Source organism: Enoplosus armatus, chromosome 2 (assembly GCF_043641665.1).
Source record: "Enoplosus armatus isolate fEnoArm2 chromosome 2, fEnoArm2.hap1, whole genome shotgun sequence".
NCBI classification, from domain to species: domain Eukaryota; kingdom Metazoa; phylum Chordata; class Actinopteri; order Centrarchiformes; family Enoplosidae; genus Enoplosus; species Enoplosus armatus.
Window position 1 is genome coordinate 20053589 of NC_092181.1, and position 72089 is coordinate 20125677.

Sequence of the window (72089 nt, forward strand, 5' to 3'; positions counted from 1 at the left end):
CAAAGAGTGCTACAGCAGTCTGTTTGAAGAGGGAGAGGGAGGGGGGAGGGAGGGAGGAGTGGAGGGGAGGGAATGAGAGGGAAAGAAAAAGAGAAAAAGAGAGAGATAGTTGTTGCATCTTCACACAAACATGGTCTGTTCTCCCACTCTGCCATTCCACCACCTGGACCGAGCTATGTGGGAGACTGCACCACACAGTGATGAACGACACCAAACAGGACAATTTCTGTTCACACTGTGGGTCATATGGAGTAAGACGGGTTGACACAGCATCTGTGTCATATCACAGGTTCCACTTTGGTGACACCTGCATTTTGTCAATGTCACCCACTCAGCCGTACAGGTTAACTGCCAGGTCTGGGGAAGAAGTGGCCTTCGGAGGCCGTGCGAGGAGCAAGACCTCAGACAGTTAGACACATAAAGAGACCTAGATAAGGCACGTGGCAATTTATCCATGCCAGTCCTTGTTCTGTAGCTCCAACATGGGATCTCGTCTGTTAGATTGGCGCATTGTGAAAAGAGGTTCTCAGTGTCTGGGCGCTTGCCAGCTGACATTCCACGGAGACAAATTGAGAGAGAGGCTCCGGCAGATTTATCGGGCCATTGGCTCGCCTCAGGAATTCTCTTGTAACATGGCACTCCTGTGAAAGGGATAAAGAAATTAGTGTAAAACAGCCCCCCACGCCAGTTCTCCCACAGCACCCGTTTAGATATCTAGTGCTACTTGTAACCCCCCAGCACACGTACACATTTCCTTATTTTATATAAATGTGGATGAACACAAGATGGAAGGATCTGAGCTTCGTTCCTCTTATTTCTATGAATATTCAAGAGGGTGGGCAAGAGAGCGTTGCTGTATTCTGGCTGTTGAGTCACAGGTCCTCAGTGGCAGGAAGCACTGCTGGTCAAATGACAGAGAGAGAGAAAGAGAGAGAGAGACATGGAGGGGAGAGAGAGAGAGAGAGAGAGAGAGAGAGAGAGAGAGAGAGAGAGAGAGAGATGCGTGTGTGTGGGATTTGAAAGGAACTGCTCCTGGCTGTCTTGGATATTTATTCCTTTCTAAAGCAATGAGGTGTTTGGAGAAAGAAACCAGTTATGTTCTTAATGCTACAGTGAGAACAGGGAGCATTTTTTTGTGCACTTGCCCTAACAGACAATGGTCTGTGAATGTGAGAACATGTTTTCCCCTCTGACCTGTTGTTTATCAATAGAGAGATTTGATTGACTTTTTCTAAACTGTCTGGAGAACAAGATCATGCAAATACACTTTGTAACCCTCTTTTTAAATATTCATACAACCATACGTTATATACATCATGAAACTATCAGGATTAATTATTAATTACTGGTATAAGCATCCCTGTTGGAAATTCACTTCCTGGTTTTGCATACAATAGAGACCTAATGCCATCCCCCATATCATCTATCAGCATCTAGAGGTTATCTGCCAAGTTGATGAACAGAGAGATTGGCTATGAAACACAAGGTGTGACAGTATTGCAATATGTTATAGTATGCAGGCAGAGCTCATCAGGAAAGAGAGGACGAGCGGCTTTGTTCCAAATGTCACGATGCATATTTATGGGCGCACTGGAGTGGCTCCTTGTATAAGCACCATTCACCATCTATCAAGCAAAACCACTACAGTGTCTCTTTGACAACTTGGTAGGATAGTGTTGTGTGACAAAGTGATCAAACTGGGCGATCTGCTCATGGCTTGAGCCAGATTTTCTTGTGAAACTGACTGTCATTTTGACAGTTAAGACAATAAAGCATGCTGAGGTTAACAAAATGTAATTATTAGTTACCGTGCACATAATTATTTTTATGACAGGATGCTTCTAGGCAAACTTATCCACACAAGCTTGTCATATTGTTGAAAATTGTTTTTTTTAAGCATTGTGTAATGCTCTTCTTTCTTCCCCAATGTAACAAAAAGGAACACTGGATGTGGAGCTTTAAAATGCATTCCCTCCTTGCCTCAGATTGAGATATTAAAGGGAAGTGAGAGAGGATGAGGTGACATGGGAGGGTGTCAGACAGAAAGACAGACAGACAGCCAGATACAAGCAGAGCCCTCAGCATAAGCTCCACTGAGCTCCCTTTCCACTAAGGAGGATCTCAGGAGAGTTGTGTGCTGGCTGGCTGCGCCTGGGCCATATAGCACAGGATGGGCAGTCTGACTGTCTGTCTGCCGTGCCACTCCTTGGGGAAAGAACATGGCTCCAGGGCTGTAGCTGATTTGAGATGGTCCCAGGAATAACCCCTGGGGGACACCAACCAGGCAGAATTGCTTCTCTGAACCTCTCTTTTTTAGGCTTTTGCAAGCAGTGGAGCTCGCTGGCTGTGGAGAGATGGAACAAGAGGAGGGCTTTCATCTTGACTGTGAGCAGCTCAGTGGATTTCCTCCAAATTACAGGGAGTGATTACATCCCACCTTGTCTGCCTCGCGCCACCCCCTTCCCTCAGCATGGGGCCCCCAGGCAGCCAACCGCTGTCAACTGTCAGTGCTCACAGCTGAGTCATTAAGTAGAAGCTGAGCGATGTGTCATTGGCACGGAAATAATAAGGAGCAAAACCCAAAGCACAAGGACACTAGTTGCACCTTGTAGGTAATTTACCACTACTTATAAATTTGATTGTTTATTGTACAGTTACAGGCTATATGACGAAGGGATTCAGCACTCTTATAGGGGAGAGGATGGATGTGATGGTCTGACCACCTGCTTTGGTGAGCACCTTTGCTTCTGTTCAGTTAAAGGAACAGAGGGCAGGCTTGGAAGGAGTCACAAGAGCTTTGAACAAATCAGCCATTTAAAATAACCCTGGATGCTACAAAGGCAACAGATCCAAGCATCAAGCCATGCAGCTGAGGTTTCCTGGCCCCTTTTTGATGGAAGAAAGGTTTCCCATCACTTCCAAGCTATTACCTCCATACAGTTAGGGATTACATAGAAGCAAGAACAGGGACACTCTGTCTACCAATCTGTTTTTTTATTTGAAAACTCCCCCAAGCTTTTCCATTATCTTCTCCATATCAAGCTTGACCTGAAGAGAAAACCTGGCTTCAGAAGGGTCAATGCAGTCTAGACTTTCTCCTCATCCTGCACAGCCAACCTCCACCTCCACCCCCATCCTGCATATTGCTTTAGGATACAAGAGGGATGTTTCCCCCCCTCCTTATTCCCACTCACCTCGAGCCTCTGCCTCCTCTGGTCCAGTCCCCTATTTCCCACCTACAATAGCATCTCCCGTCACCATAATCTTTCTATTTCACTAGCCCGCCCCTCGGGGTTAAAGGGTCTGGAGATGGAGACGGGATTTGTCTCTCAATTGACAGCACTGCTGTTGTGCTTTCTGGCTGACCACTCTGGGTGGTCAGGGCATTTCTGAAGAAAAGTCACTCACTGTTTGTCCAGACATCGATGTTTGAATGAAGTTTAAAATTGGCCTCATAAAGCTGATGAGTAGAAGAGCCAGACTGATTGATGATACTAATAATTAAATCATTTATGAGCAATAAAATATCATAAAGAGCACAACTACTGATTATAATGATGCTGCTAATAAACTTAATGTTAACACTGATATTACCACTACTATTACTGCTACTGCTTCAATTACTTTCTAAAACTTCTACTACTACTGCTACAAATCAAATATGTATAGTATATTTTAAATATTTAAATGCACTGTAACCCACAGGCATTATACCTGCATTCATTGATTTTTTTTGGCCCCTCTGGGGAATCTGTGAACACAACACTGAGATATTCACCTGTGGCGAATGTATGTCCATTATTCATTTTCTGTTAGCTCTGTTTTTGGTCTCTACCAACTTCTGAGGGAAATGTTTGGCTCTTTAGTTGCTAAATAAAAAAATAAAAAAATTAGTATAGCAGCTTTAAATTTAAATCAAAAACTATTAAAAGTAAAAACTGACATAAAAATGAATTGCATTACAAACAATGAATAAAATGTACTGTTGATAACTAATACAAAATTATAATACATTAAACATACCAACAGTAAAGCACACATAACTAGTCTTCAGAGGAAATTAATTGGTATACAAGTGAATCAGCCTAAGTACAAGTGATAACAACGTGAGTGCATACGGTTCATTGTTAAATAATATATTTTAAATACTGACTGTCATCCATCAGATTGGTTAGAGCTAGAAGCAAAAACAAAGCCTGCTAATGCTTATGTATGTAACTGCTATTACAGGGAATGTAAAGAAGGCTTTGGCATTTTAGAGGTGTACTCCTACACACTTTAATTCTAAATAATGTATGGGCTGCTGAATGTGTGGCCACCACTGAAAATCCGTGGGATGTGATGTTGACGAGGATTTTAGACCACAGTGTCAATGTTTACAATTAACCCCCATTTCAGCTGAATTATTATCTATCGTTGGTGAATTTTCCGCAGGTTACAAGCAAAACACACTTATCTCAGGGCCCCTGGACACGATTTGTATGTGATTGCTCAGTTCAAGTTCTCATTGTCTGCTCGGTCACCAAGCCGCATATTAACATCTGCATCAAATGCCAGTGAGGACGTAGCCTTGGTCGTTTAAGTTTAAGTTTTATTTTAACCACAAACTTTACGACCTGGAAAAAAAACTATCACATTATTATTACATTATTGGTTTTATTGTATTAAGCAATCAAATTATGGGTGGTTACATTTAGTACATTCAGGGACAGAGCTGCATAATGAGTGTGCCACATTTCAAATAGCAAAAAGCCACTTTCCATTACGACTAAGGCCATGTATTATGATAACAAAGGACAAGTAAATGTAAGTGCACAGAGGTCATTTTTTGAAGGCAACAGAGATAAACTGTAGGGTTTTTTTCTTTCCAAAAATTTCCTTCAAAGCAAGCAACAACGAAGGGAACAGGGGACAAGGGGAAAAAAAATCTTCATTGAATATTCATTAACCGGTGCCTAGGTGTATACATGGCTCTTAACCACTCTTGTTTATGACTTAAGGACTTGTAGTACTGACCTTAGTTTAACACAGCAGCAGATACCAAATTAACCTCTAGCCTCCACAGGGCTAGCCATGCCCTGCTAACAAGCAACCTGTCTAGACACACAAGAAGTACTTTATGATTCCACCTCTCACAATACCTCTCTCTCTCCCTCCCTCTCTCTCTCTGTCTCTCTCTCTCTCTTTCTTTCTCTCAACCTCTCTGTCTCTGTTAACACGTACTGGCACATCCTCCCTCCCTCTATCCTCTTCTATCTTTCACCTCACCATTTCATCCCTATTTCCCCCCTACACCATTTTTCATGTACCTCCCAGGCTGTGCAGTGTTTGGGTCATGCACCCAGCAACCAGAGTTTTATCAGATGGTAGACCTTCTCTTATCCTTCACAACATAGCTTTAGCCACACCAGAATGAAATAATGAAAAGAGCTCAAACCTCTAGGTTGTTCAATTTCAATTACACTTACAAAAATAAGAACTATAGTAAAGCTAGGATGCATTTAAAAATGATACTGTACACATTTCAAAGCAGATGTCCCATTAAGAATATTATAAGACAATAAGAGTGCAATAAGGTCACAAAACTCACTCATGGGTATCAAATACAGAGTATAAGTATCTACAACATTGTTGTAGCAATATTATAGTGATTTATGTTAAAGGATAAGGGCTCAGTTCAGTTAGGTCAGTTAAAGCTGGGCCTAATGGTTGGAGAAATATGATGCAAAAAAGATAAATATAGAGGCATTTTCATTAATTTTACTACAGATATACAATTTATACTGATATCATCAATATATTTCTTTCCTTTTCCCTGACTAAGAAGCACAAAACACAGTACTTTACTCTTTAGTTTATTTAAATGTTTTGTCTAATGATGTCAGAAAATAATGAAAAATGATTCTGACTTCCCCCAATTGCTTGTTATATTCAAAGCAGATGACCGCCTACCTAGAGTCTGGTTCTGCTTGAGGTTCCTGCCTCTTAAAAGGAAGTTTTTCCTTGCCACTGGCGCCAAAGTGCTTGCTCATGGTGGGAACTGTTGGGTCTCTGTAATAACATTATAAAGAGTCGGTATATACCTGCTCTATTTGTAAAGTGTCATGAGATGACTTTTGTTGTGATTTGGCACTATATAAATAAAATTGAATTGAATATTCAACCAATAGTCCAAAACCTAAAATATTCAGTTTACTATCATATATGACAAGGAAAAGCATTAAATCATCACACTTGAGAAGATGGAACCAGTAAATATTATTATATTATTATATATTAATATTAGAATTTCTGCTTGAAAAATTACTAGAGCGATTTATCAATTATGAAAAATAGTTGCAGATCTGCTGTACTACACAGTCTGCACAAAGATCCAGATATCGCTCTCCGTCCTTGCTGGCAGATCAGACCTCAACCCAGTAATGTACATCTGGTGACCAACTGTCTAACTGAAGGTTTGCACAAGTCCATGGAGACTGTACTGTAAAAACACAGCAACACCATTCAACTTCAGATTCTGTGGCATTCATTTAGATCTGTGAGACTAATTCAAGGAATTACTTTGATGAAGGTACAATATGGCTGGACAAAATTTTCTAACAACTCTCCATATTAAAGTTTTATGAAATTGTCATATTGAGATGTTAAAGTTCATATTTCCTTTTAAAAGTAAAATTTAGAAGAACTGTGTCACCGCGTGAGATCATACATTCGTAGTTTTATAAGATTGTATAGGAAAAACAAAACATGTCAATAGGATGAACATTTGAACTTTTTTGTTTTTATTATGTAATTTTATCAGAATAAAGCAGTGTTATCATAATGACAATTTGGTCCATATTGCCTATTTCAGGTAGTGAATTTGTATGTTTTTAATAATTATTTTAAACAACCTGAAACTAAAAATATCTTGCTGCGGTCCTGATCTCACAAGATTTCTATTTATATGAATTTAAATACAAAATATGAAACACACATTTCCAAATGACCAAATATCAAGAGGAAAAGTCTGTTATTAGATTGTCGATCTGTAGATTTTCCTAAAGTTATGTCAATTTGGAGCTGGGATTATAGTGCTGTTTCATGCACAACCTCAGGACCAGACCACTTGTGCTAATAATAATTTCGAATACGAATCAAATATTCAATTTAATATGATGTAATCCTCTCATATCTAATTTTAGGGGAAAAATATAGGTCCCAAATTTGATATCAGCTTGTGCAGTGTACAGAAACTACGGGATAATCTGCATATTACAATGCTACTGTGTTGCAAATAATAATGTAATCTGTTGACTAAAAATGTGTTTTAGAAATAAATCATACTCTCAAAGCAGTCTCTGTAACCAGTTTGGCTACTGCTCTGTCTCTCTAGTTCTGACAGATGTCACCCCTCACAATCCGTACCACGGCGCTATTCAGGTTTTTGTCCTCACTCAGACGCCGTATAGTGCACGCCTCTGATTGGTCAATCCGCGGTCCGTGACTAATACAATCGTTTGGAGTTCGTCCATCGGGTAAGTGAAATGCTACCAAACATGTAGCTACAGATAACTGTTATACGCAAACTTCTCCTTGTGCAGTGTGGTCCGCTTCAATTCCAATAAACGTATACAATGTACTTACAAGGATAACGACTCCCTCACACCATTAAGAGCAAGCATATTTACAGAAAGGTTGGCAGTTGGCGGGTTAGCTACACTAATTAGCTAGTAGCTAACGCTACTTGTCCACACAGTATTAACGTTAAGCTATGTTAGTTATTATTACGTTATTGTTATGTCAAATCAGAAACATTACTACGTGCTGCTACGCATTGTAACGAAAAGTTTACTGTTGGATTTATCGAATGAACGGCATCGAGCACGAGTTATTTAGCTGGAAGTATGCTAGTTAGCTTCATACCATGATGCTAATGTAGCTAGTTGTAGTACACTGCGACTATAACACCTACTGTTCTGTATATCTTCAACCCTCTCAGATCACAGTCACGATGAGTCTAAGAAAGCAGACCCCGAGTGACTTTCTGAAGCAGATAATTGGGAGACCTGTGGTCGTCAAATTGAACTCTGGTGTCGATTACAGAGGTAATGCAGCTGACACGTAAACTTATCCACTTATTTCCCTAATGTCGCTTGAAAAGTGATGAAATTCTGCACGTGTATGGTCTGTTTACAGGTGTTCTGGCCTGCCTGGATGGTTACATGAACATTGCCATAGAGCAGACTGAAGAGTATGTCAATGGGCAGCTCAAGAACAAGTATGGAGATGCTTTTTTGAGAGGAAACAATGGTAAGATTCTCAAATGTATAATTATATCTCTAATTTATAGACAGTGCATAGTTCTTGTCGCTACATGTGTACAATAGTTTGTCTTATACAAGTCTAGGTGAGGGGTTATAGCAGTCTTCTGAATGGGTTTTGGAGTAGTCAGCTCATTGAGAAAAATGACCCACAAGGGGAGGTCTGGGGACATGCTCTCTCTGAGGAAAGTTTGTAGATACAGACGTCAAATTTACTGTATACATACACATGTACGGTTTTGTTGTCTACAAGAGAACGGAAGGGAAGAGAAGTTACAAGCAATATTGTGTAGGCTTGCAGAGACAGACAATGATATCTTTAAAATGACGAAGTGCACTTAATATTACCTGGCCATTTACTTAGTCCAAATTAAGAGCACCTATTATTTGAGCGCTTTTATTCTATTATTATTCAGCCTAAAAGGGTTGATTATGGTGTCTTATCCCTTTAACTAAGTAGGTCTTGGTTTGCACATATTTTTGAACATAGGACACATTTTGACTTGTCATAGCAGAAAAGGGTGTTGTTAATAACATTAAAGATGGTTCTGTTCTATGCAAGTGCCCCAGTGTGAAATGGAAACAACTTTATTTATATTTTAGATTTCTTCTTTTTTTTTTTTTTTTTTTTAAATCACTGACTAGTGACTGACTAGAGTTTTACTGACAGTGATATCCTTAGGCTGAGCTGATGCATGTACATCAGCTCATCAGCTAAGGATCTTATGGGCAGGGATATCCTGGGATATAGTAGTGTGTTAGATAGAAATGAAATGCTTCAAATGGTACTAGTTAACTAAACTGTTTAAGTGACAACACTCTACTGCTCAATAAACAAAAATAGCCCTATGACACAAAAAAGACCTGATGGGTAAATCTACTATCAGAATTACGAACATTTATTCTGATTTTTCTTTTTTGTTTTTGTTAAATGTTTCTGTTAACTGGCCCTATTTGCATATTTCAAAAAGTCTAAAAACTATTTCTAACCCTTTAAATCTATGAAACAGACTTTCTTGTGTAATATTGATTATGTGGGAAGCTTAAAGCGACTGCCATTTGACTTTTGTCTGCTGTCAGTCTTTGATGAGTAAAGGATTGTAGTATGTGTGTTTCATAAGTACTGTATTCACCATAGCAGCCAGAACTTTTGCTTGACAAATCAGTTGTTTTCAGCTATGCATTGTATTTACTTTGTGATTCCCTCTTGAATGTGAGTCATGCTGGCCAGTGGAGTTCTCAGTGTGATCAAAGGCCCCGCAGCCAAAGATGGGTCTATTTTAGTCAAAACGGAGCAGGTTGATAAAAGTAGATTTACGTAAAAGTAACAATTGGTTTACCTGACTGCTTTTCTATGCTGTCTGCAGCCTTACACCTCTACCCTGAATGCAAAACAATTATACAATTTATCTTTAGGATGAGATTTGCTTCAGTGACCCCCCACTCAGTGGGTCTGTGTTTCCCACAGAGAATTTATTTGTGGTCTACTATGGGAAGTGAAGGGTGAGGTGACTGCAAACAGCATTGAGCATCAAGAGTCAGCTGTAAAGAACATTGTATTCACATATCAGTTCCATATGAATGCACCACTGCTGCAGACTTTTCTGCTGGGTTCAACTGTATTTTGTTGGGTCACCCAATATATTGTATATTTGGGGCAACACACTATGAATGTTGTCTGAGTTATCACTTGTCACCAGTGAGTCAGTGTTCTTGATATTCTCAGCAATCTTTCACAGAGATTATTGGCCCCCAAGAGAACTCTTTAACTCTGGAAAGCTGAGAAATTTTCATTTGATGCATGATCACATTCAATGACCACAAAGCAAGAAATGATGTGTCAAGATATTTCTGACTGGTCTCAGAGATGTCATTGCTCAGTAAAAAATACTTTAATGTTTTTTCTTCTTCATCTTCCTCTCTCTCCACAGTCCTGTACATCAGCACCCAGAAGAGGAAAGTGTAGTGAAGATCATTCTGTGTTTTCATTTTTATTTTCCAGTGTTTCTGCGCTATGTGTTTGGTTCTGTGAAGCCTGACGAATGTTTGTTTTTGTAAAAGTGGAATACATTAATAAATCCTGAGTTTTGATTTATGTCTAATTTGGTGAATATTATTTACACATTTTGGTGTTAGCATCACAAGGGAAATCATAAAAACTGTTTTTTTCTGTTCTCAATTATTCTTTGTTAAAATGTAAATGTAGGGTTTGACGTTAGAGAATAATTTCAACAGATCTAATTTTGAAAAAGACTGTCGTTCTTGTGAGGAGTTGTGGTTCGTATTGTAATGTTTTGCCATTTAATTCTTGAATAAATCAGGTTTCTGCACTGCCAGTGGGATTGTAGCAAAGGAATAAAGATGGGCGTTTTTTGGCTAAATCATTCACTCAAAGTTTATCCTTGGAGCAAGCAAAGAGCAAGCAAACTGTTTTACCACAAGGCTTTGAAAGGATTAGAACATAATTTTGTAATTTGTCAGTACTAATGTGCTAATTTTGTGATTGATCTTGATAGGACTTGCCTGCAGAAACCCATTACTGAATGGCCTGTGTACGAATGCACTCATCACCCTGCATTTACTTTATATTGCAAGTAATTTGACTGTTTGTATAATTCAAAATAAAACTGTTCAAGTAATGTTTCACAGAAACAGAACAGCTCTTTAGCTTGTTTTGAAAGTGAACATGAATGATGTTACTGAAAGTATTCCTACAACTCTATATGATGGCTTCTTGAAAACTAACTGATAGAGTGTTTGCTTCAATACAGTAACATACCTGCAGTAAATGATGGAGCATATGACTGCATGATGGAGTACCCATGCTTACAAAATGAACTTGTTGCTTGTTTTAATGCAATATTATGGAACAATTCAATATGTGCCTGTGCAAGAAAATTCTTCACTTACTGGTCATTTAAAAATCAGTTATTGAATGAGACAAAAAGTGTGACTGCAGGACTAATTTATAAATGGTGCCACCTGCAGGCTACGTCAGGCTGCATTAACATGTAAACAGATCTGTCAGATCAACTCCCACTGCCCTCTGCTGCAGACTTCCATGTTTTAGTGCTTTTAAATGTCTCTGAACACACAGCTTACCTTTTGTCATCTGTGACTGAACATAGACGCTCTTTGTTCATAAGTCAGGGTTTGGATTGGCTCTGCCGTCTCCGTCTCAATGTGAAAATGAATGCAGCAGCATATGCAAGGAATTGGAAGTTTATTCCATTTCAGTGTGGCCTGTGGTAATTTAGCAAATGAGTTCAAAAGTGGCATCACCTCATTACGCTAAGATAAGAACGCTATAAATATATGATTCATTAGGTTCTTAATGAGAATGCTGTAGTGTGGAGGCAGTGAGGGGAATTCTTTTCCTTCCAAGGGTGGATTTTTGAGAGCCTTGTTTTCCAACCTGTACATGCGCACTCTGGCCCCTGGAAGGAGACAAAAGGCTGCCAAGGTCAGGCCCGACTTGAGAATGAAGGACGCGTTATTGATCAAACTCTGCCGAGCTGCAGCTGTGGAGAGGGAATGTTGGGGGGGGGTTGAGCTGCAACACAGACACACATACAGACGCAGACAGACATAGGCACTGAGTGATGTGTACACAGAAAGGCATTGTACACAGTGCAACACACAAAGAATCATTATGGCACCTAGTGAGGGTTAGTACAGGCAAATATTTACCTACTGGAATCATAACTGAGCCGCTGGCTGTGTGGCCTCGCAGGGAACCCAATTAATACCATTCACACAAATGACCTAGTGGCAGACATCATGCTATTGAACCATGCGCTTTGTAAAAAAAACACTGTCAACGGATGCAGTCACTTTTTCATTCCCTGTCCATGTCAACATCTGAGTATTGATTTTAGCCTCACAACCCCTTTCCAAAACCCACATTTTCTCTTTTGGATCATTGAGATAATGTCCATGATGAATGTGAAAAATCATTTATTTCATGTAGTTTGTTTCAAGATGCTTTTACTCGTTGTTTGGCGTAGTTTGTTTAGGGCACTGCGCCCCCCCCTCCCCACCTCACCCCATCGAAGCAGACTGGCTCAGGGGCTGGCGGAGGATGCTGCAGTGGCTCAGCGTTGACGTATAGAGGTGAGTGATGGAGGGGAGAGGACAAAGGAGGATAGAATAGGTGACAGCCTTGTTATGGAGGAGAAAAAGCAACGGGGAGACTCAAGTCTTACAGCACCACCAGCTGCCAGAGCTACAAAACTACAGTATAGTCACAGGACAGAGGGAGGGAGGGAGGGAGGGAGGGAAAGTGGAGTATGACTTTGACCCTGACTGATCACTGCAGCATGACTGTCTAGCCTTTTCACAAGGGATCAAAGGATGACAAGGACAACCTGAGAATCAGTGTTTTTATTTTTTATTTTTAAATGTTTGGCTATTCCATGTTCTCATTTGGACAAGGACAAATTTCTGTCTTCTTCAATGCAAATCTATTCAATGTGGATCTTTTCACATGAAGGGCTTTGCGAGGGTTGATGGAGAACCTACTGCACATGGGGAATAAACTATTGTTTTCACCTTGTTGCACATATTCGGCAGTTTCAAGGTGAATCACCACAAATGTATCATGCGTGTGCATAGGCGAAATAAAGTGGTGAATGTATATGTATGAGGTAGACAAAATTGCAGAAACACCGTAAATGCAACACAAAACCACTACAAATTACCGCCTCATAACTCAAACCATTTGGCTTAATCAACACCTCAGGTAAAATAGTATGTAAGTTAAACAAAGATTGTGTTTCTTGCATTACATTATACTAACACTGTATCCACTGCCTGTATGTAAGCAACAATTTGCTCTTGCATGAGTAAAGAGACCTCCCTCCTCACAGTGTATTGGGATCCGTGCCGTCCTGTGTGAACTTGACCTGTTTTAACCTCTGCCTGACAGCCTGTCATGTGTTTAGGATGTAAATGATGGCGGTGATCTCTCACACTGTGTCTCTGCTCTCACATTCCACTTGCTGGGTCAGAGGTTCTGTTAGGTTAGTGCAGAATAAACAAACACCTTAGAAACAGCGTAACAATGGCAGACTAATGCTGAAAACAGCTGCTACTGATTCATAAACTGAACGCTCCTTGTTTGTCTATTAGTCCAGTAATCAGTGGCTATTCAAAATACATCAGGATGAAGTGTGTGTTACTGTGCATTACTGGTGTTTTGATCCAGAACGTTCCCTGCTCCACTTCCTTGTCTTTCAGTAACCTAAATCCAAGTTCAACTTTGATGGTTGTTTTGATCCTAATTGAGTGTGAGGGCCTGTGCCGCTCTGCAACCCCTAGGCTCTTTATTTAGCCCTGAGGACAGTCAACCTTGGCCAGAAATGCGACCCTTGACCTTCTTATCTGGAAGAAGCTATATCCAGCATGGACAGGGGCTTCCGTGATTTATCTTGGCTCCAAATGGCAGCGTGATGCAGATGGTGAGGTTAGGGAGACATAACTAGGTACCCTTCAGGAGGCCAGAGAGCAGTACTGTTGCACTCACAGAGCATTCATGTGTTGCACAGGCTCTGAACGCTCTGAACAGCAACAGACAACAACAGACAACAGCCAGGAAAAGTCTTGCATGGTACAGTAACATGGTCCACGTGAGTCCTTGAACCGTGACCCCAAAAAGGCTCTCCAGCTGTCCCACAACAGCAGGGTCTATTTTGGAAACACACTTGCTTGAAATCTCTAACTGGATGATAACCATATTGTATTATTGACCATGACCAGACCCACTTACACCACAACAAGCTGGATGGATGTGAATGCAAAGCACATCTATTATACTATACTGTTCTAGTTGTTTTGTTGATTGTACGTTCTGTGTTATTGCTTTATGAACTTTTTCATACCTGTTACAAGAAAAAGAGGTGAGACCTCAGGGTTGGGTCAACTTCTGTATCCCAAAATGTGAACCAAACAACCAAAAAGAGCTATTTCTGAATGGGCATTGACGATTACTTCCTTTTTATATTTCATTTTGTGAAAGAGGCCATCTTACACAGTTGTAGACTTGAGACTGGGACTGAAGTCAGAATTAAGTCACAAAAATGAGGACTTGAGACATGACTTGGACTTGTCTGCTCGGGCGTTTGATTTACTTCTGCTAATGAGGATCATCCGATATGATCGAAAGCTCTATAGACCTTGAGGTGAGATTGTTTTGTCAACTGCTGCAGTCCTCAAAGCGCTCAGAACGCATGGAGATTTGAACATCTGCAACTGTAGATGTTTGACATGACAACGGAGCAAACTGCTCCTGCTGATGAAGATTATGTGATGAGCTCCAGAAGGGCCGCTAAATTGACCTTGAGGTGAGATAGTTTGTCGAATTCAAATCTCAAGTTTTGACCTGAACATCTGAACATTAAGAAGGAAATTCATTGAGTGGACTATGTCTCAACTTTGTAAAAAACAAGCTTAACACACAGCTTTGAAAGCAAAATGCTCAAATGCCGTGCCATGTGAATAGTCAGTATTCAGAGATCCGAAAGACTTGCAGTTAACTTGCAATTTGCTTTGACAAGATTTAAAACTTGACTTGGACTTGGCCCAAAAGGACATCTTATCGCTGCTTGCGCGCCACTTGCTTGGGGAATATTTCATGTCCAAATGTTCAAAAACGTTATTAACCTGAGAGGCAAATGTACATGGGACAAAATAATCACATTAAAAAAGCTTCTGTTAATAATTCTTCTTTGATACATAAATGTATTTTTGGTTTTATTCCAGGTTATTCCCAAACAAATCATCTACCATCAAAATCTACAGGTAAAAAATTGCTTGGTAGCATAACATTTAAGGTTGCAGAAGCTTTCTGAACGGCTGTTGTGGGACCATTTCTCATGAAATAGTGTATTTAAGAATGAGGTCATCAGAGCTTGTGAGCAATAATTAGTGAATATGAAGTAAACAGCCCGTGTCAAAGAGCCATTTTCAATCGCCTTTTTGCTTCAGAATGGCTATTGCTTGTCCTGTTTGTCAGCCAAGTCTCACTACTATGCACATGAGATTTGCATGAAATACAAACTAACCCTGCACTCAAGCAATTAGCCTCCATTACACTGGCGTTCCAATTGCCAATTTGTCTGCCATGCAAGGTAATCCGGAGCGTTGCTGGCAAGCACCCAAAATGGTAATAATGGTATTGCAAGAGTCCTTTGTTGTTGTTTCCTCTCAGACTAACGGCCACAGGCGGCTGGTGTCTCACTGGATGAAATGTTGAGGAAGTGGAAATGTTTGCGCGGCAGTCAGGAGTCAAGACATGAACCTTTGCCCTCGAATAGTCGAAAAGGCTTTTAGGCAGCAGTTGTTTGGGATTCGGTCTTACTTTGTCTTACTGAGATATTCAGGGTTGGTCTTATGTCTCGTTCTGTTATTGTTTTTTTGGTCTTCTTCTGACTCAGAGAAATAAGAAGTGGTTGCTTCTTATTTCAAAGGCTGAGAATAAGGAGAAACCCCTTACACAGGTTTTCAGGAGGGCCACATAAAAAAGATGCTATAATCAATATTTTTATATTAACAATGGATCAAATGACTACGTGTATGTGAAAGGTACCGCACGTAGTGACAAACATACATGTGATTATCAGGCAATTGTGCATTTCCCTTCAGCTCGTTGTTTTGGGGATGTTTTGGTTCACTCTCACCGCTCTCATCTGTGGCGTTTCCAGGTAAAAACCCACCGTACGCTAGCAGCCCAACACCAAACAGCACACAGAGTTAGAGACTAGCTGGTGAACATGGTGGAGCATTCAGCAGCTAAAAAAGGCAGATAATCAGGAGTTGATTAAGAGCAAAACACAACTAAGAAGAGAGTGAATATTGGACATGATTGCTAATGTTGTATATACTGAATGTATAAATAAGCCGTTCCCCTGAGGTGACAAATCAATCAGTTAATGCAGGTGTAAAGGATATTTTTGGTTTAATACAACTTGGATCTTATTTTTGCAGTCATTTCTATTGGTTAGGATAACACTGTATTTAGTTAACTGCTGAAATCTGGGAATGTAACGACATTGCTAGAAGTTATCCAAACTTATTTGGAAGAGAAAACGAAGGTTTACGGACTAACTTGGTTCAACTTTGACCGATTTTGTGCTTCATTTCAGGTTAAACTGTTAAAAGTGTTTTTTTTACAACCTGTCTGACCGTCTGACTAAACTCATGTTTGTTGCAGTGATATTTTGGTGAGTGTAATGTTAGTATAACTGACAGAATGGTCTATGAAAAAAAGACCCAAGTTGTTTTAAAGTGGATTTGTCCTTTAATGGTACTTCTTGGACAACTCACAATGTTATTCATAATTAACCACTTGATTCTTCCCATGTAGTAACATTTGCTCTCAGTTGCTTTGAATGTTGTCGGGACGGTTGACTGTGCGTGCCACACTGGAATGCCTTTGTACAGTATGTGTGTTTGTTTCACTTTGTGTGTCCACGGTTACGGAGAGAAGCTCAGTGGTTTGACTCGCTGCACACAGACTGCGACTGTGATATTGCTCAAGGGTAAAGCCAGACAGAAGAGTTATGACTTCAGCCCATCTCCGGCCATCAGGGAGGTCATAAGGAGGCTACAGTCACACAGAATCAACCACACACGCACACACGCACACACACACATATTTACCTAACACTCAGGAACACACACTAAGCTACCTAATCTATCACAAACACACACATGCACGAACGCACACAATCTGATACTGGCCCTAGTCCAGTATCAGAGTCAGGGCAGTGTCGTAAACACAATTACAGCCTTTCAGTCTTGGGCCTGGGCTAGGTCTCTCTGCTGTCTGTGTGTTAGTGTGTGTGTGTGTGTGTGTGAGAGAGAGAAAGAGAATGTATGTGCGTCACAACATATTACGAGGCAGACAGAGGGAGAGCACCTTTCACATCAAGATATGATTTCCCGCCCCGCACGGCGCAGGAACAAGAGGCCGTTAAATTCAAAGTGACACCTCCCAGGTTAGCTGCTGATGCTTTTTACGTGGGCGTGTCACTTTGAGAGTTTTTAACGACCATCATGGAGAGTGGAGAGGGGATGCTCTCGAGCTCTCTCACACACACACACACACACACACACACACACACACAGCTTTTATAGGGAAGACACATATAGAGGTAAGACCTGGGAGAGGAGACATCTGATGGACTTTTATGAAGTTCCAAAGTGAAGGGGCACTTTAACTGTGCATACAAATTGCAACTTTTTTTTTGCGTATTGTATAACCTTCAGTCAAATACGTAAGGTGTTACGTATTTGATGTTTTGGATATGTGCACGTTATCTGGGCCGTCACCAGTCCCTTGGCTGGTGTACTGTATTGCTCTAAGATGTGTCGTCTACATTTTCAAGACATATCTAAGCCCCTTGTGCCCTCTTGTGGCAGACCTTAGTGGTGATTTCACTCACAGCCAGCCACTCAGCCCTCTTGTTCCTTATTTTAATTGACCTGGATTTGTTCCTTTGCTTTGCTGTAATGAAAAAGTGAGAGGTGCCTCGAGACTGAAAATCCTGTCAGCTTCGCCCCGCAGCAATTCCCACACCCCAAAACTGGGTCCCCTTTACAAGATCTACTGTTTGAAGCTGAGCAGAAATAAAAAATTTAAAAGACCTGGGTGCTTCAATGCCTTGCGATGAATAATTAAGAAATATGCATTTCCAGATAATGGAGAAGGGAATTTTAATACATTTGGATGTAAATTCATTGAAGAAACACTTTGGCATATATTTGTGTGGGGCTTGTACATGGGTTTGTCTTGTATCCTTATTTCTCTGTGTAAAGAGATGGTAAAATATTCATCCAGTGTTTCACACTGACTTTTCCCTTAATGTTAAACATAGAGAATGAGCAGGAGCACTTTTTAAAAAAACAGAAACCTGTACAAATGGGACGTGCTGATTTGGGTCCTACACTAAAGGAGAATATGAACCCCCACCAGTCGGATGCATATACATATTAATGCTGTCTGTGTCGGCTTCTCAATGTGCTGCTGAGGCTCATATTATCAATACAAGGCGATCAATATTGTACATCACGAACAAGGTCATTCAATCAAAACATGTTGGATTAAACATTAAAAAGAAATTAAATTTGTTTCAGAGAGATAAAAATCAAACTTTGCAATTAATAGATTATATAGCGATTTATTAGACACAGAGTCCTTCTATGAATATATAAAATACAGTATAAATATACAAAATACTGCACATATGTGTGATTAAACACAATCAACCCTGCAGTAAAAAGATAATGGAGCTTCCCTTATTTTAACGACTGAAATCCTGCTGTCCGAATAAAATAAAGTCAGTTTCTCTCGAGTTGCCTTGTGAAAAATTATAGATCTAAAATGCATAAATCATAACAATTTAGTCAGTCATACCTGTCACCGCCTCCATCTGACAGTGTTATACCAGACCACATAAAAGGCATATTTGAGGATGAATTCTCCCTTGCTGCTCCTTGGGCTCCCCACCCCCTGTTGTCATTACAGAGACTAGCTTACAACTCCCTGTACAGTTATGAATCATAGACCATGGGCCTGTTTGATTTTACACTTGATGACTCATCAGAGGTTTAACTCTTCACATTAAAGCCTGGTGACAATTTTATGGCCTCCATACTGGAAGAAGAGTGGATACGTTGTGCTGCGCTACAACAGAAACCTCTCGTCTTCATAACTCATCTCCTGTGATGGCAGAGCTGGATTGAATCATCTTTGCTCGGGGCTGCTAGCAGAAAGCCTGGCCGGGTTACTGAGGTGTGTGTGTGTGTGTATGTGTGTGCACGTGTTATTTGTTGTGTGTTTGCGTGAATGTTCGTCCTAATTAAGCATCAGCAGCTTCTTGGACCAGGGGGAGGCAAGACTTCACAGCCATTAAATCAGGACAATGCTTTTTGTGTCACTGGCGTAAGTTGCCCCACTTCCCCTCCTTCTCCTTGCATCTCTTCTCTCTCCTTACCCTCCCACCTCCTCACCCTCCGTCAGTCTCACAGCTCCATGCAGCCTAGAGCGCCAAAAATAAATGATGGCTTCCCAAGTGCATGGTCAAGGCCAGGCAAGTTGGCAGGGCCATGGGCTCCTTTGAGAGCTGCAGCTCACTGGCATGCCCTCTACTGGTGGATTGTGTTAACTACAACTACACTTCAGGAGGCACATAAACGCACAGGGACAAAAAAAACAGAAATACTGCAGTCCAGTAAAACACCAAAAACTACTGTTTCAATGTTGAATCAAAGCTTCTCTGACAGCAACATTGTTTTAAGATTTTACTCACTTCACGGCCCCAGACTGAATATTATTAACCTCTGTCAATGTTTGCATGTGTGTATTTATGTGTGTATGCAGGCTGGTATATGTATGTATGTAAGTATGTAATACATATGTAACACGTATGTTTATATAAAAAATGTTATGGTTTACATTACTGTCATATATTCATATATGTGTACTTTTCCTGTGTGAAGCACTGTAATCTGTTTTTCTACATAAATTAACTAAAAATAATTAGTGAGTGTACAATATAAGGGCTTTGATCTCTTGTTGACACACTGTATGTGAGATCCTAGCTGATAAAAAAAAAACATAGTGTATTTATCTTAGCCTTTCCTGTCAGGCTTGGAAGCTGGTGTTTGGCATCAATTTGTATCCTGATGAAAGCAAACTGGACGAGTAAAGAATGTTCCCAACTCCTCTCCTCATCCGAAGTCTCACTTCTCAAGTGGAAGTGAGGGCACTGAGAAGTCAAAGTGGGTCAGTGTAGAGTTTTCCTGATACAGGCTCAGGCTTAGTCACTCTCAGGAAAAAGTAGGGTCAGCAAAGTACCAGTCTGTGTGAGAGACAGAGAAAGAGAGGAGGATATTTAAATAATTTGTCCAACCAAACACATTGATAACATACGCAATTAAGACTAGAGCTGAAATGATTATTCAATTAATTGATTTGTCAATTGACAGGAAATTATTTTAGTCATTTTCCAAGCAGAAAGCCAAACATTTGCTGATTCCAGCCTCTCAAATGTGTGGATCTGCTGCTTTTCTCGGTTTTCAACTATTGTAACTTGGGACTGTTGAAGTTGAAGATGTCACCATGAGCCCTGTGAAACTGTGAAGGGCATTTTCACTATTTTCTGACATTTAATAGACCAAACAATGAATTGAGAAATTGAGAAAATAATCATTAGATGAATCGACAGTGAAAGTAATCATTAGTATTGCATTTCCTCACTTCACAAGCACTGTTATTTGAAATTAGTTAAACAAGTAACCATAAAACGTCCACAAAAATACAGGAACACTTAACAATATGAAAAAATAATATAATAAAATAAAATAATTGCACAGGTGTTCATATTATTCTCTCCACACACTGCAAGATTATTCATTTTCCTGGGCAGCATAGCCATCGGAATCACAGACAATATAATCATCCGGCTCACACATGATGACATGCAGATGAATGCAAACATGAAAATAAAATATACAACAGAGAAACGTCATTCTTGTGTCAGATGTAGGATGCACCCACAATGACACACATACACACACACACACACACACACACACACACACACACACACACACACACACACAGCCTCATCTGCCCTCCATCAAAACTCAGCACACTGTGGCGGCTCTGTTCTGTAGAGTGGATGAAGTGGCTTAGAGGCAAGTCCTTTGGTCTGGTATTAATTTTACATACTCTAAGGAGGCCATATATATCTTTTATCCATTTAATTAGTTCTGCTGTCTCTAAGTTGGTCAGATCTATTTTACCCTTGACAATATAGGCTGGTCCAGTCAGTCATGAAATTCATCAAATATATGCTTCGCATCTCTGAGGACTATTCAGGCTTTAATACATATTCAATGTCTGAGTTATTGTTGTCAAAGGCAGACGCACTGAACTAAAGTTCAGAGAATTGATAGCAATTTAACTCACATTTCTGTACACCCCGTTATTGACTTTGGCATCAAACATTATGAATAATGGCTTTGTCTACTTAAATACAAATAAATGTTCATAGACACCGACCAGTGCTAAGAGCCTAAGGCGCTTTAGCTTGAATACTTTCTGCAAAACAATTCAGGACATGTGTTGCTTGTGAAATGCAATCAAAACATCTCATTAGATGATTTATTAATTTCAACAAAACCTATACAAGTTTTATAGATGTTTTCCTTTTGCTGTTTTTGTGTGATGCTTCTGTAAATGAGAGAGTGGTGCACCAGTGGGTCCACTAGGGGTCAGGCTGACACAAAACATTCAGTACCTGCTGTGTGTGGTGACATAGCTCCACACATGCTGAGATGTTTGAACAATGTGAAACAATGTGTGGCCTGATCATTACAGAAAAACATCCCCATTAATGATTAGAGAAAGTGTTCATTTTGATCAAAAAACATTTCATTAGAATAAAAAAGCATGATATACGCAATTATATATATATATATATTAATGTAGAGACTATTAAAAACTTTTCGAATATTTTGTAGCAATAAATGTTACATAAAGATAAACTCTATAATGACCTTTATTTCAATAATATCTTTGTGTTCAACATAAATACATTCAAGTAAAATCCTTGTAATCATTTAAAAGCAGGCTGTGTAAATAATGTTTACCACTATGTTGATCCTCACCTATGAGCAGTCTTATACAGTAAATACAGTAAATACAGTCTGCATTCACCTCAAGTACTGTGCCATTAGCATTCTTATCAGAAATGACCTTAAGATGTATCTTATATTATGTTGCTCAGTATTATATACTGTATGCTCTCTTTATAACATCCCTCATGGCTATGATCACATATGTAAACCAACGTAGAAAAAAAATGAATCACAAATATATTCCAAGATGTCAGTATTACTGATAAAACTTCAGAACTGTGTCTGTTTGATGGTGAAACTTACAGGTGAAGCTGAAATACGCTGAAACTGAAACTCCATCAAATAATAGCAATCATAATAGTATAACATCATTTTTTTATTATTTAAAACATTGCTTGATTACTAAAATTAAATTCAGTTAAAATTTAAACTAAAGCTGGACCTGACAGAACTGTCATTCAAGGTGTAAATAACATTTTTTAATATCTGTCCTGAAATATATACCTTTTCTGTAAATATAAATTTAATCTCAGATCTAAAATGTGAGTATACTGAATCGATGACGTTACTGGAACATTCCTGCGTCGTGTATGGACGATCCTTCACCTCCTGACTCAAACTGTCTTGTTAACTTTTCCTCCAGTTCACAGTTTTCCAACTGTGCTAAATATTTCCATTAAAATCTGCGGGTGTTGGAGAGGTCCAACACGTCTGAGTCAAATGTGATGTTTGCAGCTTGTTTGAACCTTGACAAGAGACAGTATTTAAAAACGCTCTCATGTTTCAGACAAAAGGAAAAAAAACCTGTAAGCTTTTAATCTGTGACTGGACAAAAGAACATATTAAAAGTAGTGGAGAAGCTGTAGTTTGAACTGTACAGTAGCGCAGTGCAGATTTCTCAGGGAGGTACAGTGCTGCTGTGATGAGATGAAATAACTGAATAACTGTCTGCTGCAATGTATTTATAATGCTATCCTACATTATTTTTATTTATTTATCTTTTTTAATCATAAGTTTGGAATGTAAGATTGAAGCTGACAGATATGTAGAATTAGTTGGGATTTAAAATGTATACTTACTTCTTATATCTATACTTATTTATACTATCTTTTAATGAAGGCAAGCACTTCCAGAATTTGGTCCATCATTATATAATTGAAACATCCTTCCACAACAACAGGATATTTTTCTACAGGTTAAACAAGTAAATCAATCAAACATAATAAAAAAGACAGAACAGGAACACAATATCAGACATATGAAGAAAAGAGAAAACAAACCAGGACTTCATTAGAAGTAGGAGCAATTAAGGTTTGGTCTACTTGTTGAGTGACAGCAGCATGTTGTTTTAATGCGGATGAGAAAGTTCCACTTATTTCTTTACACTCTTGCATGTTAGCAAACAAGAATAAGTGTTTCCTGTATGTGTGTTGAAATATGTGTTGTGTATTGCAGGGTGCTAATACACAACGCAGTGGGAGCAGCTCCAACATGGAGGAGTCTTTAACAAGCTGTCAGGGGCCATAACATTGTTCTCCTGCAGCAGTTAACACAGCACACCGGGCAGCTCCAGGTAGTGACACCCTGAGTATACCGCAGAGCACCTTGGCGGTCCACAAACACACGCACACACACATACAGTACACACACATAAAACTGTGTCTGTGCAGACTCCCGCCCGCATTCTCACTTCTGGCCCCATACACAGCAGAGCAGCTAATAGGCAGCAGTGTTCTTGCTTAATGGAAGTGCAGAGAGAGTTCTGCTGTTGAGGTAGATAGGGCCCTCTGGGCAAAAACACATTAACCTATTTGGAGGGTGTGAATTCTAGATGGTGTTATTAGCAGAGAGTCTGAGCACCTTGAGCTGAGCTGCTCTAATACTCAGTGTGAGTTTGTGTTTGTATGTCAGAGAGAGAGAAAGGAGGTGAGAGCGAGAGAGAAAATTCTTGTTTCAGTCGACTGTCTCAGACCGAAGTGAAGGTCTTTGCACGATCCGTCTCCGCGGTGTGAAACAGCAGGTTGGATGAAAAGCTGGACTTCCTTCACTGAGGTGTTTTATTATCTCTCTGGCAGCTACACTACAAGTCAATGCAGCGCTGGAGTTGTGGTGAGAAACAAAAAAACCCTCAAAAGTCATTTTTAGTTTGACAGAAAAATAGACCAAATAAAAAAGTTTGACAACAGGTTATTGTGTCACGCACTTTAAAAAAAAAAAAAGCGATAAAATGACTTCGTCGTCACTGCCACAGCTACATACTCAATTTTGCACTAAATGCTTTGAAAAAAAGGGGGCAATTACGCTTATGCCATCCACCAATTCTACCCAATTAGCCAATTAAGGCTAATTACAGTTTTAGCTTTGGCACAAGGGTTTTCATAATTAACCATTCATCAAATCTCCACCCTCTTGCTCTCCAGAAGACACCCAGGCTGAAGACAGAGCAGAGGAGGCTGCCTCCCAAGTCCACCTTCCCCCAGGGGAGTGAAGCCGTAACTGGGCTCCAGCTTGCGTCATATTCCCCTGATTACCATGTTAGGCTTGTAAATACATTTTTATTTGACCTCTTTTAAACAGGATATGTTAATTAAATATCACTAAACAATTATTTCATACACACTCGCAGCCTGGCTATAGAGTATACAGTATGAATCTAGCCATACATACATCTCCACCTGCACTGTGTGAATTCATTGAGGTGACTGCAGGGTCAGCAGGGCTTCTAACCTGTCCTGTTCCTCTCTGCCACACACACAACACTCTAACCCCTATTGTACTACTGCATTATCTACTTTTAGTTGGATTCTCCAGTTTCACAGTGTAAGTGAATTTCGTCGAGTTGTGCATTATTAAAGGGCAGAAATTATTTATCTAATATTCATTATTTATATTTATACAAGGAGCTTGTCCGCAGGGAGAAGGTCTCATTTTCAGCCTCATATTTTGTAAACAGGCAGTCACAGAAGCGACAGCTCCTCTGATTTAAAGAGACAGGCCTGCTTATGGAGAATGATGGCTTCCTTGAATTCAAATGGAAAGGTGATCAATTTTTAATTTTTTTTTTTTTTTTTTTTCATCCAGCATTTGCATTGACTCATTCTCAGATTCGTGCCGCTGCTCTGCCTTTCAAATGGACAATGAGGGCAGACAGGTGAGTTTGGAGTGGAAAAAGGAAAAGTGAAAAGCCTTCTGCGCTGCAGCCACCTGAAAACTGGACAACATCATCTTGGGGGAAAAAAGGATTTATTCAACCTTTGCTTTGGAAAATAAATGGAGAGATTACTAGAAAGAGATGCTGACCCTTTTGCATCTTGAAAGAATTATTGATAAGTGATTAAATTAATTCTTCCTGATGACAAACAGAATTAATTATTCAGTCATGATTTCTTTGCTTTTGTTTAGAGAATGAGTCAGGTTTGTGGTAAGCCACAGGCCACTGTCAGAAGCTCACACAGTGTCCACAAATATCCCAAAAAAACCAACAAAAAACCCAACAGTCTCAGCCACAAACTCAAATTCTGGTAAAGTAAAGTTCTCTGCTGAGAACTCGCTGGAGGCCTGCGCATTAAAAAAAGCAGCGTTCAGTTGGTCGGGATTGTAACATTCAGTATGCATCTTTCCATGTTAACACCACAGAGGAGACAGAAGGGATGGCAGGGCTAGACAACCAAGTGCGTGTTTGTTAGCCGGCGTGTGTGTGCCCGCACCTCCACACCCGCCACGTCTGAGTGGCTTTAAGTACGAACAAAATCGCTTTTCAAAGGGAATAATGTAGAACAACATCATGTCAACTTTAGGATATATTTATATATTTCCGTGGGCCGGCATTAATTTTAAAGCAGCATTTTAAAGTTGAGGAAAAGGGAATGCTGCGCTCAAACTGAGACGAAACATGAGACACGGGGAGCAGTTATGCAAATGAATGAAATAAATGTCAAAATGGCAGTGAAGAATTGATGAGGACAGAGAGCGCTTGTCTTGGTTGCGAGGGAAGTGGATGACTGAGAGGACAAGTGACGTTCATTTTCAAAGGAAAGTTTCACGCCGCTATCATGGCAGCCATTGTGACTTGCAGATAAATTTTAATGCCCCATTCTGACGATTCTGTGTCACTCTCCCTCTTTCTTTTTCTTTCTTTTTTTTTTGTTTTTGGTGAGTACCCATTGCTTTCTCCTCTCCCTATCTTGCTGCGATGACATCCGAACAGACACATGTGCATGTGGTGCGCCAGGACCCAGAAAGCCTGTGCACATGGAAAAGAAAGATGGGGGGGAAAAGTCTACATAAAAGATTCATCACAAATGTCTCTAATCCACTACTGCATTGTCAAGGAGATGTTATAAAGCACACATTGTAAATGGATTCTTCCTTCACTGACTTAAGTCATTTCTACAGAGGGATGGGGGAGTGGTGCCGGGGCGACAGGGGGCATCCTTGTGTGGCACCAGACAAGTACATAGTGTGAGCAGATGAGCAGCACTCTCTGGGACTGCATTACTACCTGTCCCCAGTGCTGCACTGCCTGTGAGCTCGACTCTAATGTACAAGCCGGCCACATTCCCCTTGTCAAGGCCTTGACGTGCACGTCAAAAATTACCCAACCTAAAGTGACAGCCCCCTTTCTTCCCATCTCTCCCCTCTCTGCAGCTCGGCCCGCTCTCCAACCTGCTAGAAGAGTGCTTTGAAAGCCAAGACTGCCAATGCCACTCTACAGCGGCAGGCACTTTATTTATTCCTCACCGCAGGCAATGGGAGGTAAAACAATATGGATGGCACTGTGGAAGCTCATAATATTAGCTTTGGCTGTGGGCACTTGGCCATAAATATCGCACTGCCTCGTGGAGAATATGATTGGAGCCACTTGAAGTATCAAGATTTTGAGCAAAGGTCTGGAAAAAAATGGGTGAGCGGGGTGTCACTACCTTTCTTTCATCTCTTATCAAATCACCCTTCAGCTCCTCCATCCTCCCAGCGCAAAGTGACATAAGTCTCTCATGCTTTTAGTGGCACTTTGAAAAATAAGACCTCAGTGAAGCAAAAATAATCACTCTTTTCAACACTTCACTTCATCTGGCGATGCTCTTCACTCCTCCATTCCAGAGCCCCTTCAATCACATATGATGATATTAAGTATTACTTATTTATTTTCTGTTGGAGAGGTGCAGGGGTTGAAAAAAAGAAAGAGGAAGCGACAGGAAGCGAACAGGGAGCCCCGTCCCTCCCGCCCCCCCCCCCCCCCCCCCACACACACACACACAAAACTGGACACATTTTGCACTGTTTGACTTTTACATTAGTAAAAACATTTTACGATCTGATGTTCTTTTTAACTTCCTTGTGGTCATTTGTGTGTGTCTCATGTCTTTTATTACAAGTTTCTCTTGAGGACAGATTACTTTTTGATTTAAAATCTGATTAAAAAGCACTGCTGAAAAGTGCACACACACACACACACACACACACACACACACACACACACACACACACACACACACACACACACACACACAGAGAGAGTACATCCTGCTGAACTTCTCCTTCCCTAAAGATGTTCATTAAGATAAGAAAACAGTCTGGATCAAGGACAGGGATATGGACACCTCAGCCTGATCTGGAGCGTAAACTACATTTTGCCGTTTCTCCGATCAATAATCTTCTGTTGCTTTGATCTTCCTTCTGTTCTGCTCCACACGTCCCCAGACTGACACTATTCTTTCTATGCTATCTCTGTTAAGCACAAAGAAATAGAGGCAAACACACTGTGTGCTTTCAAACAGAACAATACAGAATAAAAACTGAACTTACACACACTTTACAAGGGAAAACTAAAAAAAAAAAAGCTCCCTCATAACTATGAACCCATTTCACCTCACAGGGGTTAGAGCCTATAGAACAGCTCAGAAAATGCTAAAATGTCTTCTGCGTAGCCACAAACGTAACTTCTCTAATTTAAGGTGCAGCATCATCTCTCTAAACCACAGAGTGTGTGCGGGAGGTAGAGGGCTTTTCCACTTTAGTGTAGTTCACTTACATGCTGGTAGAGTTACAAAGGTTGTATTTAGCTGCTATTATGGGGTCGTTCTCTACTGAGAAGCCAAATATTGCAATCAGATCAGACCCAGATGCAACAGCTGTCGAAAAATATCTAATATGGTACTGAAAACAAAACTCTAAAAACTGGATAATTTCATACACTTCCAAATAACAGTATATTTAAAATGGGTAATATTTAATTTTATGGGTCCCTAGACTAATCATTTTCTAGAAAATAACTTTTTTTTAATGCATAACCCCTTGTTCAAGTTACTTGCTATTTATACTTTGTTTATTTAAAAAATGTCTTTGACTGTGCAGGTCCCATGTTGAATTGAATCTTATTATTATGATATTTTTTGCTTTGTTTTGTGAACATTTGGTGTGTTATGTGTCCGTTGTTTATGACAAAATCAAATCAACTGCTTTGCAACAGGCGAAAATGTAAAAACTTGTTTTTCTATGTCGTTGTAAATTACAGACAAACATACAATTCCCCAAATATGGAGGAGGGTGTTTCCAATAATAAGTGAATATTTATGTGGGTTTAAAGGATCTCTCAGTTTTAGCAGATCTTAGCAGTTTCTGTCCAGTCTCTGAAAATCAACAACTGCTTACAAACTCAACACAACTAACTACATTAAAACAACTGTCGCTGAACTAATTAGTATCAAGCTTCCAAGGAAATTATGAGAAATTTACGGTACCCTGAAGTGTTAGTTTTAAATGCATCAGAGGGTTTTTTAATATATTGATGGCACACTCTCAATACAACACTCCTCTATGTATTTTCATCAGGTTGCATAAACTTAGTGAAGGAAAAAGGCATCTTGAGTTCATCATCTACATCTAGAACTGTAACGAACTGTTACCTCAATACAATCTGCATAATTATGACCATCTTTCACACAAGTTTATTTTGTGGGAACTTTCAAAAAGTACATGTGCCATATTCTTAAGAAGTAGTAGTTTGAGTTGAATTTAAAGTAGAAGCAAAACCAAAGAATGAGTATCAGCCCTTTCTCTCTTCCCTGTTCTCTCGTATCCACATCAGCGCACAGACAACGCTCACATCTGAGCCGGGTCACTTAGGACCTCTGCCTCATCACTTTAACTAAGTTACACAATCCTCTGCGCCGCTGTCTTTTCATCCCCACTTTCCCTCCTCTCATCTCACCCTCCTGCACTCGCATCTGTGTGCATCTGCGTCCCCAACTGCTGCGCAAATTAAAGAGAGATGAGCAGTGCTGTTAGTTTATAAAAAAAGGAGTGAAAAAACATAATGTAGTTTGTGTGTCACCATCAATTTACTGCATGCTGAAACTTTAAAAGAGCCGATGAATAATTCGAGAGGAGTGCAAAGGGGAAGAGGGGTGGCAGTGGTGGTGGTGGGGCGGGTGGTGAAAAGAAATAGATGGAACGTAGAAAAGAAGACAACAGGAGAAGGGGGAGAAGGTAGAGAAAATGACATTGTTATTCATCCCACTCTTTGTCACAAGTTGAGAGTGAAAGATGCAAAACTTCAAGCACACAGTCTCCCGCGGGTGAGATACTGCAGTTCAAACAAAGTAAACAACTGTTTTACTCTGATGCACACTTTAGTCTTGCTGGAGGCTAAGTTGCCTTCCTGCTGCAGCTGGTATTGTGGCACACTTTGCCGGCAGGGGAGAGCGCGAAAATCGTTGCAAAGATCTCGCAGTATTCGCACCAAGTGCGGCACGCGGGAGACTCTGCCCTGTTGTTGTTTGCATAAAACGAGCAGGTTGGCTTTCATGTACAGGGAGCTGCCCCAGTAGAAAAGGATCATGAACGCAGCATGACAAAGTGGAGATACTCTGTGTTCACATAGAGGGAACTTTCACTGTCAGAGATGAGGATGTACGTTTGGGAAGAAGAAGGCGTTTGGCAAAAGTTTTCCCACTTTTTCCCCCAACTTTAAGGCAGTTACATAAGTGACCACTGGAGCGGGATATCATTGTTTTTGTACTGGTGTGGATTTCAATACCTGAGTATAGTCTAAAGTTGGTAAACTTGGACTGAAATCGGGAACTATCTGATCAAACATTAAGTAAACAAGAAATCTGTCCAGACATTTAATGCCAGCTCTCAGTACTTGACATATAATAAACCTCAGAAACATTTCAGTTGGTACCAAAAAAGTACTGATGTTTGATATTCAGCCCTAGCCACCATTAAAAAATAAATCTTTCAAAAGGTGATTCGCTTTTTATGAAAAATACAACCAAGATCTCAACAGCAGTAGAGTGTGTGTCTTTTTAGAAAAATAAAGCAAAACAGTACTGTCAAAAACACACAAATACGCAAAATAATGGATAAACTGGGTGCACAAAAAGAGATAAAATGCCCCGGGTAAGCAACAGCTGTTTAGTGAGACGATGAGGCTTTAATGTTTTACCTGGTCCAGGAGAGAATCCCCCACAAGAGCACGAATCAAAGCTCCCGTTACAAGAAGATTACACAGAAAACATGTGAGAGTTTGTGCAGCATGCAGGTTGTTTATCCGAATCATATCATCAAGTTTAAAGTCTGGAGGCGTAACCACCATTTATCCATCTCTCAAATATGGGATTTGAGCTTTACTTAAAAAAAAAAGAAAAAAAAGAAAATGTGCCCTTAGCCTTTTGACTGTAGCAATTTAACTTCCAGGGAAAAGACACACAGGTTGGGTGTGTGATCTGTGTAAAACAGCAAGATAAACAGGGATTAAAGCTAGTTTATTTTAGAGATGTACAGTAGCTGTTTGTTATAGTGGAAGAGGGATTCAACAGACGGATGTGAGGGTGGTTCTGTTGTTAATTTCTTCTTCATTCCCCAGATGTAGGCGATGATTCGATGATGGAAGGAAACTCCGCTGATACTGACTTTTCACATAATATTCTTTATTAATACACATCAGAACTTTCTGTAGAAGAGGGAAAGAGGAGGACAAGAGAGAGACATAAAACTGTAGCATTTCAGTTAAAACAGCTGAAAAACAACTGTTCCAACACCGTTATATACAGTGGCATGATGGTGACCAGTCAGCTACACACATAAAAGCAGAACAAGGTGTCATAGATCTCATATATCAAGGTTACAAAGCATCAATGTGACCATATGAACAATATGTTGCACAAATGAAACAGCAAAAAATTAAACACAGAAACTAGAAAAAGGTGTGTTTTCCTTTTTAACTGTAATTATAGCAAGATACTACAACTCGTCACTGTCCAGTCAAAACCATGTATCTCCACATTTGGTGATTCTGAATTTTGCTGATTTAGTGGTTTTTATGGGCTGAGAAAATTCTCATTCTTAAGCTAAATAAAACATTTAAACACCCCCTGGGTTATCTAAACAAATGCATTGTCACAAAGCTGAAAATGGACCCGATTTTATCAACTCAAGAAAAGTTTTGGAGATACAGGGTTTTCACAGGACAGCGACGATGCTTTGAAAATGTTATGAAAAGCTTTTGAAGCATCTGAGCGTAGAAGTTCAATCTTGACCTTTGGGGACAGAATATGTAACAAAATAATATCAGCTCAAACATCTACTAACTAACATCCAGTGAATTGAGGAGGCTCAGGTGTCATCACATCAAGTGTGGAACTTCATTCACGTCATAACAGGATGCAGTTGAAAGCTTCAAAAGCGAGTAAGTCAACCTTTAAGCTAAGACTGTTTTGTTACATATACATGTATTGCATTATTTTTATTCATAATTTTTGATGATAGATAGCAATATGTTTAAAAAAATGTGTTCAAACTACATACACAGGACATACATGTACATACATGTATGCGTCAGCTGAATTTTTTTCTTCAGACATTTAATAACAACATGCGCACAATACCCAATTAAACTAAAACTCCTCACAAACAGACAAATGTTACCACACACAACAAACCGGCGCATTGCTTTCTGTTCAAATGTACATACTAAATAAGATATGGGGGAAAATGAACCCATTTCCCCTCATGTTACTTTTAAATGCAAATTGGGTCCTTCATTAAAATGTGTGGCTAAACTTCATTAGCAGCAGATATTGATTTTCAGGCTGCGACGATCTGATAGGCCCTATAGGCAAGTGAAGGTACAAAGGTTTGTCTAAATGCTAACTGGTAGTATGTGGCTCGGGGCTCGTTGGAGTTCTGGCTCTGAGAGCTATAGAACATCTGGAGAGGTAACATTTACATAAGCTTCTCTTTGTACATGGGAACCTTCATTAACATCGCGCTGCTTTGAACTCAGGATGAGATGGTAATACAGACGAAACTGAAGTTAAGGAGATAGAGGCGCTGCGTTGGATTGTTGCAGCGATGTGCCGTTTTCTCTGATGGTGTTTCCTGTTTTTGCACAATATTTCAGGAAAAAGCGCTAGAGCTTCTGGGTTATCCCACAAGAACAAGAACACAAGAAGAAAGCCCAACATTTCTAGAAATTTGGTTCCAATATCAGGATTAAATTGATGAGGCCTGCTCAAAGTCCAACTGCAGTGTCTAACTTTGCTGACTGCAGGCTTTGAGGAGGACATGGAGACCATGCATTAACTTGGCGTGATAGGACGTTCACATGATCACAAATTCACCTTTCCTGCTCCCATACAGCCGCTCTGGCCGGCTCGTCTTGCTATCCTGCCTCTGCCGCTTACCCTCTCTTTAATTTTTCCACCACCCCTCCTCTCTCTGAGGCCCTGGTCTCCACCATAGACTCTCTGTTAATTCAATCTCATTATTTTTCCAAACATGGTCATACTGTGCGGCTCCCCCCTCAATTACTTGCCGGCCTAACCCCCTGATCTCTGGCAAATGGGGGCCCAGTCGTGTGCCACTCCTCTCACCGTACGGTGCACACAAAAGGCCATGACCCAAATTGCGGGGGATTTAGGCCCTAATCTGTCTTTACTCTGCAGAAAAATGGATGGCTTGGATAGAGACCAGAGGAAAAGAAGGAGGAGGAGGAGAAGAGGGAGGGGGGTTTATAGGATGGTAGGTATAGAAGCATTAGGAGTATACCCCCAGTTGGGAAAACATCTGCTCTTTATCATCTGGGCGCTCGTCTGGCCCAAAGCCGTGTTATTTGAGAGTGTGTGTGTGTGTGTGTGTGTGTGTGTGTGTGTGTGTGTGTGCTTCGAGGTTGTGGTCGGTGGGCAGGGACTAACATGGCCTGCTTTACATTTTTAAAAAGCAATACACGAGGCGTCTCCTACAATCACATAGAGTGTGAATTATTGAAATTATCCCCAGTGTCAGTGGTCTAAGACAGCACAACATGATTCACAGAGACATGATGTGGCTCTACCTGCCAGGCCCCCTTAACACACTTGTAAACAACTGTAATTCTCTGCAAAGCAAGCACAAGTACAGTATGTCTGTGTGTAATTTATTTATCATTTATTTACCCGCCTCCCAACAGGCCGTTGGAGGTGAGCGATACTGCATTTTTACCCTTCTGCGAACATACACACTCAGGCCACATGAGTACGTAGAGACACATACTCTCTTAAACACAATTGTCAGAGTTATGACTGCTCTCTCTTGCAGATTATGCCAAATCGTTCTTTAACCCCTGTTTCTGATGAACAGGAAAATGTGAGTAAAAGTAGCTTCGAGGTTAGAGAGGCAAGTCGATCAAGGGACTGCTTTCAAACTTGCTTCTTACGGAACAATTCTGGTTTATTACAACTTAGGTCTTAAAGGTTCAAAGTTTTGGCCATCATTTGTTTTATGATAACACTGAACTCACTAGGGTCATCGCTGAGATCTGAGATCACACTGATGTCAGTAAGTCCAACGGGGCAAGAATCCCGATCACAATCAGCTGATCAGACAGCTTGTAAACATGTAAACAGTTTAGCTGCATTATTTGGACACCTTATTTAGAATTAAGTCAAAGTGAGTGCACCCAAAAAGTCGGTCTGTGATGGATGTTACAATGGACAATCTGGGCCAAACTTAACTGTTTGCCTTTGATTTCCTTTACAAATATGTTTGGCTAAAGGACCAGTTACAAAAGCATTGCGTGATAAAATCAAATAATTTCAATGGAATCGCTATAATCAGTGGACTTGCTTATGGGGGCAGAGTAAATATAAGTAAAGTATTTGGCATCAAATTCAACTTGGTGAATTTTGACATGTGAATTTGCACCATTGAGAGTCCAAAAATGAAGGAAGCCGTCTTATATTAGCTGTGTTGCACCACACACTTTCATCCACTTCCTGTTTTGAGACAGGCCTCGATGGTACAAATGAATCAACCTGTGAGAGCTTATTGTCCCGTTAGCGACCGAGCTAATGAGCTTGAAGAGCTTTCCCCCCTCTTCAATAACTCTTTCTTTAATTAAATGATGTACAATCCAGGGGGGTAGTAAACTGTCTTGTCAGTCAGTCAGTCAATCTTATTTATACATTACAGCCCTATATCACAAATTTGTCTCAAGGGGTTTTACAATCTGTACAGCATACGACACCCTCTTTCCCTAGACCCTTGATTTGGAAAAGAAAGAAATCCCCATAAAACCCTTTCACAGGGAAAGAAATCTCAGGAAAAGTAACAGCGGGCCCTCTGACAAAATTATAGATAGATTGTAAACATATATGAGGAATATGATCTGGGAGGCCGTCAAGCAGCCTCCTCTGCACCATGGAGACCCACAAAGAGGACAGGCCACACAAAAACACACAAAACTTGCCGCATCAAACAAGTTTTTAGTGATGTTGCAGCACTCACAGATTTTAGTATTTAATTTGGGATTACAATGTTATTATTACCAATAGGAGTGACGGTCAAGACTAAGGCAATATGACCCAAGTTGTAAAGAAAAACTGAAGTATCTTTTAATAGGAGACTTTTCCTTCTTTCTTATCAACAACTACAGAAATTCTTCTTCTCCGGTCCACTTTACCTCCATCTGCTCCAGTCAACAGGCGCTCTCAGACACGAACATGTGAACAGATATAAAGCCAGGAGTCTTGACATTGAAAAGAAGTTGAGCTACATTATTATAGATGAAAGTGAAAGAAGATACTGTTCATATGAGTGTGTTTTATCAGTAAAGACCTGGATCTTATACCGTCCTGCCTGAGCAGGAGAGACGTGCTTAACCAGCCCTGGGGAGCGGGATTATGAAGAACAACCATCCGATTTCTTCCTCCTCCTCCGACCCCCTGCCTTTCCCCAAAAACCTCCCATCTCATCACCGCCCCTCACTCACCCCAGCCTCCTCTCGCTTGTATGATTAAGGGTCAAGCGTGCCACCTCGTCTCCAGGCCATCATTAAAAGGGCGACAGAAAAGAGAAAGAGAGAGAGAGAGAAAGACACCCTGGCACACGGGGCTAATGAAAGCCATGAATCACAGTGTGGTCTTTAAAGAACATATTAGTGGCATCATTAACTCTGCACAAAGGCCAGAGCCGGGGTGAACAGACAGGTCGCTCTACCAGCAAGCCCGCTGCCCCACCCCCTGCCACCCGCCCCTACCACTCTGCCTTTCATATCCCCTAGAGCCGCCTCTCATTAGGGAGGCACCCATACTGCCACATACGGAGCGGCTCTCAGTCCTTCACTATTTCCCCAGACACACTTCAGATCTAAGGTGCAACATGAAATAAATGGTAGAACAACGCAGTAACAGCTGACTCAGTATGTTTAATTATTAGGACAAACCATAAAGAAAAGGAGGTACCGATACATGAATCAGTGGCAAACTGTGCTTTCAGAGTATCCTGGAACAAACTCCAAAAACAAAAGCGTCTACTTCTGTGCTAACAAACAGCAGACATATTTTTGATGGACACGCTCCTCTTAACCTGCCACTTCCTGTTTGAACAAAAACAACTCTCCCTCCAGACACCCTGCAGCGGGGGCCTGTGGGTACTCCTCACGGGCAGTGACCTTTTCACACAGCCTCGGGACAAAGTGGGTCTCCCAGCTCACCCTGGAGCAACACTCACCACCACCACCACTTTCTCTCCACATGCTCCCCCTCCTCCACATTGCCCCTTCAGATACCCAGGACCTGATGGTGTTGCTGGTAGAGGCTGGATCCCCTCAGTACCCTCCATCAGAGGTGTGTCTGGAGCCCCCTTGCTCAGGGAGTCGGCCCAGGCCTCATTAGGAGCTCCATGATGAAATGAGCTGAAAGGCCCCAGCCTCAACCAGCACCAGCCAGCAATCACAGCAGCCTGAACTGGCAAGGCTCATCTCATGGCCCCATAGGCGTTAAATCATGGATAACCTTCTTGTTTCTCTCGCTATCTAACTATCTGCACCCCCTAACTTGCTTTCTGTCTCACTCAGACTATGTATGGCTCGCCTCTTCTCTCTGTTACTTCTACAATGCTCCCTACCCCCCCCCCCCCCCCCCCCACTGCCACCCCACAACCTCCCCCTCTGTCTGCCTGGATAGGTCCTCACTCACCGTTACTGCTACTCACAGACCACACTGTATTTTACTGCTTCACTCACTAGAGGCATCAAAGTTTAACACCTACAACTTACAGCTGTCAGTCACCTCGCATCTCTCACTTTATATTTATATTTCCATGTTTCCCTCCCGGATTGTTTCTTCAAGCTTTTCATCATGCGTTGTAATCGAAATATATATATATATTTTTTACTCTTTACTGCGCTTCTGTCCTTCTTTGACCTCTCACTTTGACTCTTGTCTTCCACTCTTTCTGTCAACTTTGTCAACTCTATACTATCTATCAACAATGCAAAAATGCTCTGTTCCAAGTAAAAGTTCTGCATCTATCTGTCTATCTGTCTATCTATCTATCTATCTAGCCTTCAAAATCCATTTCCTGCTTTGAAATTATAATCATAATTCCCTCAGCTGAACTGCACTGGTGACATGCAGGTGTAAGTGCCTGCAGGTATGCAGGTATGAAGCACAATCTGCTCTGCATGCACTGCTGAAAGAATCAAAGCAACGGCTCTCTGGGAACCCGTGTGTTTGAGTACCTATCAGAGTAACGGGGAATGAGAGGACAGTGAAGACACCAGTGACAGAGATATTACTGCCTCATTCTCTGTCCACAGAGCTGCTGGTAAAAATCTAAACATTTCAGTGAGCTTTAACTCAGCTGTGAGCAGTGAGGCGTCGCTCGCAATCCAAAACAGAGCATCTCCAGAGGAGTGGAATGCCAGGAGCAGGTGATAGCAAGCATTATACAGCCTTTCTTGAATATATGTTTAAATAATTGAAAGCCACTTAGTCCCATTTGAATGGTTGAGTGTTGTGGATCAACTACACCTATGGAGGGGTGAGGTCAGTATGGCTAGCAGGGACAGGCATTTATGCTATGGCTTCTAATATATTCATGAAATGCGAGCGTATGAATTTTTCTGAAGTCACGTATGTCACAACACACAGAGCAACGGATAATTAAGGATTGTCGCAATGCTTTATTTCTGCAGGCAAAACATCTCTCCCCCGCCCTCAACCCCACACCTTGTATTAAAAGCATAATTCTATGATAAAGCTAGTTTAGGGAAACCTAATGTTATATTAAAGCGGAGTTAATCAATGCAAGGGGAGCCTTCTTACCATACCTTATTATGCGCTACAGAATGCTTTAATGTGCAAAAAAGACCCTTTTTTGTTGGCCAAGAGTAGACATTATATTACTACAGGTTAATAAAACTTTGGGTTTCTTAATTTTTCATAGTGGTTAGTGCATATGTAAATATTTAATGAGGTCTTTATGCTCCAGATATTCCAACAAAAAGGTTAATAAGCTCTAAGATGGAGGATAGGGTATATAATCGCTGGCCTGTCCTACAGAGAGAGGAGGAATGGTGAAGCAGTAATAAAGGACCCAAAAGAAGGAAGTGAGAGGGAAGATGAACGACACTTAAACTGTATTATGAAGTCAGAAATACTGTATATATATATATGAATAATTATTAGCCTTAATCTTACAGTCTGTTATAAAGGTATGCTTGTCGATAATCAAAAATGTAGCTGCAACTAATTATTTCATTATGAATTGATCTGTCAGTTATTTTTTTGATAAATAAATGAATCAGAGAGACTAATAACTGATAAAATGTTAAATAAATTGAGAAATAACTCATTACACTTTCTCAGAGCCCAAGGTAACACCTTCCAATGTTCCAATTTTTTGCACAACCAACACTTCAAAACTCAAAAATATTCAATTCACAGTGATAATCAGCAAATCCGAGAAACTGGAACCAGCAAATATTTGACCCTTGTGCTTCAAAAACAACTTCTCGACCTCAACAGCAGCTGTCAATGACTGCTCTCTTTGCAAGTTTGGCATTTAATTTCTATTTTACTTTAACATAACATACAAGCACCTTGTAAAATAAGATCTACATATTGACACCAGCTTAGGGCAGGGGAACCCAAATGTCACTTTCATTTAACTCATCTTCCACCATTATGGTGCGCTGAAAGCCCCGTCCCATCTAAAGCATATAGCTCTTTCCTTAATTAACACACACACACACACTCACTGTGGTGTGTTGCAATATCAAATTAATATTTCAGTGCCTGCTTCGTTTTATGGCTGCTACCATTTGAATAGGCCTTAATAGAGTGACAAGACATTCCCACCGACCACTGTCCCATGAAAAATGCACAAGCCACTTAAAACCAATGGCCAGTCACAAGAAGACACTTGGCCCCTCAAGACAAACCATGACTTCTTTCCTGATGAGGGGAAAGCAGGCATATTTTCAGCGCCTGCTGTGGAAACTAATGCCCTCCCCTGCACACACATCTGTTATGGAGATTGGATGAAATGGTTTGATAGTGAAACATTAGCTTCTTTTAAATCTCACGGCTGGTGAGCATTCTTCAAATGTAACGCAGAGTTAATAATTAAAGTGCCCCATTCGCCATAATATTAATCGTCAGAGCCATCTGATAGTCTTCTTGCCAAAAAAAAAAGAGGTTTCTTTAACATATTTGAACTGAAACATTTGGCTGCAGATGAGCTCATTATGAATGGAAATACAATACGGAATAGACAAGGCTGAAAATGTGTGTGTGTTTTCATACATGTTAGAAGCTTAAAATAATCAGTAGATCTGAAAGACTGCAGGGTTAAAAGGTCAAAAGACTTAATCTGGGGTAGCTGAAGGTCAGTTTATTCACTTACTAAGCTTGTTCATAATATTTAAAGCTTAAAGCATTAAATAAACATGTTGACTTGTGCATCTTTACCTCTCTTTGACATGTTCTCTGTATTACAGTATCAGGCATTGTGAGCAGCTGAAGAGAGCATCACTTTTTACTGTCCCTCTTCATCTCTCTTTCTGTCTTTGATTAGCCAGCATTACCCCGGTGCGATTATGACACGTCAGTAAACACAACAGTGTTTACAGAGACGTAACATTATTAAGGCATGCAGAGAATCCAGCACTCCTAACTGTGCAAACTGCTGAAATATTAAAGAAATTAAGAGTCAAACAATATCTGGGGACAGAGAGAGAGAGAGAGAGAGAGAGAGGTTACAGACTGATCAGGTAACAAAGCACCTTTCAGTATGCACATCTGTCCTTTGTACATGGTTCTAAAAATGGAGAAAAATACATGGAAATTGTTCACTTAGTTTTTACACGTTTCATTAACAGCAAGGTAAAATGCAGACAACAATTATAATGATGATATATGTGATACCACAAACTGTCCACATGCTGTATGCACACTACAGGAGTTGATATCTCCACCCTGGAACTATGATAACATTCGTTTGACAAGAATATAGAAGCAAGTGAAATACAGACTAGATAGAAACAGGCCTGTTTCTTGTGTTTCTTTCTAACTCCTAATAACTTCCACATGAAATGAGAAGATGTAAAAACATATGCAACAGTATTATTTGCATTAAAGATCATATTTCATCTTGGCCTCTTACGCATTAAAGGGTTTGCCAGTTGTGTTAAAAGTAACGGAGCTAAAGTCACTTTTAGTGGCAAATGGAGTTGAAATATATGCAAAAACAGGAAATAACCTACATGACTGAAGGAAGATCATGATTGAGCAAAAAAGGATTATTCATTGAAAGATCTGCCCTGCAGTTTCTCTCTGAGAGAACCAATAGCCAAGATATTTCCTGCACCATTAACTTAAACTTTTTGATAGAGTACATAAAGGGAAAACTTCGGGAAAAGCAAACAAGTAACCATCATCATTGCAGCCAATCCTCTTCAGCAGTCAGGAGACGGCTACGTCGCTCTTGCTTTATTCAATTAAGATAATAATTCAAATTGGTTGAATTTGTGCTTGTTTACGTGTTAAGTCCCTCAGACAAATTAATCTGAATTTGTTTTGCCACAACCTGAAATCAGTTTGTCAATTCAGTTTCAAAATTGAACTTATAAACACAAAATATACATTACTACCTAGATGACCAAGACAAAAAAAAATAATCTGACTGGCTTTTTTGAGCAAACTCTTTAAATATATATATAGTTACTGTATGGTAGCATACAGTTGTAGTAAATCCAAATAAATACTGTAGATCTTTATGGGTAATTAATTAATCCAGACAATTAATAGCTGATACACAGATATGTCTTGTATTTAAATCAAACACATTTTTGTATTTCTGACCAGGAGTGCTTGAACATTTAACATGTTGCAAATTACGTTAAAAAAACTAAGAAATAGAAGCAAATGAAGGGCATTTTAAGGCAACATTGGCCATATTTGTATTTCTCTTTTTGTCCAGACCAGTGCATCATCATCATCATCATCATCATCATCATCATAATAAAGATTTGACATGAATGCTGAATTTTACAGAAATAAGTCCCACAGAATTGTGCAGCAGATCGCTGATATAAAGGAGATGCTAAGAGAAAAAAGTGTAAGAAATGTTTTCTCTGAGAATAACTGATGATGATGATTGAGGGATTTCGGGAGGAACAGAGGAAGAGATGAAAAGGATTTGGAATGACAGGATGAGACAGGAGAGGAACAGGACCCCACACGATGGGGGGCTTGAGAGGCCGTCGGCAGCGCTGCCTGATTGACACGCAATCGCAGCACTACTGCCAGGGCCCCTCCCAGAGTCTGGAGAAACAGAGCACAATACGCACCCACTGCGAGCACACAAATATACCTGTTCAGACGCACAGAATGACAGGCAGAAATACACAGAAAGACAAGAACACACACAGGCATACAGTGAGGAAGAAAGGTAAGGTATTCTATGGCTGTCATGTGAGAGCTACTCCTGAAGCAAAGGCAGGTGAGGTATTTATCTATGTATCTGTCCATTTGCAGCATGAAAGAGGAGCTAAAGCTAACAGATAGCTTTAATGCATCAAAGAATAAATAACCGTCTGGAGGAGAAGATTGAAGTAGATGCTGGTTTATAATTAGCCGACTGGCCCACAGCTAGGAATCACTAGTACATCTTTGCCACTGGTGATAGAGTGCGTGTGTCACCGGGTTGACCGGGGGAAGGGTTGAGCAACCTGTCACCCATAATTCACCCATAAACTGTACAATGAGGTTTTCCATAGGCACAGATATTTTAGGGCAGATAAAGATAACAGCAGTTTTTAAAAAATATATATTTTTGGACATATACATGGCATGACTTCACGTTTGGGTTAGCCACTAGATTCTGTAACTCATATCAAATATCTCATTGATGCTTTCGTTCACTAGCGTTTCTGAAAAAGGCTAACATGTTCTTGGGGTTTACTTTCCATATTCTAAGATAAATAAGTATATACTACAATGCTTGGTATTCAAAATGTTTAAGTGCAATACATATATAGTCACACACTTTAGTGCAACACATACATACATATACATTGTTATTGTATATATTTTTACCTCATTTCACTTAAATACTGTAAATGTGTATATTTTGTATTTTCATTTCATTTTTCATTTCACCTCATTTCACTTAAATACTGTAAATGTGTATATTTTGTATTTTGTATTTCTTATTTTTATATTTTGTACAAACTTTTAGTTCTAAATTATGCTACTTTCTACTCTTGAATGGGAGCACCGGTACTGTACAATTTCCCCCCGGGGATCAATAAAGTATTTCTGATCTGATCTGATCTGATTATAATTAGCAATGAATTGATCCTCCTAACAAGCATCGATCTCGACGTAGACCTCAGTTTTGGTCCAAAAACAATTAAAAACACATCAGTGAACCACATTGTTGCACTGGATAACATGGTCACTGTAGTTTATTGTGAGTCAATCCCAGACATAGTATGCTGGTACTGTGAATACTCACCAGAGCAGCACATGTGTATTCATTCACAGCTGAAAATAGTCCTGTTTGAATAACGTTTGGCAATAACTACAGTGCCTAGCTGTTATAGGAAATTAATAAGCCTTTTTTTTTAAACTAAAAACATTAATTTGTTACCTGTTTTTAAAGATGTATTTCCTCAGTAGGAATGAAGGGCCTTGGAGCTGAGTGCCATATACAGGGTAAGGAAGTTGGAAAGCATTAAGAGACACACAAACCCATTTCTATCTTTGGCGTTTTCATAGGGTTTGTTGAATACCACCAGCCTTATCCTTTAAACGATTAAATGTTAGCTCTCAAAAACCACAACTACCATGAAGTTTTACCCATGTAGTAGCTCATTTATAACGCCGTCTTTCCAACTTTTTAAACATAATCTCTGCTGTCTTAAAACGTCTTTGCCATCTTGCTATTGTGACAGCCATGTCTGAACTCGGGAGAGTTACATGGCCATTAAGGCAGCCACTAGACTGATTCTGTCAACATGGTGATATTTAACCTGTGACGGACTTGGGCTTTTGGGAGATGGTGTTTGTAAAAATATATATACAGTATATATAACAGTATATATACCTCATTGTTCCACTTTGCTCAGGAATATGAAGAAACTGTGTTATTGGTTAAAATCAGTTTATGCACATTTACATAAAAGCACATTTATGTGCACTGGCCTCAGGTTCTGTATTGTATACAGCTTCTAGCTTTTATTTATTGTGTGTTTTTTTGTACTTATTGATTACTCTCCTCTGCTCTACACATTTGTATCTGTATATACCTTTCTAAGTCAAATTTGAATTATTTTGCTTTGTCCTTTTTGTGTCCTTATCCGTTTCTTGTGCTGCTGTAACACAAAATTTCCTACCTGGAGATCAACCAACTGTTATCTTATGTTATATTATCTTAAGTTAAAGATAAAAGCAGTAACATGAACTTATCTTCAGGTCAGCATGATTTTGATTGAGGTCTTCTGAAAAACAAACCGGAAGCTCAGGTTTAACTTTGGCTCTCTATATAAACGAAGATACAATTCTTCGAAAAGAGTGGCACAAACGCACAGAGCACCATAAGTCAACAGGTTGCATCCTTTGCATTCAGGAGACAAAAGGAGTTGGACAACAGGCCCCAACATGGCGACAGGAAGTCGTTGTCACCCCCCCCAAACACCTACCCCTTGTTTTACTACTGTCAGGGGAGAAGCCTAATGTAATCATCTTTCAGTCCAGACCTGATAATGAGCATAACATTTCTCTTTTCATTCATATCAGGTCAGCTCCGTGTTCACACACTCACGCATGCTGGCACCCATTAAGGTTCCCAAAGGTCCATGACGACTCCTTTGTCTCTAATGGAGGAGTCGACAAACAATCTGTGAGCACGGGAGCTCAGAAAACACTGATGGAAATGCAAGACAGCAGCGAGAGTGAGAAGAGATAGAGAGAGAGAGATAGAGAGAGAGCGATAGAGAGAGAGAGAGAGAGAGAGAGACAGAAAGACAACAACTGACATCTCAGGGAATTTCACAGGGATGGCTAATCCAATGTGATCAGCGGAAGATTTTAATATTTAAATAGCTAGCAACGCACCAGAAGTTTCTAATTAAATTATAACTCATGCTTGAAAAGCAAAAGTGCATGTGTTGTGGGAGCTTAAATAATTCAGCCCGCCCTATATCTCGTCTTTCTGTTAACCCGGAGACAAATGGCACTTGCTAGGGCTTTTAGACAGGAGGCTGGCACTGTCAGAAACATGAACAACATCAGCTTGTAAAGGGCCTCACCCATCAGGGCCCAAATCCAAACTGACTGGCCTCACTACTGAACAACGTTTCTAACCTAGGAATTAATTTGGTTAATTAATTCATTATTAATTAACTTAAAGGCCACACAACATTGGCGCATTGTAAAAAGATGACAGGAAAAAAGCCTCTTCCTAATGAACTGGGGATGTTAATGAGGCACCAAGACAACTATGTTCTGGCTCCTCTCACTATATCATCCTACCTGCTTGCTCTTATTACAAGTTTCCAGCAAAAAAAAAAAAAAAAAAGCATCAGAAAAGAGTTTATTAATTAATACACTCTTGAAGGATATATGAGACGCTCACAATATCCATGAGAAGCGTAAAATATTTAGCGTGCTAACATTCATATTAATGGCAAAATTACACATACATCTCAGAAATTAAATTAGAATTCGACCCAACATTGATGGCAGAGTCATGTCAAGCATATAAATGTACTTATGGCTCGAGGTTAGAATATCTCTTTTCATTCATTATTTTTTTTTTTTTCATCCACCAGGTATCTTCGCTTTTGGCTACTCTGCCCTTGCGGCGTAATTCCAGAAAAGAATTACATTTTTGATGGGAACTAATTAGGCAGGCCTTTACCTGAAATTCTTCCAGACTGTTGCGTGTTCCTGAGTTGGGATGATGGTGGTATAACTTATTGAGGGGCACCAACTGTTCTAACTTCTGCTCAGGAACAGAGGGAGAGTTGAGAGCGCAGAGGTCTGTTTCACAAGGCTTGTGCTTGTGCAGAACAGAACAGAACAGAGCAGTCTCTTAAAAACAAACTCCAAAGAGACAGAAAGTCAATCCCTCCACAAAGGCCTTTCACTCTTTTGACAAATACTAAACCCTTGTGTCATAGTGTTGCTCTGCCCTGTGAGGGAAAAGTCAGCGTTCACATAACACGCGTATGAGACAGCCAGAGAATTACAATACAGATACTGGAGCACATTTCTGAGAGAATAACAGTCCCCACTGTGATTACTGCATTTGATGGCGAGTACACCTCAGACATTTTGCTGAGTACTCTCTATTTTTTGCTTTACCTGTTCCTTTTTTCCCTCCCTCTTTATTACCATGTCAGTGCTCGCACACACACATACACAACTGGCAGAGGGTGGTAAAGTGGTAAAGAGAGTGTGGGAGAGGCAGGCACTATCATGATCTGAGATGATGAAATAAAACAGTCTGGCTGCTCCCATCTCTTCTCTTGCTGGCAGTTGTAGAAAAAGCCGCAGAGGATTTCAGGTAGGAGGCAGACGCAGACACGAGAGATGTGTCAGCTCCGATCCAGTTCAACACAAAGGAGACCAAACACCACAAACTACCAACACAAATTTGTGTCTTGTCCTCAACAACAAGAACAGAAATGGAGGGTTGATTCCAGACTTGGCTGTAGGAAGGAGGGGTGGTGGTGGTGGGGGTGGGGGTAAACTTGGGGATGTTTATTCTACAACTTGGCGAGCACTTTGAGAACATGGCACAAAGACGTGTGGTTCTGTTCTTTTGTGCTCGCAGTTCACACAGCCTTTGGCCTCAGTCTTCTCAAGTCCCCAGTCATGACTGATGTGAGCCAGTCAAGACATATAATTCAGATAGCAACTACAAGAGGGCTGCAGAGTTCACTCCAGGCGTCCCTGACACATACACATACTGTGTATATGTATGCATGACTTTGTGAGCAGCCCTTTATGATTGGCGCTAAGTTTGTAATTGTTCTGATCATAAAGAAATACCTTTCAAGAAGCTTCTGTTTCAGACCCGGAGCCTGATTAAAGAATGCATGATACTTCAGTGACAAGACTGTATTATTAATTCATTGCAAACAGTGGAATTTGGGTGTGTTACTTTGAAAAATGTTCAAAACTGGCGGCCTGTAATAAAAGCACTGAGAGAAATTCCAACTCATTAACATTTAATCACAAAATTCTCTTTCATATGAAATACCCAATATAGGCTGTCAGAATCAATCAGGTGTCCAGAAAAAGGGAGATGACATGCCAAAAGGATGGGGAATATGTCAATTGTGGCACTCTTGTGTTTCTTCTGGCTGTCATATTGCCAGTGCTGCCTTTAAGCCGACACCGTTAGGAAATGTGGCTCCGTAGTGCTGCTTTAAAACAGTCGGGGAGATGTGGAAGGAGAAGAGAAAAAAAAAAAAGGCTTCTGTTGCAGAACCTTTGCCTGACAGGAGCCAGCACTGGAGGTTGTGTCATCTCTTGGTGTGGGAGAGGTGTTCAAAGCCAAGGCTTCTGGGTAATGGGGTTCTTTGGGGCGATAGGGGATCGAGAGGAACTCTTCACTCATAATTTTAAAATTGGCCTGCTGTCCAGGGGATCCATGCCAGCACTTGCCTGCCTGCACCTTCAACTTAACTCTTTGAAAGCCTAAGGTTGGCCCTCGTGTAAAAAAGTGGTTGTAGGGATGCAAAACAAGGATCAGTGAGGAGGATTTCCCATGATGCTTTTGGAGCAGGGTAGAGGCAGATAGGAGAAAGGCACAAAGCTAAGCTCAGAGAACAAAGTTTAAAGTTTAGGACACTGTTAAATTTTCACAGTAATGAAATGTTAATGAAAGGAACATCAACTAAAGGATGGGAAGGCTACGTACTTAAGAGCAATGAGAAATGTTTGCAATTTTAGCTTAGGTTAGTTACTTTTTGGGGGATTTAGTGGGATTGAAAAGACACTGTTTTATGTCAAACATATAGCAAGACATATACCAAGCAACACATATATGAAACCTATTATTTGTTCGGAGGATCATTTTTTTGACAACATCATTTTGGACCCACTGACCTCCGTCTGGCTTCTTTCAGAATCGCAGAACATGAAAATGTTCATTTACATGTGAATCATCTGAATATTTGTGATTTAGAAGTCAAACGGTCATGTGCGCAATTATTGGAAAACATATTGCTTTAAAAAGTTGGTATAAGATATGTTTAAGTCCACAGCACGATTTAATATGATGAAGTTACCTTTTATCATTAACATCTTAAAAAGCTAATTCTAACATTGGGACATGTGTGAAAGGCATTCATTCAGAATCACACAAATGACTGAAATCTCAACAGTTCAACAGATCCTCAGAGAGAGGGTTGCCATGAGGAGGACATTTGCCTGACAAGTGAGAATATTGCTTTTTGCTTATTTTAGGGCAAGGCATTTATTTTTAGTTACACATACGTTTTTACGGATAAAGCTTAAATTGTATTTACTCTTTAAATTTAGTTCCTTCTTCTGCAAAACTAGAGCTGCAATGTGGTTTTTCGCCTCAGCCAGAAACTGGAATACAAGTTAATTAAACCGGGCCCACTAGCTTCAACATTAGAAGTACAGTGTGTAAGCTCAGCAGCATTTGTGCTTGTGTCATTACTTTTCCACTTTTCCAAAAGCATCTTGGAAATGTTGTGGCATGTTGGCCCAGATAATATTCGAAGAGACAGTATAAAATGTTTTTATGTGTGTCCATAAAAATGAATGGCAAAGAGTACAATATTGTGCTGTAAATTACATGTGTACACAGCAAGTTAGAGGAGTGATACAGTAAATGAGATTCTTACTGTCCCACTGAACAAAATGGGTCATATCCTATATACTGTATATCTTGATATGGTTGTTGATCAGTACAACTTACTCAAGGTGGTGGGATCCAGGGTTTCAAAACTCCCTTTATATTTAGAGGCTTTTTCTACATTCATTTCCAAGTGTTCATTTTTTCAACAACTGGCAACGCAGTATCATGATGTCCACATTTCTGCTGCTTTTCAGCTCTCATTAGCAGGATCGTCGCTGTCTTTTATGAAAATCTGGTTTTAGTTTTCGAGTCAGTTACAGGCCGACATTGTTCAGAGGGACAGGAGAGGGCTCTGCCAAAGACCGTTTGATGTTGCAGATTTAGCTGGTTACAGATGGATGTTGACAGAGGCCACACACCATTTAGTGATTTGCATCAAGTGAAAAGAGAAGCTGGGACGCGTCTGGAATCTTAGTGATACTTACAGCGAATGTGATGATTGATGATAAAATACGTGTTGCCTTCGGTATCTGTCCCCACTGTGTTGCTACCTCCCGTGATTTTGTTTTGACTTCATCGCCTTCAGTACTAGTACTAAGTACTATATCTGTGACCCGATCAAAATTCTTCTTGCCTTGAGTGGTGCCAATTTATGTCTTCCTGTCGAAGTGCAGCTATGTTGACATTGACAATGCAATTCTGTGTGAAACCAGAGTGATTATTTCCCATATTGAGTATTGCAGAGCTTCTAAATAAAGTAGGAGAACACTTAAATATTGAAATGACAAAGTTGGGAAAGTTGTTGAATTCCTCATGACACTAGCATATCTGACTGAAATTTTAGAAAACAGGCCTGAGGACATATAACTGATGTTCTGATTTTATATTGAGTAAATAATCACGTTTCCTCATGTTCGACGTGCATCGTAATTACTGGAGTCCTTTAAAACTGGCTGTAGGAGCTGGATATCATTTATTTCTGCTGTGGATTTCTAATCACCAAGCAATCTATACCTGCTTATCCTTTGCAGGGTCACGGTGGGTTGGTGCCTATCACGCTATTTGAATGCAAAAATGTTTAAATCACTGTTCTCTCATACTGTTGTTTCCAGTTTTTTTGTTTACTAATTCTGTAGTTTTTATTATTTTTACCTGTGAGACATGTTTGTGTCTTTTCTGGCCTCTCATGGCCATGGCGAAAAAATTGCACTATTAAAGAAGCGTGTGTAGCTCAGTGATAAAATGCCAATGCACTTCTGAGTTAGTTTCCTCACAGCCTGTATCAGCTTTTAACCTGTGAGCTGCAGCTTGTAGTTTTACATTCATTGAGTTGATGAGAACCAGAAGACTCAGCCTTAAGAGCCTGCGTTGAGAACAACTAAATGGTAAAAAATGGTACAAGGCTGCATTTATATAGCACTTTTGTGTGTTTTGCAATTAGCCTCTTGTTCACACACACCGATGGCAGCGAGCCAAGTATTCAAATAATTTTCTCAGTAAAAGTAGCAATACCACAGTATAAAAATACTTTTTACAAGCAAAAGTCCTGCATTAAAAATGTCACTTGAATAAAAGTACATAAGTATTAGCAACAAAATTTACTTAAAGTATCAAAAGCAAAGGTACTGTCAGTGTTATATATTATATTTTTGGATCATTATTATTGATGTATCAATATGTAAGATGTCCTTTAATGTTGTCGTTTACTTCATATACTTTAGGTAGTTTAATCTGTAACAATAGATCACATTTTACGAACTGTTCATATGTTTTGTATTTAAAATCTTAATTTGAAAAGTAATTAGTAACTATAGTTCTTTAATGAATATAGTGAAGTGAAAAGTACAATATTTCTCTGAAGTGAAGTAGAAGTATAAAGCAGCATTACATGTATATATACTCAAATCTTAATTTGAAAAGTAATTAGTAACTATAGTTCTTAAATGAATATAGTGAAGTGAAAAGTACAATATTTCTCTGAAGTGAAGTAGAAGTATAAAGCAGCATTACATGTATGTATACTCAAGTAAAGTACCTCAAAATTGTACTTAAGTACAGTACTTACAGTACATACTTTCCACTGCAGCCACAAACCCTGTGATTAGTGGTTAGACGACCCGCTCTACCTCGTGAGCACCAGCTGCCCACCGCTGCTTTGTGCAGCGAAAGGCTAAAAGCTGCAGACTGGTGTTGATTCTCAATGGGACTGACAGTACGGGCAACCATTTCACATTATGTGGAGCCGAGTGCTAATATTGACAACATTGCTTAAAAACGCTATAAATTCCTCCCAAATCCTGTCCACTTTTGGACCTTGGTTTTTCCATTCTGTACCGATCCTGAACTGCCATTACCAGAGCCAAAGGACAGAGGTTTTTAAATCCAGCAGTGGCGTACATTGTGGAAAGGATAAATCTGGACTAAAATACATGGATTAAAGCCTCCTGTCAACAATAATCCACGCTGCTTAGGTGCCCTTGAGCAAGACAATGAAATAACTGCAATACTGGATGCACCGCTGTGCAGCTGACTGAGCACTTTGAACTTCCTTTGGAAGAATAAACGACTTCCCCACGGGGTTCAATAAAACATCACATTATTATTATTATTTAACTAGAGCTTGGACAGATAGTGAACATGGTTGTAACACAGACTGCACTCCTGTAGCCCAACCTCAATACTAACCTACTTGACCTTAGTGAGAACTTCAGCAGCAGGATCATACAGCACAGAGAGGCTATAGGTTAGTAGACCCTAGAGCTATGTGAGGGTGCTATTACAACCGCATGGGCTGTTGATCTCTAATGGCTGTGTGCTGGGCTGTAATGGTGCTTGGAGAGAGTGGAAAAGAGAAAATAAGGAGAAGTAATCTCAGAAAATGCTGACCTCTGAGCCACAAAACGTAGGTGAGAAGTGTTAACGGCTCTTTGGCACCACTCCAAGGTTTTCTTTATAACCTTTGGCCTTTTCTCTCTGTAGACTTAAGAGAGCAGACCTCCTCTTATCCACCTCATGTTGTTACTACGGCCTTTTCACTGCCCTTATATCAGGGTCAAATGAAACCAAAGATAAATCTTTTTTAGACACGCTCTCTGTTTTCCTCTCACCAGAGGCTTAATTTTTGCTACGGTAATTAGGTGTGCGTGTGCATGTGTGTGTGTGTGTGTCTCCGTGTGACACACAGCCTGGAGAGAGTACTGAAATTTTAGCAGAAAGACTAGAAAGATGAGTTTAATTTCACATCTTCTCAAGCTAAAGGTAAAATAGAGTTAGCTTTAAGCAAAACAGTTGGGTTGTTGTGACACAGTCCTTTCAAATAATGTGATGAATCAGTCTAATATCTGGAGATTGAAATTATGGCTGAAATGATCAAATCTGTATTTTTTTTTTAACTACAAATTTCAGATGTCACTGTGCAAACTTGAATCAAGTAAAGCTTTTTCACACATAGGAACTCTTCACAATGAAGAAACAAGAATTGAAATCCTTTTCGTAAACAAAACCAGCAATTCAACAAAGAAAAATATTCCCTTTTAAAGTAAAAGTCTTCAAACAAAAGCAGGCAAATAAGTATTAGCAGTAAAATGTACTTACATATAAAATGTTACTATTCTGAAGAATTATCTCATTTGCAGTGTTAAATTATTGATTCATTAACATACATTTCAGTTTTGCTTGTGGTCCAAGTGTATACTGTATGTTTGGTAATTTAATTAATAGAAAGATGTCATCATCATGTAAAAGCCTAGTATTCAAAAGTAAGTATCAGCTACAACTGTCAAATGTAATGTAGTAAAAGTAACTTCTGAAATGTAGTGAAGTAAAAATGCCACAAAAGAGAAATACTTGAGTAAAACTGCCACAAACTAAAAATTATACTTTTAGCACTTCACTAAAGATACCTTCTTACTGACCGCTGGTCTAGAAATTATAATACAGCATGTTTGTTGAAGTAAAAGTAGTACAGTAGTAGCTGTAAAATACATGCGGAAGTTATGCCACACTATAAACGTAGTTGACTAAAAGGATTAAAAAGTATTTGCATAATGTATATAATGGCCTTTTTATCAGGATAGATGCAATGAGTAGGCTGGTTGGCTGAAGAGGACAATGACAGTCAGCTCGGAAGTTGGTGTTACCTTGTCACCAATATGTCATGACCCCCCCCTCCCCCTCCCCCAGCACGCCTCCATCACACCCCTCCAGCCATTAACGCAGTTTGGGCCAGGCCAGGGGAATAAGCCTGCATTAGTACAGACAAGTGCGCTGGTGTGATATTGATGGTTGTCACTGCCATCGGTTGTTTGGACCATGACAGGACAGTCACACAGGAACATTTTCAGAGCAGCAGTATCACCTGGTACACTACCACTACTGTACTATATTAACCCTTGAACAGGATCTGATAGATCATATTTCAATCTTTTCTTTAACAGCGGTAAAGCAGAGACACAATGAAGATATCCACCTGCACAAAATAAAATCAATCAAGACCACACACACACACACACACACACACACACACACACATGCTCTCACAGATCTCCTGATTAAGACTGACTCAGTGCTTGCACACCTCATCAACCTTCAGCGACAACTCCCCGGAGAAAACAGGCCTCATTATGCCAGAAAAAAAAAAAAAACTCAAAACAATGACACCCAGTGCTAGCTCGTGACTCTTTTGCTAATGGACGAGCCGAGCGGGGAAGAAGGATCTGCATCTATGGGTAAAGGCACATACCGGGAGTGCGCGAGCATGGATCCTGATGTGATAGCGTGCCTCGTGGGCAAGTATTATTCCAACTGTATATCATTAGCAGGGTGCGTTTTCTAATTAGCAATAGGGCAGAATAATGAATACAGCTCCATTAATCAAAAGGTAATATATGTAAAAGTACTGTTTTATGGCCTCAGGGAAGAGTGTGAAAGGTAGGAGAGAAAACACAAAAATGAGATGGAATGTGAAAACAGCTATCATTGCCTTGCTGAAAAGAACATTGCTTCTCATATTCATTTACACACATCCCTTTATGCAATTTATGGTGCCCAAATAGAGTTGATTTGAAGTGCGGAGAGTCAAATGAGAAGGAAGATTTGAGTCAGCACAAGCCCTTCTCCTCTGTTTAAATTATAGCCACACTAATTGTTGTATTACATTATAATCCAGGAGGTGCGGTGTGTCGTATTCATCGGCAGGCTGGGTGCCTTTGCCTATTTAGAAGTTGCCAAAGGAAAAGAGATTTTGAAGGTAATCAGCTGTCAGTGTGGTCCGCTTGTGTCAAGAATTACATAAACAATGGTGAGGACTTGATGATATTATCCACATTATATTCAACTGCTGTTCACTGCTTTAACCCTCACAAAGAGGGATACTAAGGTCAAAGTTTTAATTTGAAACCCTTCTTTATCTCACTTACTTAGGCTCAGCCAACAATGCATTAGTTTGTCTGACTTTCCTATACTGCCTGTGGCACTCAACCCCATGCCCACTGGTGGGTCAAAAATATAGTTTCTTTTAATAAAAAAAAAGACAGCAAACATTGCTAAAACAAGAGTGCATTTGCCGGGACTATTTTCAGTGGTGGATTAATACACATTTGGTGTGCAAGTGAGTATTTACAGCAGCAGGATGGTGTGTGTGGGATTGAGTCAAAATAAACTATAGTACTCAACAATGGAGGTCTGTGGCACTGAATAAAATGTGTGGATACACAGACAACACTTGTTGGTGCGGATCAATTCATTGTTGGTTTTGGTCGTAGACAATAAGAAAAATAAAGAACATCACCCAGAATAATTTTTTTAATTGCCTATCACACTAAACACAAACCTAAATATATCCAAAAACAAAGATGTAATGGTCAGAATTGCACTGTAACCATAAAGATCACCCTTAAGTGAGCATGGAAGAGAAGAAATAAATGCTGAAGACATAGAAATTACTCTAATCTCGTTAATCTCATCACACAGAGCAGATGCTGTAGGTGAGGTGTTGTAATTTTAGGGATGGAGGAGAGAGAGAGAGAGAGAGATAAAATTGAGGGACAGGGATAAAAGAGGGAAGAATAGATGGAGAGATAAAAGATGATCTTGGTGCCTCTTCAGGAAATGTTTGAGAAAGCATTTGAGTGATCTGATATTTCTGCTGCCACAACACTCCCGGCTACTTTGCACTGAATCTCCAGCTCGAGCCTTTTTTCATACATTTGCACCTCGCAATCCAAAGTGAGCAAAGCCATCTCCTTGTGACAGCAGCCCGGGCTTTTAAATGCACCCAAAGATATAAATAAACTTTGCTGAGCGGAAGCTGCAAATGCATTTATCCACCCCTACAAAAAAATATAAAGATGAATCCTGAAGTCTTTCTGAGAGGAAAAAATAGAAATGTCATTAAATTCCTCTGAAATATAGATCACTTTTCACAGGAAAAGACACTTGGCACGCTGGAAGTCAAGTTTATTCATCTCAACTTGGTACTGAAATAATTTGATAAAGTTCTCTGCAAGATTTTAGATTCAAATGCTGAACCTGTTACTGAGATTTGAGTAAATGTACTTTCATATAAATATAGAAGCAAATCTGCTTGCTATTTGGACACATTTCCATCACAAGCAAATACAAATAAAACATTAATAAACACGTATTCAAATATTACAAATTATTTACACGTTACATGTCTCCATTTTTGTCTTGTAGCTATTTTAACTGGCAAAAATAGCCCTGAAAAGTAAAAGAAATCATATTTACAAGTCCTGCTCTTATAGCTACACCCAATGCTGCAAATGGCTAAAAGCAACCGGTAATAAAAAATATGAAAGAGAAATTATAAGAAGTGTAAAATGCTGTAAAATAATCAAACTTTGTCCACGTTTGTAGGCTTCAATGAGCAGAGAAGGAGTTTGAATTTCAGAAAGGGGGGAAAAAAAGAGTTTGTTCCTGACATGCATAAGATTCTCTGTGATTTGACATGTTGTCTCAACCATGATTTGTTGCCACTCCCCAGAGAGCGGAGTTAAAAGACTCGGAGTGACTTGAGGAAGACGTACACTTTAATCACGTTAGCGAAGTTTCATGAAAATTTCAGCTCAAGATGCCAACATCTGCTTTCCATTATTAATCACTGTTGTCACCACAAAGAAGATCCTGGCAACATGATACACTTGACTTCTGAAGTTACTTACTTTTGACTGTAACACAGGTATTACTGTCGCACACATACACACACAGGCACACAAATTGTACGTGCACACACTTTCTTGCACGCACACACAAACATATAGAAGCATGGTTGGTGAAGAACAGAACACACATGCACAAAAACACCCACAATTAAGTGAAAGACATGTGAAAAATGGCTAAAAAAATATCGTATCAAATGAGTAAATTGAGGCTGAGAGAGACTGACGGGTTAGCGAGAAAGGCAGCATGAAAGAGATCAGCTGGCTTTTTTGCATTCTTCTCTTCACTTAAACATCATGCTCCTCCCTGCACTTAAAAGCAGGCCTTCCATGTCTATTTCCCCATTCTATCTTATGAGTGGCATTTACCTCCTAACGAGGGTAACGATATCAGCAATATCAAAGTAGCACTTTTGTCATGTTGCATTAGAGTCCCTCCCCCTCCACCTGCTTACACACCTCTGATCAGCGATTGTTTGCAGAGATACAGAGTGAAAGACAACTATTTATGTATAAAAGAGAGCGCAGCCTGTCGTCTGCTTGGCAGTTGATCATTCTTAAGCAGCTCACCACCTCTTACCACCTGCATCTCTTTTCATTCTGCCTTCTTCCTCTTCTCCTTTTTTTTTTTTTTATAACTTTGCTCAAGCTGTCTTTCACTCCTTTCTTCATGTGGACTGGGTTATCCGATCAGACTGTGAAACAAGCCAGCGAAGGGACGCCTGACAGCGCCAATTAGAGAGGACAGAACAGCGAGCCCTTTCTACATGCATTACTCCAAATAAGTCTTTTGTGTACACAGAATTGCGGTAAAAGAAAAGCGTGAACAAGCTTCACTGGCCACTTCACTGCAAACAAATGAGCTTCAGTGCTGGTTGTGATGCCAAAACATGACAGATTTGCTTCACATTTTTCATGAGGAATTTATTCTGAAGATAATTTAAATTTAAACAGAGGTACATCAAGTGTATGGTGTAGGTACACAGACATGAATTACTGTTATAGAGACTTAAAAAAAAACATGTAGAACAGTGGACTGAATTATTTTCTCTGTATCATGCAGCCAAACTTCAGTTATATTTCTCAGCATATCCAAATTTTCTTACTTGATCTTGAAGTACTGTTAAAGTGCCACTGCAATAAAACAGTATGACTTTCGAGTTTTTGCAAAATGTCAAACAATAAAACAATAAAAAAAATAAAACAATACACTCGTCTGACCTAAAATTTCCCTTAAAGAGAGTTTTCTCGGGGACAAATGTGGCTTCACTCGTGACGCAGCAGAACATGTGTTTGAAAAACAAAACCTGCTGTATGTAAAAATTGTAAACTGTAAACTGTAAAAAGGTTTCCGGAGTTTTCAGAGCGATTATCGGAGTCTCCGAGTGAAGTTTTATACCAGCTCTCTGCAGTTAACATCTTAACCTGGTGATGAAGGATCATTAGTGCACAGGATGGATACCCATTTCAGTACAAAGTACCATGTTACATCACCACCAGATGGCGCTTTAGCCCTTTAGATCTCTCTTACTTTCTCATGTGGAAGGCACACACAAAAAACACACTCAGCCTGTATGAATGAATATTAGGCCCCATGTAAACAGGCTGCATCTGGAATAACACTAGATTTATATGAGAAGCTCTGGCGTGATGTTACTGGACCTCCCATTCATTTATTTATAAGGATGCCTGTAGTTGCTAATGAATGCATATTACAATTATTAGTATTCTGTCAAATATTTAGCATTATAGTTTATTTATTGGGTTTGGAGTAGACTTCACTGCATAATCTTGTTTGGTGTAAAATGATGTACACTTCTGCTTTAATGCTGTCCGTGCAGCAACATTAACAAATTCTTAGTCAAAATCAAAATGTAAACATGCTCCCTGTTTATAAATATTATAATATGAGGTAATTTTTTAAAATTATTTGATATGGATTAAATTTGCGATTTCCGGAGTGTACAGATAAATTCAAAACAAGCTACAAGTATACACTGTATGTGAGAGCACACATAAACAGACACAGCAACACCTCACTTTGCCGCTTTTCATGGCAGCACATTAGACTACAGCGAAGTGAGATGCAGTGCAGCGAGAGCACAAAGTGCGGCGAGGCGGTTGAACTCACGGAAACAATATAAGATCGATATGCACGCGCCTGCCTGCTTCTCCGAGGTGTGCGGGGCCTGAATGCCCGGCGGTGCTGCTCTTCTAACACAGGCTTCATTACCACACTGCAACATGGGGTCTCTTATCAGATACAATAAGAGAGGGAATGAAGTGAGACAACGAGGAGAAACACTGGGGAAGGCCACTGAAAGGCAAGGCTGATCCTTCTCAGCGTCCACACACAGAGTGCAATGTTTTATCAGTCAAAATGATGTCAGAGCAGCTGGGCTGACATGAAAATAGACAAAAAAAAAAGAAAGAGTTTTCACACACATGGAGGAATAGACATGCATAAAAAGAAAAACACATTATTGTAATGCCTTAATTAGAAAAAGATGACTCCAAAAAAAAAAAAGATAAAAAGGGTAGAATTCTTGTGTAAGAGGCTGCATGATTGCAGTTTGTGCTTCAGCATTGCAACACTGACTGGCTGACTGAAGGACTGATGGTCTGTGGGAAAGACCTGTCTCAGCCCTTCACGCTCCCCTGCTCATCGCTCAGCCACCCAGGGAGCCGTGTCCTTCATGGGACCTCCACCTCACACTGCCCTGATAGCGCCTCTCTACCTTTCTGCCTCTCCACGCTTCCACCTCTGCATCCGCGCAGGGAAAGGGACCGGCCTTGCTAATTGGTGATCAGGGGATGGGTGTCGCACCAGGGGGTGGCCTCTTGATGATGGGGGGGCCAAAGGGTTGGGGTAAATGTGAGGGGAGCAGGCAGTTGCTGAAAGGTTGAAGCTGAATGTGAATGATAGGTCGTAAAGAGGTGGTATAGACCCAACACTCGCAGCACAACACACTCATGCATGATTTCACTTTGGTGCACACACCTTTAGATGGCTGCAGACTCTAAATGATACTGGGTAATTCAAATGCTTAGTTGATGTTTTTACGGGCTTGATCCTGACATTGATTGATGCACACTGGCTAATTGCTGCAGTCTTTCAGAATAACTGATCAAAAACATAAACACTATCTATCTGACCCCCACTGCACCTCCTTGGGCATTTAGCTTGCCTTTGCTGCAGGTAGAATAAACATTTGAATAGCGTAGGACAGCAGAGAAATGAAAACCCTCCTGTGTCCACGCTTCAAATGAACAAACAGCTGTGTTGCTGCTGGAGCTGAACAGAGGCAGCGAGCCGTGTGGCCAGCCCTCCTGCCCTTTCCCTGTTGCCTTGGCTGGCTGTAAACAGACTGAGAGGCAGGGAGGTCGAGGCACGCTGCCTGGGAGCCCGGGCTCCACCGAGGCGCGCTAATTACAACAATAATGGAGCCTGATCGCAGGTCCTCGCAGGCCATGTCTCCCAGTAAACTACCTCTATGTATACTAGCTACCTTGCTTTTTCCTGTTGTTTGAGATTAGCACGTAGCTGTTCTCTGTACCCCATTAGGGGGATGCCTGGGCTGGTTAGAGCATGTTAAAAAGGCCCCCAGCCCCGGCTCAGGCAGCAGGCTCTGGCCTAGCATAGTTAGGCCTAATGAGCAGGCGTTAGCGTAAACACGCGCTAATGCTGTGGGGAAACAGGCAGGGTCGGGTCAGGGAAGTGATGTTACCGGTAGGGTGGCTAGCACACCAGAGCTGGGATCCTGATTAGTGCTCATAAATAATGCAGCAGGCAAGGCTGGTTGGAGAACGGGATTGGCTACAGCGGGGTGAAGCTGCATAACGATGACAGGGAACCGGTGTGAGGTCGCCGTGAGTCAGACTCTGCTGATAAAGCTTCTGATTCAATCAAAAACACGACAGCTGTAAAAGAAGTCCTCGTTTTCTTTGTATCATCGTTGAGATTGTGCTCCTGTTTTTTATAGCAGTGATGGTATTAACCTTAAGTGCACGCCTGTTCACTTAGATGACATATGCCACTGCAAAGCTGATCATTAACCCTTCTGTGGCAGGGATGTGGAGTGTAATGTGGTGGACACGGCTGCAGGCTACAGCCAGTGGGGCTTCACACTTGGCTATGTGTCGGTTTGAGAGGCAGTAGGGGACAGAGTTCAGAGGTCAAATCCATTACGGAGGATTGAGAGGGAGTTTCTGTTTGAGGGTGACATGTCATATGTTGCTATGGGAACGTGGGGTATGAACTCTGCCCCCTGTGAACTTCAGCTGAGACCAGCAGAGAGAGTGAGACTCAGGGGCTACCACATAAGTCCATTAAACCACTGAATCAATCGGGATACGAGGAGGAGTGACAGTCTCCAAATGGAGGCTCAAGTGGTTCGTTACTCAACTACTGGACAAAAATTAAGTGATTGAATTCATTAAAAATGTAAAATTACTTCCTAATTCTGTTATGGTGTCCAACAACACACATGAATCCCCAAATCTCCTCCTTGTCTGGAGGTAACTTCCAGTAAGCTGGAAGGGATTTCCCAATTTGGGCTTCGGGGCATCTGTTTGGCATAATCACAAATTCAAACAGTGCATAGAAGTTTGTGACATTTCTATTTTGATACTGCTGCTGATCTCAACATTAAACAGTAAAAAGGTTGCAGTGTGTTACAATATCTTCTTTTTTCCTGAAATCATACATGTGGATTGTGTTCCCCGAGTAGTAATTTATACCTGAACACAGTATATGTCATTGTAAAAGACCTACCTGCTACCATATTATGATGAGATGTATTTGTAATTGTGTTTCTGTTCTCATATGTAATACTAAAACAAGTCCATTTTAAGTCTGTAATAGTTGTGCAGCTGTGAGTGAGACAGCCGAGGCAGCAGGGGTCCAGAACCAGGATTTATGCCGTGTGAAGTTTCACCAATTCAGGTGCAAATCACAGAGAGCAGAAAAACATGAACATACAAAAGAGTCTTTGGTGTCACTCAAAGGTTTTTTAGGGGACACAAACAAGTGAGAAGCCCTGCAGCACTCTATTTCTGTAATGGAGCGCAACTTAACAATAACTAACACCAGTAAGTATAAATGAGTGAAAAATGACTGGCTAAATTTACAATAACTATGACAATTCAAAACCCTAATAATGGTGCGGTTATAGAACCGGTTCTGTGCGAAATACTAAAGTTACAACAACCCTCGGCCATCATTATATTTCTGAAAATGCTTTACACGTCCTTGCTAGCAACCTAGCACGATGGCTAAAACGTGTCTATCGCCTGTCTGTCTGGTAGTAAGCTTGGCTAACAGCAGGCCACAGCAGGTTTATTTGGTACTCTGGGGTGGCGAGGAGAGTTTTAACACCATAACCTATATTTGCTATCACTTGTCAACGTGTGAGCAGTTCATCTAACCCTAACTACATGAATTACGACATGAATTAAGACTTAAACTAAGTGTATCCATGACCAGGAAAAAAGGAAAACGACACTGAGTACCAAAAACAAAACCTCACGACAAAAATATTTTGCTGCTAGAGGGCAAACCTTTTTATTTTAGATGAGTCCTTTCTACCAAGATGTTTTTCACAATATGTGGTATGATAATTCCCCTTTTTGGCGATTTATCCAGCTGATCAGCAAACCCAAAAATACTTGAGTTGTCTCATGTGCAGCCAAGTATGTAGTATAGTGTAAAGTATGAAGTATAGTATAAAGGCAGCAATTCAAGCTTAGCCTCACCCACTAACCTAGAAAACCTGTAAGCCAAACATTTATTCTCACCCCCCTTATGAATTTAGCTCTGTGGAAATATTACATACGGTAACACTCACAGATTAGTGCTCACACAAGTAGTGGATCACATCACACGCAAGGCCAAACAAAACACCAGGGATTTGACAAAACAAGATGTTCTCAAATGAACCTTCACCGAAATCGGGGAAAGCAGTAAGGTGAGACCAAACAAACGCCCCAGGACTTGGATGCCTGATCAATTAGTCCCCATGAATCCACCAAGGTAGCAGCTAACCCACCGTGTGTCTGTTTACTGTGAAGGTTCGCAGGTGCACAGGAACCAAAAAGTGTCGAACAAAAAACAACTTGTAAGAAATCAAAGTAATATTTCAAAAACCAGAAAGCTGGAAAACCAGGAATTAGCAGTCAAAAGCACAAGCCAAACTGAAGCTGGAAAACACAACGTCGGTCCATTACGTTTTTGGCTGCAACAACCATATCACACACACTTGCACACACAGACACACTCTCTCACATACGCATACACCATTCCCCCTCTCCGTTCCCCCTCCACACACAATGATGGCTCAGAGTCAAGTCCAGACGAGGGCATGCATCTGAAACCAAGAGTGAATCCATATTACATGTGTAGTGTGCTGTCTGTCTGGGTCCCGGTCATCAATTATGAATAGAAATATACAGCCTCCACAGCCCAGGCCTTGGTGTCTCACCACTTGTAAAGGATTTCTTAAAAGGGGGACAGACACACAGGTTTGTCATTCAGATGCATGCCCGGGACACAAGAGACAGACACAGAGGAGGTTTCCTGTTCTCTTACACTTTCCGCCTGGGGAACTTTCTTCTACTTTCATTTAGGCCATTCCCTGTTGCGCTGAACTTAAGTGAGGCATCAGAAACTCGTACTGTAAAATACTAACAGCTACAGTAGTAAGAGTTAAGTTAGACATCCATACTGATACAGACCTGCCTGGCTTATAGGCCTCAATCCCGTCTGGTTACATTTATTTTTTTCTGTTGCTAAAAGTGTCCCAGTGGCAGCAAAAGGATGACCATCTTCTATGTACAGCATCTAATGTCAATCCAACATGAAATACAGAAACCTGTTACGTGTGTTCTTGTTGCTCTGTAGCTGTTCACAGGAAAACAACAACAAAACAACGCAATGGTACATCATTTCTACTGTCTGCATGATGTTTCTCCTGTGGAGAAGTCATTAATCATAACTAAACATCCCAAATCTTCCAAGAATTAAACAAAACATCCCACCTTTGTGCATGTTTGTGTATAAATCTAACACACTCTGCTACAATGCAGCAGGCATGGAATTACAGAGCACATGTAGCTGGCAAAACAAATTTGCAATTCTCCTTGTCTATTTCCAAACCCCCAGTGTACTGCACATGCCCTCTAGAGACAGAACAAACAGCGGTTAAGATGTTTAAAAGGCTTTGCTTTCTTAGATACCTGTGCAGCTGAATACCAATAGACTGCTCTTACATTAAGGGGGTGTGGTGACAAGGAACTACATTCAGGGCTAGCGGGGAAATGCTAACTCCTCTGGTTTCCTCAAGGGCAAAAATGCGCTTAATGCCTTTTGCATGATGCTGTGTGAAGGTATGTCTCGTGCATGTGTGGCTTATTCTGTCAGCCTGTTCAGTCTATGAGCTGAGGCAAACACTGAGGCCCCACAAGTGTGGGGTATAGTGTGTGCTGTAGTCCTTTCGACTGGTGGGACACATCCCACTGATTTCTAAAAGGTCACTGTCATTATTGTTGCTTAGCAACCTTGTATGGGGAGCCATAGGTGCACACTGTACAGTAATTGTGGATGTGTATGCTGAGATGCAGAAGATCATGTGAAAATAAGATGAGTGTACCATGAACCAGATACATGACATTGGGCTATTGTGTTAAACAGGCACTGCTGAGTGTATTTTGTGACTAAGTATGTTTCCATCTACCTGTTGTTTTTGTGGGCTTCCAGAAAGTTGTGTTTAAAAAAAAAGGGGGAATTAAAAGTAGTTTTTCACTTGGCTGAAGAGGAAAGGATAAAATGAGAGAGAAAGAGATTTTTCAAATAAATGATGTTGCAGAACCAGCTTCTGTTCCACTGATGATTGATTTCAGGCACTAGTGTGGATGTAGCATCGGTGTATTGTTGCAGACCAGTTTTATGTCTGTTACACCATAAAACCACAAAACTAAAAAAAAAAAAAAATGGCAGCAAAAAAGAAAAAAAAAATGCATGATATGTGTGGACAGCGGAAACGTATTAAATCCAATCTGAGTAACTTCCTGAATGTAACACACCTGCCATGTGAGGTGGGAAGCAACAATGAAATGTCCTAACTTACTTAGTTGCGTAAGCGTTACTGGAGCTATATAAAGTTAAAGTTCAGATTTTCATTATATCACAACAACAACATTTTTACATCATGAGCTATTCAATGTATTTGCATTCTCTGTACCCACACAGAAAACGGCACGTGCACATGCTGAACACGCAGCCAACTAACCGGACAAATAATCTCCATATTGGATGATTTTGCACATCAGGGAAGTTGTGTGACCATTATGTAGGGATGCTGAATGTAAGGGTGTGGAGGTTGGGATGATGGTGGATGGGTGAGTAGCACGAGTCTCCCATCACAGAGCTGCAATTAACATTTGTCTTTTTATTAACTGTAACCAAATGCCATATCTTAACCTGAAGTTTATTTGTCACAACCATGATCCTTCCCCTGCTGCCATGCACAGATATTGTAGAAAGATAGATTTTTTTTTAAATGTTGGCATTGGACATAAAAATCATTTATATATTTAAAGTTAAATATATAAATGATTTTCCAATATTGACGTTCTTGTCTGGCGATGGGGTTGAGGCGTGATGCGAAAGACAAAAGCCAGACCATGCGCACATTTCCCGTAATGTGGACAATATTTGATCACAAGTTCAGTATCACCGTGTTAAATTAAATGAATCCTCTCAACTCATGGTTTGTTTGCCACGGCTAATGGTTGCCGCCTTAACCCCCGAATCTTTGTTGTGGATTTGGAATTTTCACTGGATGTTTTTGCATCTTGTAGGTTGATGTCCACCCGAGCCTAGATGGAAGTTGGTCTGAGTTATTATACAATGATAAAGCCAGTGTAAGGTATGTACAGAGCCCGGTATAGAGGCAGAATGATCTCTGAGTCATGTCCCATTTGTGGAGGTTGATGGATTTCCCCCTTGCTCTGCTCCCTCAGCTCAGTGGGGAGAAGGCAGGGCTGATAAGGTGATTTATCTGCACCTTTCCACCTCCTGTAATGGATGGCACATCCACCTTTCCCTGAAACTTCATCATCTCACAGCTGCACCCCCTCTCTCACGAAGAGGTGTGAGAGAGAAATGAAACAGACATGCAGCACAAGAAAAAAAACAACCAAAAAACAGACTAACCAGATAGTTTCTTTTCCACACTTTCACATTAAGGTTAGTAGAGTGTGGGAACATGACACTTAGCACTCTGAAGCCACTAAATCACTCGCCGACGTCAAGCAGAACCAAAATATTGGATAGGTCTCTGCTTCAGCTCATTGCTACCGGTGCTTTGATTGATTCCTTAATTCCTTCATCTGGCCTCTGTCCTTTGGGGTCCTGCTTTGTGTTTTCATTGCACAGCTACAAGGGCTGGAAAAAATGATGGGAGTGTCTAACAAAACATGGATATGAAGTACAAATAAGGAGTTGTATTATTGTTATACTGCACGCCTGAAGTTTTGCTGTGCTTACTCTGAAACTACTCTACTGTCCATGTAGACTGGGCATTCATTTTTAACTACATATATTATACTCTCTTGCTCCTTTGTGTCACCAATAAATCCCTAAGTACACTACTTTCACCTGAGCTTCGAAGCTATGAGGAGGCGATAGAGCTACACAGGAGTAGTGTATTTAGCTATGCTGTTCCAAAACGTTTTGATCGGAACTAAAAATGAAGCTATGTTTGCACAGGTTGCATATGTCTACAGGTGGTAAACCAAAGGGTGATTTTTCCTTGTCAGATTGTTTTATTTGACTTTGGATGCTTGAAGATGTAAAATGATCCAGTGATTCACAGGCAAAAAGCAAAGATTGGAAAAAAAAAGTCAAACAATATGGAGGATTTTATGTAGCAGAAATGTTTTTTAATGCTTTTCTATCCTGCTAATCATCTTGCGAAGCCTTTGATTTCTCTTGCGACCCCTTGGGGGGTCTGTACTCCTTTGTTGGAAATGTTGAAGGAGGAACTGAGTGTTTTGAACTCGCTGAATGTACAGATCAACGGCAGAGCAGTGAACATATGTTTAGCCCTTTTTTTCTGCAACTTTGGGTTGTGAGCGTAACACCTGTTAATCCAAACTGACCAAAGCTGGTGTTGTATGCAAAGCAGTCACCTTTAAAGCCTAGAGGTGGTGAGTATTTGATACTTAAAGGTATATTTTCATTAGAGTACTGGTTAAGTTTAACGAAAGATGGTGGTCATGGTCTTGGACACAAACTACGGTCCCGTGTCAAATTGATATACTTTGTACGTCCATCCATCCACTCTGACCTCCTCTCAACAACTTCTTTCTGGAGAGCAATAATTATTCTGTAGACTGGAAGATTTTACTTATTAGGAAAATGTTTGTTGTATTAAGCATTTGAGGAAATAATAAAATTTTTGCAAACATATCTCCAGTATGTTTAATGCATGCTGTCAGAGCTGTAAATGACAAAAATAACATTAAAGTGCCTTCTGAGCATTTGTCTTTATCACCTTTCTCATCATTCTGGAGGCAGCATGGCTTCTCCACAGGAATAAAAGCCAGGGATTCCCTGCTGATATCCAACCCAGAGAAGCCATTCAGACAAATTGGAAAACTTGTTCAACTCTACAACAGTACAGTGGATTTTTTCTCAATAATTAAAACATTATTTAAACAATTATTAAACTATTATTATTGTTTTGACTTGGCCTGTTGAATTATTCTACAGTTTTAGTTATGCACTTTCATAAGGGCACCAAGCAACCAACTTTAACCTATCAGCACTAATTGCTTTGTGGTATTTTAAAAACTCATAAAAGTGGTGACTGTCGCATTTTCTTCTAAATGCTCACACTTTCTGATAATTGGCTCTTGAGTAACATGACTCACTAGCATAGATGCTCAATGTATTTTGATTTCGTTTAATTATTTCGTTGATATATTTTTATGTTTTGTCCTCACCCTGTCCTCTACATTTCTCCTCACAATCTAATACTCTGAAGATCTAACATTTAACAAATATAATCCAGTGGCGCTGCTCGAGCATCCTATCTTTCTGAGGGTCTTCTGTATCTGAAGCTGTATTTGTGTTCTCTTCTGTAAACAGCTCCTCAGATTTTCTTAAATATGATTATAATTTTTTCCACCACAGAGAGGATACCAATTAACCTCGGTGGTCAGCGTTAGAAACACAGCAGCGTGCCGCTGGTTTCTGCTTCACTGCCTCAGGCTGCTGGCTGACTCACCTATGTTTTAACAGTAGCGAGGAAAGAAAGCGTACAGATGAGGAGGAGGAGGGAGACAATCAATAGCAGATCAAAGTGTTTTAGCTTACCTTGGGCTGCAGAGAGCGAGAGAGGCGGTGTAATCAGCAAAGACATTGTTTACTCGCCAAGCCTTCCTGGTTCATGCCATGGCCCTTCACGCAACAGCACAGAAAAAGCAGCTACCTGAAATTGACCTGTTAATGGTAAAACAAGACTTAAGAGTCTACAGCCATGCTAGCAGTTCTGTGAGGCTGTACTTTGGCTAAGCAGTGCTTTGAGCTAAATGCTAACATCAGCATGAGAACATGCACAATAACAATGCTAACATGTTAAGAATGTATAACGTTTACCATGTTTACCATTGCAGTTTAGCCTGTTAGCATGGTAACATTTGCTAGTGTGAGAAACAGATGACACAAATTTAAACTTTCCATTCCATGATGTGATGTGTGAGGGTTAGCATTGTAGTTTTTGCTGTCTTAATTAATGTGACAATACATCCAGAACACAGGACCGTGCTGTTGTACATGCAGAACCCCAATTAAAGGGCTGCATCCTTGGAAGCCTCCATTTCAAGACCAATATGTTATTATGCTCCTTCAAATGTGGCTCCTTCAAATTTGTGGTCCTGAATATCCTCCTGTCCCTACATTGTGGGGTCAGTCACCTCTTTAATGGTGCATTTAAGGGGTCCTCACTAACTCATACATTTGATAATATCATGTAACAAATGTTATATTTCCAGGAATTTTCATTCAGGTCGCTGGTAAATACATCAAATGAACTAAACCAATGGAAATAAGCCAGAAATAAACCCCAAAGTTTGTTTTTGATACAAGCCTGGATGTTTTGTTTACAGATAAATATCACATCCATATACATTCAGATAAATGGGAGTTATATAGATATATTTGCAAACAACCTGTTATATTCATTTGCTCATTTGAGTGCAATTTCCTGGTGATAAACTTGGGGATTTTCTAGAGGAGAGGTGGTCTGAAGGAGTCGTAGGTTCACTGTTGCTTACAGGCACTTAGAAGGACGCAGCTCCAGAGTTGGGTCCTTCAGAGGACCTGGCCCAGTCCCAATGTCCACCCTAAGCCTTAAGCACTGACTGAACCTTTACAGACATTAACGAACATTACCTGTGTGTTCAGCGCAGGACGGTAGAGGGGTTCCAAGTGTTTTATGAGGAATGGGACTGCACTTTGTGAAATCACATGTTGCCTGGGGCACAGACATTTTTGTGGACGGTAAACTACATATTTCATTCATGTAGTTTAATAAAAGTGTGTGGAACTCAATCTTTTTTAACAGATTAATTGCCTACTTGTTGTCTGATTAAATGACTTGAAAACAAATCACATTCGAACAATGAATTCATTCATGTTTGAATCTCTCAAACTGACCAGTCTTCATGGTAAATATAGAAATGTAATTGAAGTTGCCATTCAACTGCCTTCCAACACAATTCGTCTTTTTGTCGGTTTTTCACCATCAGCATATAGCCTATTCGTTAGGGTCTGTTGTTTATCTTTGAAAATGGCAATGGGTAGACCGGAAGAAAGAGTTTAAGGAAACAAAAGTCAGCCACTAGGAGGTCTCATCTCAGCGATCCACATCCGTTGGGTGGACGGCTGGCTGAGTGACATTGACCCATGACACCAACCTCCCTCCTCTGCCACATCCTCCAAGCTGTAAAAAGCATGTCTGAAACAAGGGAGGTGGGGGGCAGAGAGGGAGTGAAATGGGAGAGAGGAAGAGGAGGAGGAGGGGTGTTATGCTGAGTGTCCATGGAGGAAAGACCAAAGTGCTAAGATTTGGAGATTCATTCCTTTTTTTCCTGATTTAAGGGATTCATTCCTGTTTTGGTGAGTTTCATCATAAGTGGAGAGAAACTGATAAATTGCATGTCTTTCTTCCTCTTTTATTTTCCGTCATCTTTTTCCTATGTCCTCTTTTGGTCACCAGGGTTGCACCTGCTCTCCTCTCTCCCTCTCTCCAAACTGAAGTGACCACACACACCACACGTGTCACAGGCCTACCAGATAGGGGAAACCAGCAGTGATTTAGCAAACAAGCGCTCAATCAATGGTGCAGTGAAGCGCGTAACACATGCCAGTCAAAACCTATTACGTTCAAACAGCCGTCTTCAACTTCCACTCCACTGGTCTGACCCTTGGGCTGCTAGCCGAAGAGACTGGCCAGAGGACAGCCACAGTGTTATGATGGCATACACTTGTGAAAACAATGATCTTTGTCGGTGATAGGGGCTCATTAGTTCAAATTCTTAATTGTGATTATTAATAAAATGTGTGAAAATCGGTACAAAATTAATAATACAAATATCTTCATGAAAATGTGATCAATCTGCAGCGCAAACACTCTACATTAGCTTTTGTACTTACTTAGTACTTCTAGTACTTGATCAGCAGCTTCCCATTTTTGTCTTCACCCACTTTTATCCAACACACTTTCTGAGCTGTAAACTACGCTGACTGGCATCTTCTTGAAAAAACACATCTTTTGAAAGCTTGTGAACAGTTTTGGGATGAAAATCAGTTTCAACTGCTCTGTGTCTTCTGGGTGTTTTTTTGGTGTAAATCTTCTGGGAAGCAAGTATCACATTTTGCTTGAATATAAGAATGCAAGCATAATGAATAATAGGGGAAAGTACTTTTCCAAAGTACTATTTGCACCATAAATCTATTACAGTCAGATAGGCCAAATGTCACATGTAAATTAAGTGAATGTTTTGCCTCTGTTTAAGAAATTGTTGTTGCACTTAATCCCTGCTGGGTACTACTGTCTTTTTTTTTTTACTTTTTTAATGTTCTTTGTAATGATAAATGCTAATGTTACATGACCGTGATGACGGCCACAAACTGAAACGCGTTGGTCTTAGTTACTTATAGTTTTGACACTTTAAAGGTGCCACTGTTTCTTTATTATGCTGTACATGTCGTTTTGTCCACACAAAATAAATAAATGTCTCGAGTCAATAAGAATCGGAGAAAACCGAGACAGATGAGCCTTAATTACCGATGCTCTACACCAGTGTTTCCATAACTTTTTGGCTTGTGACCCTTTAAAGTGAAGCAATGTCTAGCCACGACCCCTTGTCACAGGCTGCACATGTCGATCTTTTTAAACATCTAGTGACTTTTGACATCTGGGAGCCCTGATCCCCAAGTGTGGAAGTACTGCTCTACACAGAAGAAGAGTGGACACTTTATCAAGATACCAATATCAAATGTATTCAGCTAACTGTGATATAACTATGAATATATGATAGTGAGTACCAGCTGACTGTGTGTCCTCAGTTAAAAGAGCTAGCCTAATGCTAATAGCACTAGAAAATGAGTAATGATGGACTCTGCCCTCTGGTCTCTTTCCCTGTTCCTGTCACTCTTGCTTTTTGGCCATAAGTGCAAATAGTGAGGATCCTGGCGTCACCTTGTAAATTACACACATGCATGTACACGTGCACTTGTGCAAAAACACACACCCACCCACACACAGGCAGATACACACAAACACGAGAACACACACACGCAGACACACGCGCACGCACACACAAGAGGCAGGCTGCGAGCAAGCCGGGTTTTTGTGTAGCACCACATGCGAATGAGGCTAAAAGAAGTGAAATGAACCCTTTGAGTCAAAGAGGAGCTTGGGGCGTGCTGCAGGCAGAGAGCTCAGTCAGAGAGGGAGCTTGGCAGGCAAATGCGCCTTCTGTTGACAGCTTCCACTGAACATCTAATGGCAAGAGATGGGGGCCCACAACCGCTTTCTTCCACGCCATTGGTTTCCCATTTCATCGCATTTAGTAGGGCGCCTCTCAGCGCATTTGCAAATATGTCAAGTCACCATTCATATTTTACAGTTATTAGCATTGTCTCTCGATTTTTGTTTTGTTTGAGCGATGTTGTTTTTCTTCTTTTTCTTTCTAAGGAAAGTTCTTTGTTTCAGCTCTTTTTCTGTTCAGACTTAGAGAACAGGGCTAGGCACTGATGCCTTGGAGACTGGGTAGGTTTTTTTGGAGAAGGGGTTTATGTATTCTTTATGATGTGATTTACAGCCCGGGAGAGGGAACATTGGGTAAGAACATACCAATGCCAGGCTACGTTCTCAGCATGATATGAGGATGAAAATGATATGAGAATATCTGAGTACTTGCTCTCTTTCTGTCAATACCTGAGGCTGCTATTGTAATTCATGGGGCTATCAAGATTTTCAAGGTGCTCTTGCACAATTTCCGATTAGCTTGTTTACGAAAAAATAAAACAAACACAAACAGCTAAAACAGAAATGGCAAACATGTTTAGGGTCATAAAGAGCTGTATGGTATAACACTCTCTGTATAAAAATATCACAAAAGATGATATAGAAGCTTCAAATGTATACAGGACAATTACAAATATAAAACAAATTTAAATACTTAACTTTAAAGTTGTATTAATCATCAATCATTAGTCAAATGTTTTCTATATTAACAATGGATCAAACTTGCAAGAGGTTTGCTCAGGACGAACCCACAGAGAATTAGCAGTTCCCCTCAGATCTTCAAAGAATTTTAGTGTTGTTCAGCCTTAATCACCAATGCTCTACACCGGTGTCTTCAAATGCTTTTTGGCTTGAGACCCTTTAAAGTGAACCCATGTCTAGTTGCGACCCCTCGTCACAGGTTTCATATGTCAATCTTGTTAATCATCTGGTGACTTCTGACATTTCTCTTATGACCCGCTGGGGAGTCCTGATCCCCAAATTGTGAACCGCTGCTTTACACAGAAGAAGAGTGGACACTTTATCAAGGTACTGATATCACATATATTTAGCTAACTGTGATTTAATTATGAATATATGATAGTGAGTACCAGCTGACTGTGTGTCTTCAGTTAATAGGAGCTAGCCTAATGCTAATATTACTAGAAAACCTTTAATAATGGACTCTTTCCTTGTTCCTGTCACTGTTGCTTTTAGGCAGTTAGTAATTTGTGTGCTCAAATTCGTTATTTTTCCCTCCATGACACCTGCTGGGCTCCATACTACACACAAGTTGCACTACGGCTTTTACCGGCAAATTCAATTTAGTTTAATAACTGTAGCAACCAGGCAACGTCACAGACATCTTTATTCCAACATCATTTAAATGACCTCTTGCCGCTGTAGGAGGCGACAATGTTTGGAAACGTACAATTCTCGGATGAAAACGTTGCTCTTAGCGTTCAAACAGGCCTTACGCATTTCAAGTCAGTTTCACTGTGTGTGTGCAGTAAAGAATGACATCATTACTTGGAGGTACCTTACACTCAGCTCTTGTTCTCTGTCTCACAACCTTTGGAAGAAAGGCCACATCTCTGGCTATATTCCAATTAATATTTCCCCCTCTGTACTGTACATACATACATCACCTTGATGTGCCCACTGCTTTGAGTGCACTGAAGGAAATGAAGCAAGAAAGTACTTTTCTTAATGCTTGAAAATGATAAACATGTTGTTCCTTGGCTATCTAATTTGCTGTGATGGCATTAATCAGTGTTGCACGGCGGGCGACAGCAAGGCGGGAAGGACAAAATGAACCAGGACATTAGTCAATGAGAAGAATGATGCATTAGCTGTTCGCTCATAAAGTCATTGAGTGGGGAAATTAGAGAAAGGACTTATTGTTCACATGACTTAGACTCCCTGTGTTAAACTACAGCACAAAACGAGGCGCAAAGACACAGCATCCAGACGGTTAGACACAAATGGTCTTGTTTACTGGTGGTAGACTCTGCATAAAAGAGACAAAAAGTCCTTCTCTTACTTTGTAGTCCAATTAAACTATGTGGGAGATTTTGGCTAATTGAGTTGCATTGTTTTCTGCATCCTGTTCAAAGCACTAAGTTGATGGTAAAGTTATTCTTTAAATTATGAAAATTCTGTATCATTGAATATTGTCTAGTTTCTGTTACATCCATTAAAAATCAAGGTTAATTAGTGGGTTTAGATTTATTACAAAATTCCATCAAATATAAACATGTAATTTATTGTTTGCAGTG

General features: G+C 40.3%; 1 protein-coding gene across 1 annotated transcript; it reads left to right on the forward strand.

Annotated features, from left to right (window-relative positions):
• The first annotated feature begins 7449 nt into the window (after window positions 1–7449).
• lsm6 (LSM6 homolog, U6 small nuclear RNA and mRNA degradation associated) lies at window positions 7450–10960 on the forward strand. The gene is made up of 4 exons (XM_070921782.1): window positions 7450–7517; window positions 7982–8087; window positions 8179–8292; window positions 10235–10960. Exons 2-4 carry the CDS (start codon window positions 7994–7996, stop codon window positions 10267–10269), a joined length of 243 nt encoding a protein of 80 aa, XP_070777883.1. The 5' UTR covers window positions 7450–7517; window positions 7982–7993; the 3' UTR covers window positions 10270–10960.
• The last annotated feature ends 61129 nt before the right edge of the window (window positions 10961–72089 follow it).

Bases quoted from the DNA above. Each gene is read 5' to 3' on its own strand.
- lsm6 (XM_070921782.1), top strand. From the start codon at position 7,994: ATGAGTCTAAGAAAGCAGACCCCGAGTGACTTTCTGAAGCAGATAATT. The intron at 8,088-8,178 runs GTAATGCAGCTG...GTCTGTTTACAG, and splicing joins CTCTGGTGTCGATTACAGAG to GTGTTCTGGCCTGCCTGGAT. The intron at 8,293-10,234 runs GTAAGATTCTCA...CTCTCTCCACAG, and splicing joins TTTTTTGAGAGGAAACAATG to TCCTGTACATCAGCACCCAG.